Genomic DNA, 72,089 nt, shown 5'->3' with positions numbered 1-72,089 from the left:
GATGTGTCACACTGGAGGATAGTGCTGTGTCACTCTGGAGGATAGTGTTGTGTGACGCTGGAGGATAGTGATATGTTGCTGTAGAGGATGGTGACGTGTCACTCTGGCGGATAGTGGTATGTCACTCTGGAGGTTAGTGATGTGTCACCCTGGAGGTTAGTGATGTGTCACCCTGGAGGATAGTGGTGTGTCACTCTGGAGGTTAGTGATGTGTCACTCTGGAGGTTAGTGATGTGTCACACTGGAGGATAGTGAGATGTTGCTCTGGAGGATGGTGAAATGTTACTCTGCAGGATAGTGACGTGCCACACTGGAGGATAGTGACCTGTCACGCTGAAGGGTAGTGACCTGTTCCATTAGAGAATAGTGACATGTTACTCTGGATGATATTGATGTGCCACACTCGAGGATAGTGATTTTTCTTCTTGGAGGATAGTGACGTGTCACTCTGGAGGATAGTGATGTGTCACACTGGAGTGTAGTGATTTTTCTCACTGGAGTATAGCAATGTGTCAGTCTGGGAAATAGTGATGTGTCACACTGGAGGATAGTGATGTGTCACTCTGGAGGACAGTGAGGTGTCACGCTAGAGGATATCGAAATGTTACGGTGGAGAAGAATGACTCGCCACACTGGAGAATAGTGATGTGTCACGCCAGAGGGTAGTGACGTGTCACTCTGGAGGATAGTGACATGTCTCTCTGGAGGGTAATGACGTGTCACTCTGGAGGATAGTGATGTGTAACGTTAGAGGATAGTGATTTTTCCAGCTAGAGGACAGTGATATGTATCTTTGGAGGGTTGCGACATGTCAATCTGGAGGACAGTGATGTGTCACTCTAGAGGGTATCGATGTGTTACACTGGATAATAGTGACGTGTCACGCTGGAGAATACTGATGTGTCATGCTAGAGTGTAGCGACATGTCACTCTGGAGGGTAGCGACGTGTAGCTCTGGAGGAGAGTGATGTATTACTCTGGAGAATAGCGACATGTGACGCTGGAGGACAGTGATGTGTAATGCTGAATGATAGTGACGTGTTACACAGGAGGATAGTGACGTGTCACTCTAGAGGATAGTGATGTGTCACGCTAGAGGAGAGTGATTTTGCACACTAGGGGACAGTGATATGTCACTCTGGAGGGTATTGATGTGTCACTCTGGGTGATAGTGATGTGTCACTCTGGAGGATAGTGATGTGTTACACTGGAGGATAGTGATGTGTCACACTAGAGGATAGTGATGTGTCACGCTGGAGGATAGTGATGTCTTACAATTGAGGATAATGATGTGTCACAGTCTAGGAAAGTGACATGTTACTCTGGAGGATAGTGACATATCACAGTGGAGGATAGTGATATGTCACTCTGGAAGGTATCAATGTGACACTCTGGGTGATAGTGATGTGTCACTCTGGAGGATAGTGATGTGTTGCGCTGGAGGATATCAATGTGTTACACTGGAGGATACTGATGTGTCACGCTGGAGGATAGTGATGTGTCACTCTGGCGTGTAGCGATGTTCACACTGGAAGATAGTGGCATGTCACCCTGGAGAATAGTGATGTGTCACTCTGGAGGGTAACGACGTATCACTCTGGAGGATAGTGATGTGTTACTCTTGAGCATAATGACATGCCATGATGGTGGATAGTGATGTGTAACGCTGAACAATGGTGACATGTTACACTGGAGGATAGTGACGTGTCACTACTGAGGATAGTGATATGTCACTCTGGAAGATAGTGACATGTTACACTGGAGGATGGTCATGTGTCACACTAGAGGAGAGTGATTTTGCACGGTAGAGGACAGTGATATGTCACTCTGGAGGATATCGATGTGATCCTCTGGAGGATAGTGATGTGTCACTCTGGAGGATAGTGATGTGCCACTCTAGAGGATAGTGACGTGTCATGCTGGAGGATATCAATGTGTCACTCTGGAGGATAGTGATGTGTCAATCTGGAGGGTAGTGACGTGTCACGCTGGGTGGTAGTGATGTGTCACAATTGAGGATAGTGATGTGTCACACTGGAGGATAGTGACATGTTACTCTGGAGGATAGTGACGTGTCACACTGGAGGGTAGTGATGTGTCACTCTGGAGGATAGTGATGTGTCACTCTGGAGGATAGTAATATGTCACACTGAAGGTTAGTGATGTGTCACGCTGAAGGATAGTGATGTGTTGCTCTCGAGGATGGTGAAGTGTTACTCTGCAGGATAGTGACGTGTCACACTGGAGGATAGTGACCTGTCATGCTGAACGATAGTAACGTGTTGCACTGGAGGATAGGGACATGTTACTCTGGATGATAGTGATGTGTCACACTGGAGGATAGTGATGTGTGTCACTGGAGCCTAGTGATTTTTCTCGCTAGAGGACAGTGATATGTCTGTTTGGAGGGCAGTAACGTGTCACTCTGGAGGATAGTGATGTGTCACTCTGGAGGACAGTGAGGTGTCACGCTAGAGGGTATCGATGTGTTACACTGGAGGATAGTTACGTGTCACACTGGAGAATAGTGATGTGTCACGCTGGCGAGTAGCGACATGTTACTCTGGAGGATGGTGACATGTCACTCTGGAGATGTGTTACTCTGGAGAATAGCGACGTGTGACGCTGGCGAACTGTGATATATAACGCAGAATGATAGTGATATGTTACACAGGAGGATAGTGACTTGTCACAATTAAGGATCGTGACGTGTCACTCTGAAGGATAGGGACATGTCACACTGGCAGATAGTGATGTGTCACACTAGAGGATAGTGATATGATACTCTGGAGGATAGTGATGTGTTACTCTGGAGGGTAGTGATGTGTCACTCTGGAGGGTAGCGATGTGTCACTCTGGAGGGTAGCGATGTGTCACACTGGTGGATAGTGGCATGTCACACTGGAGAATAGTGATGTGTTACTCTGGTGGATAATGAAGTGTCACTCTGCAGTATTGTGATGTGTTACACTTGAGGATAGTGAATTTTCTCCCTGGTGGATAGCGACACGTCACTCTGGTGGATAGTGATGTGTCACACTGAAGTGTAGTGATTTTTCTCACTGGAGCATAGCAATGTGTCTTGCTGGGGTATAATAATGTGTCACACTGGAGGATAGTGATGTGTCACACTGGAGAATAGTGATTTTTCTCGCTAGAGGACAGTGATATGTCACTTTGGAGGGTAGCTACGTGTCACTCAAGATGATAGTGACTTGTCACTCTGAAAGATAGTGATATGTCACACTGGAGGATAGTAACATGTTACTCTGGAGGATAATGGTGTGTCACACTGGAGAATAGTGACATATCACTCTGGAGGATAGTGATGTGTCACACTGGAGGATAGTGACGTGTCACGCTGGAAGGTAGCAACGTTTCACTCTGGAAGATAGTGACGTGTCATGCTGGAGGCCAGTGACGTGTCACTCTGGAGGATGGTGATATGTCACGCTAGAGGATAGTGACGTGTTATTCTGGAGGGTAGTGACGTGTTACACTGGAGTATGGTAATGTGTCACTCTAGTCAGGTGTCACACTGGAGGATAATGATGTGTCACATTAGAGGGTTGCGACGTGTCACTCTGGAGGACAGTGATGTGTCACTCTAGAGAGTATCAATGTGTTACACTGGAGGATAGTGACGTGTCACGCTGGAGAACAGTGATGTGTCATGCTAGAGTGTAGCGACACGTCATTCTGGAGGATAGTGACGTGTCACTCTGGAGGGTAGCGACGTGTAGCTCTGGAGGATAGTGATGTGTTACTCTGGAGAATAGCGACGTGTGACGCTGGAGGACAGTGACGTGTAACGCTGAATGATAGTGACGTGTTACACAGGAGGATAGTAACGTGTCACAATTGAGGATCTTGACGTGTCACCCTGGAGAATAGTGATGTGTCACACTAGAGGAGAGTGATCTTGCATGCTAGAGGACAGTGATATGTCACTCTGGAGGGTATCGCTGTGTCACTCTGTGTGATAGTGATGTGTCACTCTGGAGGATAGTGATGTGTCACGCTGGAGGATATCAATGTGTTACACTGGAGGATAGTGATGAGTCACACTGGAGGATAGTGATGTGTCACTCTGGAGGGTAGAGACATGTCACGCTGGAGGGTAGCAATGTGTCAGTCTGGAGGATAGTGATGTGTCACGCTGGAGGATAGTGGTGTGTCACACTGGAGGATAGTGATGTGTCACACTGGAGGATAGTAATATGTCACACTGAAGGATAGTGATGTGTCACGCTGAAGGATAGTGACGTGTTGCACTGGAGGATAGTGACGTGTGTCACTGGAGCCTAGTGATTTTTCTCACTAGAGGACAGTGATATGTCTGTTTGGAGGGCAGCAACGTGTCACTCTGGAGGATAGTGATGTGTCACTCTGGAGGACAGTGAGGTGTCACGCTGGAGGGTATCGATGTGTTACACTGCAGGATAGTTACGTGTCACACTGGAGAATAGTGATGTGTCACGCTAGAGGGTAGCGACATGTCACTCTGGAGGATGGTGACATGTCACTCTGGAGGATAGCGACGTGTCAGTTTAGAGGAGAGTGATGTGTTACTCTGGAGAATAGCGACGTGTGACGCTGAAGGACCGTGATATATAACGCTGAATGATAGTGATGTGTTACACAGGAGGATAGTGACTTGTCACAATTAAGGATCGTGACGTGTCACTCTGAAGGATAGTGACATGTCACACTGGCGGATAGTGATGTGTCACACTAAAGGATAGTGACATGATACTCTGGAGGATAGTGATGTGTTACTCTGGAGGGTAGTGATGTGTCACTCTGGAGGGTAGCGATGTGTCACTCTGGAGGGTAGCGATGTGTCACACTGGTGGATAGTGGCATGTCACACTGGAGAATAGTGATGTGTTACTCTGGTGGATAATGATGTGTCACTCTGCAGTATTGTGATGTGTCACACTTGAGGATAGTGATTTTTCTCCCTGGAGGATAGCGACACGTCACTCTGGAGGATAGTGATGTGTCACACTGGAGAATAGTGATTTTTCTCGCTAGAGGACAGTGATATGTCACTCTGGAGGGTAGCTACGTGTCACTCAAGATGGTAGTGACGTGTCACTCTGGAAGATAGTGATGTGTCACACGAGAGGATATCGATGCGTTACAGTGGAGAATAGTGACGTGTCATGCTGGAGAATAGTGATGTGTCATGCTAGAGGGTAGCGACATGTCACTCTGGAGGATAGTGATGTGTCACAACAGAGGATAGCGACACGTCACTCTGGAGGATAGTGATGTGTCACACTGGAGGATAGTGATGTGTCAGACTAGAAGATTGTGATTTTTCTAGCTAGAGGACAGTGATATGTCACTCTGGAGCTATCAATGTATCACTCTAGACAATAATGATGTGTCCCGCTGGAAGGTAGCAACGTTTCACTCTGGAGGATAGTGACAAGTCATGCTAGAGGCTAGTGATGTGTCACTCTGGAGGGTAGTGAACTGTTACACTGGAGTATGGTAATGTGTGACTCTGGTGAGGTGTCACACTGTAGGATAGTGATGTGTCACATTAGAGGATAGTGATTTTTCTAACTAGAGGACAGTGATATGTAACTTTGGAGGGTTGCAATGTGTCACTCTGGAGGACAGTGATGTGTCTCGCTGGAGGATATCGATGTGTTACACTGGAGGATAATGCCATGTTATGCTGGAGAATACTAATGTGTCATGCTAGAGGATGGTGACGTGCCACTCTGGCGGATAGTGGTGTGTCACTCTGGAGGTTAGTGATGTGTCACCTTGGAGGATAGTGATGTGTCACTCTGGAGGATAGTGACATGTTGCTCTGGAGGATGGTGAAGTGTTACTCTGCAGGATTAGTGATGTGCCACACTGGAGGATAGTGACCTGTCACACTGAAGGGTAGTGACGTGTTGCACTGAAGGATAGTGACATGTTATTCTGGATGATAATGATGTGTCACACTCGAGGATAGTGAATTTTCTCCTTGGAGTATAGTGACGCGTCACTCTGGAGGATAGTAATGTGTCACAGTGCAGTGCAGTGATTTTTCTCACTGGAGTATAGCAATGTGTCAGACTGGGAAATAGTGATGTGTCACACTGGAGGTTGGTGATTTTTCTCGCTAGAGGACAGTGATATGTCAGTTTGGAGGGTAATGACGTGTCAATCTGGAGGATAGTGATATGTCACAACAGACGTTAGTAACATGTCACTCTGGAGGATAGTGATGTGTCACACTAGAAGATTGTGATTTTTCTAGCTAGAGGACAGTGATATGTCACTCTGGAGGATATCGATGTGTCATTCTGGAGGATAGTGATGTGTCACACTAGAGGATATCGAAGTGTTACAGTGGAGAATAGTGACGTGTCATGCTGGAGAATAGTGATGTGTCATGCTAGAGGGAAGCGACGTGTCACTCTGGAGGATAGTGATTTGTCACAACAGACAATATTGACATGTCACTCTGGAGTATAGAGACGTGTCGCACTGGAGGATAGTGATGTGTCACACTAGAAGATTGTGATTTTTCTAGCTAGAGGTCAGTGATATGTCACTCTGGAGGATATTGATGTGTCACTCTGGAGGATAGTGATGTGTAATGCTGGAAGGTATCAATGTCTCACTCTGGAGGATAGTGACGAGTCATGCAGGAGTCTAGTGACGTGTCACTCTGGAGAATAGTGATGTGTCATGTTAGAGGATAGTTACGTGTTATTCTGGAGGGTAGTGACATGTTACACTGGGGTATGGTAATGTGTGACTCTGGTGAGGTGCCACACTGGAAGATAGTGATGTGTCACTTTAGAGGATAATGATTTTTCTAGCTAGAGGACAGGGATATGTAACTTTGGAGGGCTCGACGTGTCACTCTGGAGGATGGTAATATGTCACTCTGCAGGACAGTGATGTGACTCGCTGGAGGATATCGATGTGCTACACTGGAGAATAGTGACATGTCATGCTGGGGAATAGTAATGCAACACGCTAGAGGAAAGCAACGTGTCACTCTGGAGGATAGTGATGTGTCACACTGGAGGATAGTGATGTGTGACATTGGAGGATAGTGATATGTTGCTGTAGAGGATGGTGATTTGTCACTCTGGCGGATAGTGGTGTGACACTCTGGAGGTTAGTGATGTGTCACCCTGGAGGTTAGTGATGTGTCACACTGGAGGATAGTGCCATGTTGCTCTGGAGGATGGTGAAGTGTTACTCTGCAGGCTAGTGACGTGCCATACTGGAGGATAGTGACCTGTCACGCTGAAGGGTAGTGACATGTTGCACTGGAGGATAGTGACATGTTACTCTGGATGATAGTGATGTGTCACACTCGCGGACAGTGATATTTCTCCTTGGAGGATAGTGACGCGTCACTCTGGAGGATAGTAGTGAGTCACACTGGAGTGTAGTGATTTTTTTCACTGGAGTATAGCTATGTGTCAGACTGGGAAATAGTGATGTGTCACACTGGAAGATAGTGATGTGTCACACTGGAGGCTAGTGATTTTTCTCGCTAGAGGTCAGTGATATGTTACTTTGGCGAGTAGCGATGTGTCACTCAGGAGGACAGTGATGTGTCACGCTAGAGGATATCGATGTGTTACAGTAGAGAATAGTGACGTGTCACGCTGGAGAATAGTGATGTGTCATGCTGGAGAATAGTGATGTGTCATGCTAGAGGGTAGTGACGTGTCACTCTGGAGGATAGTGATTCGTCACAACAGAGGATAGTGACATGACACTCTGGAGGATAGTGACGTGTCACACTGGAGGATAGTGATATGTCACACTAGAAGACTGTGATTTTTCTAGCTAGAGGACAGTGATATGTCACTCTGGAGATATCGATGTGTCACTCTGGAGGATAATGATGTGTCATGCTGGAAGGTAGCAACATTTCACTCTGGAGGATAGTGACGAGTCATGCTAGAGGCTAGTGACGTGTCACCCTGGAGGGTAGTGATGTGTCATGCTAGAGGATAGTGATGTGTTATTCTGGAGGGTAGTGAACTGTTACACTGGGGTATGGTAATGTGTGACTCTGGTGAGGTGTCACACTGGAGTATAGTGATGTGTCACATTAGAGAATAGTGATTTTTCTAGCTAGAGGACAGTGATACGTAACTTTGGAGGGTTGCGACGTGTCACTCTGGAGGACAGTGATGTGTCTCGTTGGAGGATATGGATGAGTTACACTAGAGGATAGTGCCATGTCATGCTGGAGAATAGTAATGTGTCATGCTAGAGGGTAGCGACGTGTCACTCTGGAGGATAGCGATGTGTCACACCTGAGGATAGTGAAGTGTCACTCTGGAAGATAGTGACATGTTGCTCTGGAGGATAGTGATATATCACACTGGAGGATAGTGTCGTGTCACACTGGAGAATAGTGATGTGTTACTCTGGAGGGTAGTGATGCGTCACAATGGAGCATAGTGATGTGTCATTCTGGATGGTAGTGATGTTTCCTGCTGTATTATAGTGACATGTCACCCTGGAGGGTAGTGATGTGTCACTCTGGAGTGTAGTTACATGTCACGCTGGAGGATAGTGATGTGTTACTCTGGAGGATAGTGATGTGTCACACTTGAGGATAGTGATTTTTCTCACTGGAGGATAGCAACACGTCACTCTTGTGGATAGTGATGTGTCACACTGGAGTGTAGTGATTTTTCTCGCTGGCGCAGAGCAACACATAACTATCCTCCAGAGTGACACGTTGCTACCCTCCAAACAGACATATCACTGTCCTCTAGTGAGAAAATTCACCAGCCTCCAGTGTGACACTTCACTATCCTCCAATGTGACACATCAATATCATCCAGAGTAACATGTCACTATCCTCCAGTGCAACATGTCACTATCCTTTAGCATGACAGGTCACTATCCTCCAGTGTGACAGGTCACTATCCTCCAGAGTAACCCTTCACTATCCTCGCTCTGGAGGATAGCGATGTGTCACGCTGGAATGTAGCAAAGTTTCACTCTGGAGGATAGTGACGAGTCATGCTGGAGGCTAGTGACGTGTCTCTCTGGAGGATAGTGATGTGTCACGCTAGAGGATAGTGACATGTTATTCTGTAGGGTAGTGATGTGTTACACTGGAGTATGCTAATGTGTGACTCTGGTGAGGTGTCACACTGGAGGATAGTGATGTGTCACATTACAGGATAGTGATTTTTCTAGCTAGAGGACAGTGTTATGTAACTTTGGAGGGTTGCGACGTGTCACTCTGGAGGCTAGTGATGTGTCACTCTGGAGGACAGTGGTGTCTTGCTGGAGGATATCGATGTGTCACACTGGAGGATAGTGATGTGTCACTCTGGAGGATAGTGATGTGTGAGGCTGGAGGATGGTGACATGTTGCTGTAGAGGATGGTGACGTATCACTCTGGCAGATAGTGGTGTGACACTCTGGAGGTTAGTGATGTGTCACCCTGGAGGTTAGTGATGTGTCACACTGGAGGATAATGCCATGTTGCTCTGGAGGATGGTGAAGTGTTACTCTGCGGGCTAGTGACGTGCCATACTGGAGGATAGAGACCTGTCACGCTGAAGGGTAGTGACATGTTGCACTGGAGGATAGTGACATGTTACTCTGGATGATAGTGATGTGTCACACTCGCGGACAGTGATATTTCTCCTTGGATGATAGTGACGCGTCACTCTGGAGGATAGTAGTGAGTCACACTGGAGTGTAGTGATTTTTTTCACTGGAGTATAGCTATGTGTCAGACTGGGAAATAGTGATGTGTCACACTGGAGGATAGTGATGTGTCACACTGGAGGCTAGTGATTTTTCTCGCTAGAGGTCAGTGATATGTCACTTTGGAGAGTAGCGACGTGTGGCTCAGGAGGACAGTGATGTGTCACGCTAGAGGATATCGATGTGTTACAGTGGAGAATAGTGACGTGTCACGCTGGAGAATAGTGATGTGTCATGCTAGAGGGTAGTGACGTGTCACTCTGGAGGATAGTGATGCGTCACAACAGAGGATAGTGACATGACATTCTGGAGGATAGTGACGTGTCACACTGGAGGATAGTGATGTGTCACACTAGAAGACTGTGATTTTTCTAGCTAGAGGACAGTGATATGTCACTCTGGAGATATCGATGTGTCACTCTGGAGGATAATGATGTGTCATGCTGGAAGATAGCAACATTTCACTCTGGAGGATAGTGTCGAGTCATGCTAGAGGCTAGTGACGTGTCACTCTGGAGGGTAGTGATGTGTCATGCTAGAGGATAGTGATGTGTTATTCTGGAAGGTAGTGAACTGTTACACTGGGGTATGGTAATGTGTGACTCTGGTGAGGTGTCACACTTGAGTATAGTGATGTGTCACATTAGAGGATAGTGATTTTTCTAGCTAGAGGACAGTGATACGTAACTTTGGAGGGTTGCGACGTGTCACTCTGGAGGACAGTGATGTGTCTCGTTGGAGGATATGGATGAGTTACACTAGAGGATAGTGCCATGTCATGCTGGAGAATAGTAATGTGTCATGCTAGAGGGTAGCGACGTGTCACTCTGGAGGATAGTGATGTATCACACTGGAGGATAGTGAAGTGTCACACTGGAGAATAGTGATGTGTTACTCTGGAGGGTAGTGATGCGTCACAATGGAGCATAGTGATGTGTCATTCTGGATGGTAGTGATGTTTCCTGCTGTATTATAGTGACATGTCACCCTGGAGGGTAGTGATGTGTCACTCTGGAGTGTAGTGACATGTCACGCTGGAGGATAGTGATGTGTGAGGCTGGAGGATGGTGACATGTTGCTGTAGAGGATGGTGACGTATCACTCTGGCAGATAGTGGTGTGACACTCTGGAGGTTAATGATGTGTCACCCTGGAGGTTAGTGATGTGTCACACTGGAGGATAGTGCCATGTTGCTCTGGAGGATGGTGAAGTGTTACTCTGCAGGCTAGTGACGTGCCATACTGGAGGATAGTGACCTGTCACGCTGAAGGGTAGTGACATGTTGCACTGGAGGATAGTGACATGTTACTCTGGATGATAGTGATGTGTCACACTCGCGGACAGTGATATTTCTCCTTGGAGGATAGTGACGCGTCACTCTGGAGGATAGTAGTGAGTCACACTGGAGTGTAGTGATTTTTTTCACTGGAGTATAGCTATGTGTCAGACTGGGAAATAGTGATGTGTCACACTGGAGGATAGTGATGTGTCACACTGGAGGCTAGTGATTTTTCTCGCTAGAGGTCAGTGATATGTCACTTTGGAGAGTAGCAATGTGTCACTCAGGAGGACAGTGATGTGTCACGCTAGTGGATATCGATGTGTTACAGTGGAGAATAGTGACGTGTCACGCTGGAGAATAGTGATGTGTCATGCTAGAGGGTAGTGATGTGTCACTCTGGAGGATAGTGATGCGTCACAACAGAGGATAGTGACATGACACTCTGGAGGATAGTGACGTGTCACACTGGAGGATAGTGATGTGTCACACTAGAAGACTGTGATTTTTCTAGCTAGAGGACAGTGATATGTCACTCTGGAGATATCGATGTGTCACTCTGGAGGATAATGATGTGTCATGCTGGAAGATAGCAACATTTCACTCTGGAGGATAGTGACGAGTCATGCTAGAGGCTAGTGACGTGTCACTCTGGAGGGTAGTGATGTGTCATGCTAGAGGATAGTGATGTGTTATTCTGGAAGGTAGTGAACTGTTACACTGGGGTATGGTAATGTGTGACTCTGGTGAGGTGTCACACTGGAGTATAGTGATGTGTCACGTTAGAGGATAGTGATTTTTCTAGCTAGAGGACAGTGATACGTAACTTTGGAGGGTTGCGACGTGTCACTCTGGAGGACAGTGATGTGTCTCGTTGGAGGATATGGATGAGTTACACTAGAGGATAGTGCCATGTCATGCTGGAGAATAGTAATGTGTCATGCTAGAGGGTAGCGACGTGTCACTCTGGAGGATAGTGATGTGTCACACTGGAGGATAGTGTCGTGTCACACTGGAGAATAGTGATGTGTTACTCTGGAGGGTAGTGATGCGTCACAATGGAGCATAGTGATGTGTCATTCTGGATGGTAGTGATGTTTCCTGCTGTATTATAGTGACATGTCACCCTGGAGGGTAGTGATGTGTCACTCTGGAGTGTAGTGACATGTCACGCTGGAGCATAGTGATGTGTTACTCTGGAGGATAGTGATGTGTCATACTTGAGGATAGTGATTTTTCTCACTGGAGGATAGCAACACGTCACTCTTGTGGATAGTGATGTGTCACACTGGAGTGTAGTGATTTTTCTCGCTGGCGCAGAGCAACACATAACTATCCTCCAGAGTGACACGTTGCTACCCTCCAAACAGACATATCACTGTCCTCTAGTGAGAAAATTCACCAGCCTCCAGTGTGACACTTCACTATCCTCCAATGTGACACATCAATATCATCCAGAGTAACATGTCACTATCCTCCAGTGCAACATGTCACTATCCTTTAGCATGACAGGTCACTATCCTCCAGTGTGACAGGTCACTATCCTCCAGAGTAACCCTTCACTATCCTCGCTCTGGAGGATAGTGATGTGTCACGCTGGAATGTAGCAACGTTTCACTCTGGAGGATAGTGACGAGTCATGCTGGAGGCTAGTGACGTGTCTCTCTGGAGGATAGTGATGTGTCACGCTAGAGGATAGTGACATGTTATTCTGTAGGGTAGTGATGTGTTACACTGGAGTATGCTAATGTGTGACTCTGGTGAGGTGTCACACTGGAGGATATTGATGTGTCACATTACAGGATAGTGATTTTTCTAGCTAGAGGACAGTGTTATGTAACTTTGGAGGGTTGCGACGTGTCACTCTGGAGGCTAGTGATGTGTCACTCTGGAGGACAGTGGTGTCTTGCTGGAGGATATCGATGTGTCACACTGGAGGATAGGGATGTGTCACTCTGGAGGATAGTGATGTGTGAGGCTGGAGGATGGTGACATGTTGCTGTAGAGGATGGTGACGTATCACTCTGGCAGATAGTGATGTGTCACTCTGGAGGATAGTGATGTGTCACCCTGGAGGATAGTGATGTGTCACGCTGGAGGATAGTGACATGTTGCTCCAGAGGATGGTGAAGTGTTACTCTGCAGGATAGTGATGTGTCACACTTGAGGACAGTGATTTTTCTCCTTGGAGGATAGTGACGCGTCACTCTGGAGGATAGTGATATGTCACACTGGAGGATAGTGATTTGTCTCGCTAGAGGACAGTGATATGTCAGTTTGGAGGGTAGCGACGTGTCACTCTGGAGGATAGTGATGTGTCACGCTGGAAGGTAGCAACATTTCACTCTGGAGGATTGTGACGAGTCATGCTGGAGGCTAGTGATATGTCACTCTGGAGGATAGTGATGTGTCACGCTGGAAGGTAGCAACATTTCACTCTGGAGGATTGTGACGAGTCATGCTGGAGGCTAGTGATATGTCACTTTGGAGGATAGTGATGTGTCACGCTAGAGAATAGTGACGTGTTATTCTGGAGGGTAGTGATGTGTTACACTGAAGTATCGTAATGTGTGACTCTGGTGAGGTGTCACACTGGAGGATAGTGATGTGTCACATTACAGGATAATGATTTTCCTAGCTAGAGGACAGTGATATGTCACTTTGGAGGGTTGCAACGTGTCACTCTGGAGGATAGTGATGTGTCACACTGGAGGATAGTGAAGTGTCACTCTGGAAGATAGTGACATGTTGCTCTGGAGGATAGTGATATATCACACTGGAGGATAGTGTCGTGTCACACTGGAGAATAGTGATGTGTTACTCTGGAGGGTAGTGATGCGTCACAATGGAGCATAGTGATGTGTCATTCTGGATGGTAGTGATGTTTCCTGCTGTATTATAGTGACATGTCACCCTGGAGGGTAGTGATGTGTCACTCTGGAGTGTAGTTACATGTCACGCTGGAGGATAGTGATGTGTTACTCTGGAGGATAGTGATGTGTCACACTTGAGGATAGTGATTTTTCTCACTGGAGGATAGCAACACGTCACTCTTGTGGATAGTGATGTGTCACACTGGAGTGTAGTGATTTTTCTCGCTGGCGCAGAGCAACACATAACTATCCTCCAGAGTGACACGTTGCTACCCTCCAAACAGACATATCACTGTCCTCTAGTGAGAAAATTCACCAGCCTCCAGTGTGACACTTCACTATCCTCCAATGTGACACATCAATATCATCCAGAGTAACATGTCACTATCCTCCAGTGCAACATGTCACTATCCTTTAGCATGACAGGTCACTATCCTCCAGTGTGACAGGTCACTATCCTCCAGAGTAACCCTTCACTATCCTCGCTCTGGAGGATAGTGATGTGTCACACTGGAATGTAGCAACGTGTCACTCTGGAGGATGGTGATGTGTCACTTTGGAGGACAGTTATGTGGCTCGCTGGAGGATATCGATGTGTTACACTGGAGGATAGTGACGTGTCATGCTGGAGGATAGTGATGTGTCACTCTCGTGGATAGTGATGTGTCACACTGGAGGATAGTGATGTGTCACTCTGGAGGATAGTGATGTGTCACCCTGGAGGATAGTGATGTGTTACTCTGGAGGTTAGTGATGTGTCACCCTGGAGGATAGCGATGTGTATTGCTGGAGGATAGTGCCATGTTGCTCTCGAGGATTTTGAAGTGTTACTCTGCAGGATAGTGATGTGCCACACTGGAGGATAGTGACCTGTCACACTGAAGGGTAGTGACATGTTGCACTGGACGATAGTGTCATGTTACTCTGGATGATAGTGATGTGTCACACTCGAGGATAGTGATTTTTCTCCTTGGAGGATAGAGACGCGTCTCTCTGGATGATAGCGATGTGTCGCACTGGAGTGTAGTGATTTTTTTTCACTGGAGTACAGCAATGTGTCAAACTGGGAAATAGTGATGTGTCACACTGGAGGCTGGTGATTTTTCTCGCTAGAGGACAGTGATATGTCAATTTGGAGGGTAGCGACGTGTCACTCTAGACGATAGTGTTGTGTCACGCTAGAGGATATCGATGTGTTTCCGTGGAGAATAGTGACGTGTCACGCTGGAGAAGAGTGATGTGTCACGCCAGAGGGTAGCGACGTGTCACTCTGGAGGATATTGATGTGTCACAACAGAGGATAGTGACATGTCACTCTGGAGGATAGTGATGTGTCACACTGCAAGATAGTGCTGTGTCCACTAGAAGATTGTGATTTTTCTAGCTTGAGGATATGTCACTCTGGAGATATCAATGTGTCACTCTGGAGGATAATGATGTGTCACGCTGGAAGGTAACAACGTTTCACTCTGGAGGATAGTGAGGAGTCATGCTAGAGGCTAGTGACGTGTCACTCTGGATGATAGTGATGTGTCACACTGGAGTGTAGTGATTTTTTTTCACTGGAGTATAGCAATGTGTCAGACTGGGAAAATGTGATGTGTCACACTGGAGGATAGTGATGTGTCACACTGGAGGCTGGTAATTTTTCTCACTAGAAGACAGTGATATGCCTGTTTGGAGGGTAGCAACGTGTCACTCTGGAGGATAGTGATGTGTTGCTATGCTATCACTACACTCCAGTGTGACACATCACTATCCGCTAGAGTGACGTGTCCCTATCCTCCAGGGAGAAAAAACACTATCCTCAAGTGTGACACATCACTATCCTCCAGAGTGACACATCACTACCCTCCAGAGCAACACGTCACTATTCTCCAGTGTGACATGACACTATCCTCCAGTGTGACGTATCACCATCCTCCAGAGCAACATGTCACTATCCTCCAGTGTTACACATCACTATCCTCAATTGGGACACATCACTATCCTCCAGAGTGACACATCACTATCCTCCAGAATGACACGTCGCTACGCTCCAGTGTAACACATCACTACCATCCAGAGGGACATATCTCTACTTTCCAGCTTGACACATCACTATCCTCCAGTGTGACACATCACTATCCTCCAGTGTAACACATTGATATCCTCCAGCATGACACATCACTATCCTCCAGAGTGACACATCGATACCCTCCAGAGTGACATATCACAAATCACATTGCTATACTCCAGTGAGAAAAATCACTAGACTTCAGTGTGACACATCACTATCCTCCAGAGTGATGCATTACTATCCTCCAAGGAGAAAAATCATTAACCTTGGGTGTGACACATCACTATCACCCAAAGTAACATGTTATTACTCTCCAGAGCAATATGTCACTACCTTTCAGCGTGATAGGTGACTATCCTCCAGTGTGACACATCACTATCCTCCAGAGTGACACATCGCTACACTCTAGCGTGACACATTACTATTCTCTAGTATGACACGCCACTATCCTCCAGTGTAACACATTGATATCCTCCAGCGAGACACATCACTGTCCTCCAGAGTGACACATCACTAGCCTCCAGAGTGACACGCCACAACCTTCACAAAGTTACGTATGACTGCCCTCTAGCTAGAAAAATCACTATCCTCTAAAGTGACACATCACTACCCTCCAGAATGACACGTCACTATCCTCTGGCGAGACACATCATTATCCTCCAGGGTGACACGTCACTAGCCTCCAGCATGACTCGTCACTATCCTCCTGAGTGAAATGTTGCTACCTTCCAGCGTGACACATCACTATCCTCCAGAGTGACACATCACTGTCATCCAGAGTAACACTTCACCATCATCGAGAGCAACACCTCACTATCCTTCAGTGTGACATATTACTATCCTCCAGAGTGACACATCACTATACTCCAGAGTGACACATCGCTATCCTCTAGAGCATCACGTCACTATTCTCCAGTGTGACACATCACTATCCTCCAGTTTGACACATCATTATCCTCCAGGGTTACACGTCACTATCCTCCAGAGTAGCACGTCACTATCCTCCAGAGTGACATATCACTATCCTCCACTGTGACATGTCACTATCCTGCAGAGAAACATGTCACTATCCTCCAGTGTGTCACATCACTATCCTCAATTGTGACACATCACTATCCTCCAGCGTGACACATCACTATCCTCCATAGTGACACGTCACTACCCTCCAGTGTGACACATCATTACCCTCCAGAGTGACACATTGATATCCTCCAGCATGATACATCACTATCCTCTAGAGTGACACATCACTATCCTCCAGTCTGACATATCACTATCCTCCAGAGTGTCACATCGATACCCTCCAGAGTGGCATATCACTGTCCTCTACCGTGCAAAATCACTCTCCTCTAGTGTGACACATGACCATCCTTCAGTGTGACATGTCACTGTCCACCAGAGTGACATATCACTATTCTCAATTGTGTCACGTCACTATCCTCCAGTGTAACACGTCACCATTGTTCAGCGTTACACATCACTATCTTCCATCGTGATACGTCACTATGCTGCAGAGTAACACATCACTATCTGGAGGGTAGCAATGTGTCAATCTGGAGGATAGTGAGGTGTCACTCTGGAGGATAGTGATGTGTCACCCTGGAGGATAATGAGATGTTGCTCTAGACGATAGTGGTGTTAGTCTGCGGATAGTGACCTGTCACACTGGAGGATAGTTGCCTGTCACGCTGAAGGATAGTGACGTGTTGCACTGGAGGATAGTGACATGGTACTCTGGATGATAGTGATGTGTCACACTCGAGGATAGCGATTTTTCTCCTTGGAGGATAGTGATGAGTCACTCTGGAGGATAGTGATGTGTCATGCTGGAGTGTAGTGATTGTTCTCACTGGAGTATAGCAATGTGTCAGTCTGGGAAATAGTGATGTGTCACACTGGTGGATAGTGATGTGTCACACTGGAGTGTAGTGATTTTTCTCACTGGAGCATGGCAATGTGTCTTACTGGGATATAGTGATGTGTCACACTGGAGGATAGTGATGTGTTACACTGGAGTATAGTGATTTTTCTCGCTAGAGGACAGTGATATGTCACTCTGGAGGGTAGTGATGTGTCATTCAGGATGATAGTGCTGTGTCACTCTGGAGGATAGTGATGTGTCACGCTGGAGGATAGTAATGTGTTACTCTGGAGGATAGTGATGTGTCACACAGGAGGATAGTGAGGTGGCACACTGGAGAATAGTGACATGTCACTCTGGAGGATAGTGATGTGTCGCACTGGCGGATAGTGATGGGTCATACTGGAAGGTAGCAACGCTTCACTCTGGGGGATAGTGACATGTCATGCTGGAGGCTATTGACCTATCACTCTGGAGGATAGTGATGTGTCACGCTAGAGGATAGTGGCGTTATATTCTGGAGGGTAGTGATGTGTTACACTGGAGTATGGTAATGTGTGGCTCTGGAGAATAGTGAGGTGTCACACTGGAGGATAGTGATGTATCACATTAGAGGATAGTGATTTTTCTAGCTAGAGGACAGTGATATGTAACTTTGGAGGGTTGCGACGTGTCACACTAGAGGATAGTGATGTGTCACTCTGGAGGACAGTGATGTGTCTCGCTGGAGGATATCGATGTGTCATGCTAGAGGGTAGCGACGTGTCACTCTGGAGGGTAACGGTGTGTCACTCTGGGGTATAGTAATGTGTTACTCTGGAGCATAGTCATGTGTCACGTTGGAGGATAGTGACATGTAACGCTGAACAATGGTGACATGTTACACTGGAGAATAGTGACGTGACACAATTGAGGATAGTGATATGTCACACTGGAGGATAGTGATGTGTCACACTAGAGGAGAGTGAGTTTGCACAGTAGAGGACAGTGATATGTCACTCTGAGGGTATCGATGTGACACTGTGGAGGATAGTGATGTGTCACTCTGATGGATAGTGATGTGTCATGCTGGAGGATATCAATGTGTTCACTGGGGGATAGTGATGTGTCACGCTGGAGTGTAGAGACGTGTCACTCTGGAGGTTAGTGACATGTCACGCTGGAGGGTAGCGCCATGTCACTATGGAGGATAGTGATGTGTCACGCTGGAGGATAGTGATGTATCATTCTAGAGGATAGTGATGTATCACGTTGAGTGTTGAGACCTGTCGCTCTGGAGGGTAGTGACGTGTCATGCTGGAGGGTAGAGATGTGTCACTATGGAGGATAGTGATGTAACACGCTGGAGGATAGTGATGTGTCACTCTGGAGGATAGTGACACGTCACACTAGAGGATAATGAAGTGTCACGCTGGAGCATACTGACGTGTTGCTCTAGAGGATAGCGATGTTTCACTCTGGAGGATAGTGATGTGTCACTGTGGAGGATAGCAATATGTCACACTGCAGGATCGTGATGTGTCACGCTGAAGTATAATGACGTGTTGCTCTCGTGGATGGTGAAGTGTTCCTCTGGGGGATAGTGATGTGTCACACTGGAGGATAGTGACCAGTCACGCTGAAGGATAGTTACGTGTTGAACTAGAGGATAGTGACATGTTACTCTGGATGATAGTTATGTGTCACACTGGAGGTTAGTGATGTGTGGCACTGGAGGCTAGTGATTTTTCTCGCTAGAGGACAGTGATATGTCTTTTTGGAGGGTAGCAACATGTCACTCTGGAGGATAGTGATATGTCATGCTAGAGGAGAGTGACATGTTACTCTGGAGAATAGTGATGTGTCACGCTAGAGTGTAGCGACATGTCATTCTGGAGGGTAGCGACGTGTCACTCTGGAGAAGAGTGACGTGTTACTCTGGAGAATAGCAAAGTGTGATGCTGCACGACAGTGATGTGTAACGCTGAACGATAGTGATGTGTTAGACAGGAGGATAGTGATGTGTCACAATTCAGGATCGTGACGTGTCACTCTGGAGGATAGTGACGTGTCACACTGGAGGATACTGATGTGTCACACTAGAGGATAGTGATTTTTCTAGCTAGAGGACAGTGATATGTTACTCTGGAGGGTATCGATGTGTCACTTTGGGTGATAGTGATGTGTCACTCTGGAGGAGAGTGATGTGTCACGCTGGAGGATATCAATGTGTTACACTGGAGGACAATGATGTATCACGCTGGAGGATAGTGATGTGTCACGCTGGAGGATAGTGACATGTTACTCTGGATGATAGTGATGTGTTACCCTGGAGAGTAGTGATGTGTTACTCAGGAGGGTAGTGATGTGTCACTCAGGAGGGTAGCGAGGTGTCACGCTGGAGGATAGTGATGCATCATTCTGGAGGATAGTGATGTGTTATACTGAAGGATAGTGATGTGTCACACTGGAGGATAGTGATGTGTCACGCTGGAGGATAGTGACATGTTGCTTTAGAGGATAGTGATGCGTTACTCTGTAGAATAGTGACGTGTCGCACTTGAGGATAGTGACCTGTCACAATGAAGGATAGTGACATGATATTCTGGAGGTTAGTGACGTGTCCCACTGGAGGATAGTGACCTGTCATTCTGGAGGATAGTGACGTATTACTCTAGAGGATAGAGATGTGTTACTCTGGAGGATAGTGATGTGTCACAATGGAGGATAGTGATGTGTCACGCTGGTTGATAGTGATGTGTCAATCTGGAGTACAATAATGTGTCACGCTGGAGGCTAGTGACATGTTGATCTAGAGGATAGCGATGTGTTACTCTGCAGGATAGTGATGTGTCACAATGGAGGATAGTGATGTGTCACACTGGAGATTAGTTATGTGTTACCCTGGCGGATAGTGACATGTTGCTCTAGCGGATAGTGATGTGTTACTCTGCAGAATAGTGATGTGTCACAATGGAGGATAGTGATGTGTCACACTGGAGACTAGTTATGTGTTACCCTGGCGGATAGTGACATGTCACGCTGGTGGCTAGTGACATGTTGCTCTAGAGGATAGTGATGTGTTACTCTGCAGGATAGTGACATGTCACATTGGAGGATAGTGATTTTTCTCACTAGAGGACAGTGATATGTCACTCTGGAGGGTAGCAATGTTTCACTCTGTATGATAGTGATGTGTCACTTTGGAGGATAGTGATGTGTCACAATGCACGATAGTGATGTGTCACACTGGAGGATAGTGATGTGTCACACTGGAGAATAGTGACGTGTCACTCTGGAGGATAGTGATGTGTCACTCTGGAGGACAGTGATGTGTCTCGCTGAAGGATATCGATGTGTCATGCTAGAGGGTAGCGACGTGTCACTCTGGAGGGTAACGATGTGTCACTCTGGGGTATAGTAATGTGTTACTCTGGAGCATAGTCATGTGTCACGTTGGAGGATAGTGACATGTAACGCTGAACAATGGTGACATGTTACACTGGAGAATAGTGACGTGACACAATTGAGGATAGTGATATGTCACACTGAAGGATAGTGATGTGTCACACTAGAGGAGAGTGAGTTTGCACAGTAGAGGACAGTGATATGTCACTCTGGAGGGTATCGATGTGACACTGTGGAGGATAGTGATGTGTCACTCTGATGGATAGTGATGTGTCATGCTGGAGGATAGTGACATATCACACTAGAGGATAATGACGTGTCACGCTGGAGCATACTGACGTGTTGCTCTAGAGCATAGCGACGTTTCACTCTGGAGGATAGCAATGTGTCACTGTGGAGGATAGCAATATGTCACACTGCAGGATCGTGATGTGTCACACTGAAGTATAGTGACGTGTTGCTCTCGAGGATGGTGAAGTGTTCCTCTGGGGGATAGTGATGTGTCACACTGGAGGATAGTGACCTGTCACGCTGAAGGATAGTTACGTGTTGAACTAGAGGATAGTGACACGTTACTCTGGATGATAGTTATGTGTCACACTGGAGGTTAGTGATGTGTGGCACTGGAGGCTAGTGATTTTTCTCGCTAGAGGACAGTGATATGTCTTTTTGGAGGGTAGCAACATGTCACTCTGGAGGATAGTGATATGTCATGCTAGAGGAGAGTGACATGTTACTCTGGAGAATAGTGATGTGTCACGCTAGAGTGTAGCGACATGTCACTCTGGAGGGTAGCGACGTGTCACTCTGGAGAAGAGTGACGTGTTACTCTGGAGAATAGCAAAGTGTGATGCTGCACGACAGTGATGTGTAACGCTGAACGATAGTGATGTGTTAGACAGGAGGATAGTGATGTGTCACAATTCAGGATCGTGATGTGTTACTCTGGAGGATAGTGATGTGTCACACTGGAGGATACTGATGTGTCACACTAGAGGATAGTGATTTTTCTAGCTAGAGGACAGTGATATGTTACTCTGGAGGGTATCAATGTGTCACTTTGGGTGATAGTGATGTGTCACTCTGGAGGAGAGTGATGTGTCACGCTGGAGGATATCAATGTGTTACACTGGAGGACAATGATGTATCACGCTGGAGGATAGTGATGTGTCACGCTGGAGGATAGTGACATGTTACTCTGGATGATAGTGATGTGTTACCCTGGGGGGTAGTGATGTGTTACTCAGGAGGGTAGTGATGTGTCACGCTGGACGATAGTGACGCATCATTCTGGAGGATAGTGATGTGTCATACTGAAGGATAGTGATGTGTCACACTGGAGGATAGTGATGTGTCACGCTGGAGGATAGTGACATGTTGCTCTAGAGGATAGTGATGTGTTACTCTGTAGAATAGTGACGTGTCACACTTGAGGATAGTGACCTGTCACACTGAAGGATAGTGACATGCTATTCTGGAGGTTAGTGACGTGTCCCACTGGAGGATAGTGACGTGTCATTCTGGAGGATAGTGACGTATTACTCTAGAGGATAGAGATGTGTTACTCTGGAGGATAGTGATGTGTCACAATGGAGGATAGTGATGTGTCACGCTGGTTGATAGTGATGTGTCAATCTGGAGTACAGTAATGTGTCATGCTGGAGGCTAGTGACATGTTGATCTAGAGGATAGCGATGTGTTACTCTGCAGGATAGTGATGTGTCACAATGGAGGATAGTGATGTGTCACACTGGAGAATAGTTATGTGTTACCCTGGCGGATAGTGACATGTTGCTGTAGCGGATAGTGATGTGTTACTCTGCAGAATAGTGATGTGTCACAATGGAGGATAGTGATGTGTCACACTGGAGACTAGTTATGTGTTACCCTGGCGGATAGTGACATGTCACGCTGGTGGCTAGTGACATGTTGCTCTAGAGGATAGTGATGTGTTACTCTGCAGGATAGTGACATGACACATTGGAGGATAGTGATTTTTCTCACTAGAGGACAGTGATATGTCACTCTGGAGGGTAGCAATGTTTCACTCTGTATGATAGTGATGTGTCACTTTGGAGGATAGTGATGTGTCACAATGCACGATAGTGATGTGTCACACTGGAGGATAGTGATGTGTCACACTGGAGAATAGTGACGTGTCACTCTGGAGGATAGTGATGTGTCACACCGGAGGATAGTCTTGTGTCATGCTGGAGGCTAGTGCCATTTCACTCTGGAGGATCGGGATGTGTCACACTGGTGGATATTTATGTGTCACACTGGAGGATAGTGTCGTGTTACTCTGAAGGGTAGTGATGTGTTACACTGGAGTATGGTATTATGTGACTCTGGAAGATAGTGAGGTGTCACACTGGAGGATAGTGAGGTGTCACACTGGAGGATAGTGATGTGTCACAATGGAGCATAGTGATGTGTCACTCTGGAGGATAGTGATGTGTCACCCTGGAGAATAGTGATGTGTCACGCTGGAGTGTAGCGACATGTCACTCTGGAGGGTAGCGACGTGTCACTCTGGAGAAGAGTGACATGTTACTCTGGAGAATAGCAAAGTGTGATGCTGCCCGACAGTGATGTGTAACGCTGAATGATAGTGATGTGTTAGACAGGAGGATAGTGATGTGTCACAATTCAGGATCGTGACGTGTCACTCTGGAGGATAGTGACGTGTCACACTGGAGGATACTGATGTGTCACACTAGAGGATAGTGATTTTTCTAGCTAGAGGACAGTGATATGTTACTCTGGAGGGTATCGATGTGTCACTTTGGGTGATAGTGATGTGTCACTCTGGAGGAGAGTGATGTGTCACGCTGGAGGATAGTGACATGTTACTCTGGATGATAGTGATGTGTTACCCTGGAGGGTAGTGATGTGTTACTCAGGAGGGTAGTGATGTGTCACGCTGGAGGATAGTGACGCATCATTCTGGAGGATAGTGATGTGTCATACTGAAGGATAGTGATGTGTCACACTGGAGGATAGTGATGTGTCACGCTGGAGGATAGTGACATGTTGCTCTAGAGGATAGTGATGCGTTACTCTGTAGAATAGTGACGTGTCACACTTGAGGATAGTGACCTGTCACACTGAAGGATAGTGACATGCTATTCTGGAGGTTAGTGACGTGTCCCACTGGAGGATAGTGACGTGTCATTCTGGATGATAGTGACGTATTACTCTAGAGGATAGAGATGTGTTACTCTGGAGGATAGTGATGTGTCACAATGGAGGATAGTGATGTGTCACGCTGGTTGATAGTGATGTGTCAATTTGGAGTACAGTAATGTGTCACGCTGGAGGCTAGTGACATGTTGATCTAGAGGATAGCGATGTGTTACTCTGCAGGATAGTGATGTGTCACAATGGAGGATAGTGATGTGTCACACTGGAGAATAGTTATGTGTTACCCTGGCGGATAGTGACATGTTGCTGTAGCGGATAGTGATGTGTTACTCTGCAGAATAGTGATGTGTCACAATGGAGGATAGTGATGTGCCACACTGGAGACTAGTTATGTGTTACCCTGGCGGATAGTGACATGTCACGCTGGTGGCGAGTGACATGTTGCTCTAGAGGATAGTGATGTGTTACTCTGCAGGATAGTGACATGACACATTGGAGGATAGTGATTTTTCTCACTAGAGGACAGTGATATGTCACTCTGGAGGGTAGCAACGTGTCACTCTGTATGATAGTGATGTGTCACTTTGGAGGATAGTGATGTGTCACAGTGCACGATAGTGATGTGTCACACTGGAGGATAGTGATGTGTCACACTGGAGAATAGTGACGTGTCACTCTGGAGGATAGTGATGTGTCACACCGGAGGATAGTCTTGTGTCATGCTGGAGGCTAGTGCCATTTCACTCTGGAGGATCAGGATGTGTCACACTGGTGGATATTTATGTGTCACACTGGAGGATAGTGTCGTGTTACTCTGAAGGGTAGTGATGTGTTACACTGGAGTATGTTATTATGTGACTCTGGAAGATAGTGATGTGTCACACTGGAGGATAGTGAGGTGTCACACTGGAGGATAGTGATGTGTCACAATGGAGGATAGTGATGTGTCACGCTGGAGTATAGTGAAATGTTGCTCTTGAGGATAGTGATGTGCTACTCTGCAGGATAGTGACATGTCACACTGCAGGATAGTGATGTGTCATGCTGGAGGCTAGTGCCGTTTCACTCTGGAGGATCGGGATGTGTCACACTGGAGGATATTTATGTGTCACACTGGAGGATGGTGACTTTTCTCACTAGAGGACAATGATATGACATTTTGGAGGGTGTCGACATGTCACTGTGTATGATGGTGATGTGTCAAATTGGAGGATAGTGATGTGTCACAATGGAGGATAGTGACGTGTCACACTGGAGGATAGTGACGTGTTACTCTGGAGGATAGTTATGTGACACACTGGAGGATAGTGAGGTGTCACACTGGAGGATAGTGATGTGTCACAATGGAGCATAGTGATGTGTCACTCTGGAGGATAGTGATGTGTCACCCTGGAGAATAGTGATGTGTCACGCTGGAGTGTAGCGACATGTCACTCTGGAGGGTAGCGACGTGTCACTCTGGAGAAGAGTGACGTGTTACTCTGGAGAATAGCAAAGTGTGATGCTGCCCGACAGTGATGTGTAACGCTGAATGATAGTGATGTGTTAGACAGGAGGATAGTGATGTGTCACAATTCAGGATCGTGACGTGTCACTCTGGAGGATAGTGACGTGTCACACTGGAGGATACTGATGTGTCACACTAGAGGATAGTGATTTTTCTAGCTAGAGGACAGTGATATGTTACTCTGGAGGGTATCGATGTGTCACTTTGGGTGATAGTGATGTGTCACTCTGGAGGAGAGTGATGTGTCACGCTGGAGGATAGTGACATGTTACTCTGGATGATAGTGATGTGTTACCCTGGAGGGTAGTGATGTGTTACTCAGGAGGGTAGTGATGTGTCACGCTGGAGGATAGTGACGCATCATTCTGGAGGATAGTGATGTGTCATACTGAAGGATAGTGATGTGTCACACTGGAGGATAGTGATGTGTCATGCTGGAGGATAGTGACATGTTGCTCTAGAGGATAGTGATGCGTTACTCTGTAGAATAGTGACGTGTCACACTTGAGGATAGTGACCTGTCACACTGAAGGATAGTGACATGCTATTCTGGAGGTTAGTGACGTGTCCCACTGGAGGATAGTGACGTGTCATTCTGGAGGATAGTGACGTATTACTCTAGAGGATAGAGATGTGTTACTCTGGAGGATAGCGATGTGTCACAATGGAGGATAGCGATGTGCCACACTGGAGAATAGTTATGTGTTACCCTGGCGGATAGTGACATGTCACGCTGGTGGCGAGTGACATGTTGCTCTAGAGGATAGTGATGTGTTACTCTGCAGGATAGTGACATGACACATTGGAGGATAGTGATTTTTCTCACTAGAGGACAGTGATACGTCACTCTGGAGGGTAGCAACGTGTCACTCTGTATGATAGTGATGTGTCACTTTGGAGGATAGTGATGTGTCACAATGCACGATAGTGATGTGTCACACTGGAGGATAGTGATGTGTCACACTGGAGAATAGTGACGTGTCACTCTGGAGGATAGTGATGTGTCACACCGGAGGATAGTCTTGTGTCATGCTGGAGGCTAGTGCCATTTCACTCTGGAGGATCGGGATGTGTCACACTGGTGGATATTTATGTGTCACACTGGAGGATAGTGTCGTGTTACTCTGAAGGGTAGTGATGTGTTACACTGGAGTATGTTATTATGTGACTCTGGAAGATAGTGATGTGTCACACTGGAGGATAGTGAGGTGTCACACTGGAGGATAGTGATGTGTCACAATGGAGGATAGTGATGTGTCACGCTGGAGTATAGTGAAATGTTGCTCTTGAGGATAGTGATGTGCTACTCTGCAGGATAGTGACATGTCACACTGCAGGATAGTGATGTGTCATGCTGGAGGCTAGTGCCGTTTCACTCTGGAGGATCGGGATGTGTCACACTGGAGGATATTTATGTGTCACACTGGAGGATGGTGACTTTTCTCACTAGAGGACAATGATATGACATTTTGGAGGGTGTCGACATGTCACTGTGTATGATGGTGATGTGTCAAATTGGAGGATAGTGATGTGTCACAATGGAGGATAGTGACGTGTCACACTGGAGGATAGTGACGTGTTACTCTGGAGGATAGTTATGTGACACACTGGAGGATAGTGATGTATCACACTGGAGAATAGTGACGTGTCACTCTGGAGGATAGTGAAGTGTCTCACTGGAGGCTAGTGACGTGTCACTCTGGAGAATAGTGTGTCACGCTGGAAGGTAGCAACGTTTAACTCTGGAGGCTAGTGATGTGTCACTCTGGAGGATAGTGATGCCTGCCGCTGGAGGATAGTGATGTGTCACTCTGGAAGATAGTGACGTGTCACCTTGGAGGATAGTGATGTGTCATGCTGGAGGACAGTGACATGTTGCTCTAGAGGATAATGATGCGTTACACTGTAGTATAGTGACGTGTCGCACTGGAGGATGGTGACCTGTCACACTGAAGGATTGTGACATGTTACTCTAGAGGATAGAGATGTGTTACTCTGGAGGATAGTGACGTGTCACACTGGAGGATAATGATGTGTCACAATGGAGGATAGTGATGTGTCACACTGGAGGGTAGTGATGTGTCACACTGGAGAATAGTGACGTGTCACTCTGGAGGATAGTGATGTGTCACACTGGAGGATAGTGATGTGTCATGCTGGAGGCTAGTGCCGTTTCACTCTGGAGGATCGGGATGTGTCACACTGGTGGATATTTATGTGTCACACTGGAGGATAGTGACGTGTTACTCTGAAGGGTAGTGATGTGTTACACTGGAGTATGATATTATGTGACTCTGGAAGATAGTGAGGTGTCACACTGGAGGATAGTGATGTGTCACAATGGAGGATAGTGATGTGTCACCCTGGAGAATAGTGATGTGTCACACTGGAGTATAGTGAAATGTTGCTCTTGAGGATAATGATGTGTTACTCTGCAGGATAGTGACGTGTCACACTGGAGGATAGTGACCTGTCATGCTGAAGGATAGTGACGTGTTGCACTGGAGGATCGTGATTTTTCTTCTTGGAGGATAGTGACGCGTCACTCTGGAGGATTGTGATTTTTCTCACTAGAGGACAGTGATATGACACTTTGGAGGGTAGTGACATGTCACTGTGTATGATGGTGATGTGTCACAATGGAGGATAGTGATGTGTCACAATGGAGGATAGTGATGTGTCATGCTGGAGGCTAGTGCCGATTCACTCTGGAGGATAGTGATGTGTCACACTGGAGGATATTTATGTGTCACACTGGAGGATAGTGATGTGTTACACTGAAGAGTAGTGATGTGTTACACTGGAGTATGGTATTATGGGACTCTGGAAGATAGTGAGGTGTCACACTGGAGGATAGTGAGGTGTCACACTGGAGGATAGTGATGTGTCACAATGGAGGATAGTGATGTGTCACGCTGGAGGATAGTGATGTGTCAATCTGGAGTACAGTGATGTGTCACTCTGGAGGTTAGTGATGTGTCACCCTGGAGAATAGTGATGCGTCACGCTGGAGTATAGTGAAATGTTGCTCTTGAGGATAGTGATGTGTTACTCTGCATGATAGTGACGTGCCACACTGGAGAATAGTGACCTGTCATGCTGAAGGATAGTGACGTGTTGCACTGGAGGATAGTGATTTTTCTTCTTGGAGGATAGTGACGCGTCACTCTGGAGGATTGTGATTTTTCTCACTAGAGGACAGTGATATGACACTTTGGAGGGTAGTGACATGTCACTGTGTATGATGGTGATGTGTCACAATGGAGGATAGTGATGTGTCACAATGGAGGATAGTGATGTGTCATGCTGGAGTCTAGTGCCGATTCACTCTGGAGGATAGTGATGTGTCACACTGGAGGATAGTGATGTGTCACACTGGAGGATATTTATGTGTCACACTGGAGGATAGTGACGTGTTACTCTGAAGAGTAGTGATGTGTTACACTGGAGTATGGTATTATGGGACTCTGGAAGATAGTGAGGTGTCACACTGGAGGATAGTGAGGTGTCACACTGGAGGATAGTGATGTGTCACAATGGAGGATAGTGATGTGTCACGCTGGAGGATAGTGATGTGTCAATCTGGAGTACAGTGATGTGTCACTCTGGAGGATAGTGATGTGTCACCCTGGAGAATAGTGATGTGTCATGCTGGAGTATAGTGAAATGTTGCTCTTGAGGATAGTGATGTGTTACTCTGCATGATAGTGACGTGCCACACTGGAGAATAGTGACCTGTCATGCTGAAGGATAGTGACGTGTTGCACTGGAGGATAGTGATTTTTCTCCTTGGAGGATAGTGATGCGTCACGCTGGAGGATAGTGATTTTTCTCACTAGAGGACAGTGATATGACACTTTGGAGGGTAGCGACATGTCACTGTGTATGATGGTGATGTGTCACAATGGAGGATAGTGATGTGTCACAATGGAGGATAGTGACGTGTCACACTGGAGGATAGTGATGTGTTACTCTGGAGGATAGTGATGTGACACACTGGATGATAGTGATGTATCACACTGGAGAATAGTGACGTGTCACTCTGGAGGATAGTGAAGTGTCACACTGGAGGCTAGTGACGTGTCACTCTGGAGAATAGTGTGTCACGCTGGAAGGTAGCAACGTTTAACTCTGGAGGCTAGTGATATGTCACTCTGGAAGCTAGTGACGTGTCACCTTGGAGGATAGTGATGTGTCACGCTGGAGGACAGTGACATGTTGCTCTAGAGGATAGTGATGCGTTACTCTGTAGTATAGTGACGTGTCGCACTGGAGGATGGTGACCTGCCACACTGAAGGATAGTAACATGTTACTCTAGAGGATAGAGATGTGTTACTCTGGAGGATAGTGACGTGTCACACTGGAGGATAATGATCTCACAATGGAGGATAGTGATGTGTCACACTGGAGGGTAGTGATGTGTCACACTGGAGAATAGTGACATGTCACTCTGGAGGATAGTGATGTGTCACACTGGAGGATAGTGATGTGTCATGCTGGAGGCTAGTGCCATTTCACTCTGGAGGATCGGGATGTGTCACACTGGAGGATATTTATGTGTCACACTGGAGGATGGTGATTTTTCTCACTAGAGGACATTGATATGACACTTTGGAGGGTAGCGACATGTCACTGTGTATGATGGTGATGTGTCACAATGGAGGATAGTGATGTGTCACAATGGAGAATAGTGACGTGTCACACTGGAGGATAGTGACATGTTATTCTGGAGGATAGTGATGTGACACACTGGAGGATAGTGATGTATCAAACTGGAGAAGAGTGACCTGTCACTGTGGAGGATAGTGAAGTGTCTCACTGGAGGCTAGTGACGTGTCACTCTGGAGAATAGTGTGTCACGCTGGAAGGTAGCAACGTTTAACTCTGGAGGCTAGTGATGTGTCACTCTGGAGGATAGTGATGCCTGCCGCTGGAGGATAGTGATGTGTCACTCTGGAAGATAGTGACGTGTCACCTTTGGAGGATAGTGATGTGTCACGCTGGAGGACAGTGACATGTTGCTCTAGAGGATAATGATGCGTTACACTGTAGCATAGTGACGTGTCGCACTGGAGGATGGTGACCTGTCACACTGAAGGATTGTGACACGTTACTCTAGAGGATAGAGATGTGTTACTCTGGAGGATAGTGACGTGTCACACTGGAGGATAATGATGTGTCACAATGGAGGATAGTGATGTGTCACACTGGAGGGTAGTGATGTGTCACACTGGAGAATAGTGACGTGTCACTCTGGAGGATAGTGATGTGTCACACTGGAGGATAGTGATGTGTCATGCTGGAGGCTAGTGCCGTTTCACTCTGGAGGATCGGGATGTGTCACACTGGTGGATATTTATGTGTCACACTGGAGGATAGTGACGTGTTACTCTGAAGGGTAGTGATGTGTTACACTGGAGTATGATATTATGTGACTCTGGAAGATAGTGAGGTGTCACACTGGAGGATAGTGATGTGTCACAATGGAGGATAGTGATGTGTCACGCTGGATAATAGTGATGTGTCAATCTGGAGTACAGTGATGTGTCACTCTGGATGATAGTGATGTGTCACCCTGGAGAATAGTGATGTGTCACACTGGAGTATAGTGAAATGTTGCTCTTGAGGATAATGATGTGTTACTCTGCAGGATAGTGACGTGTCACACTGGAGGATAGTGACCTGTCATGCTGAAGGATAGTGACGTGTTGCACTGGAGGATCGTGATTTTTCTTCTTGGAGGATAGTGACGCGTCACTCTGTAGGATTGTGATTTTTCTCACTAGAGGACAGTGATATGACACTTTGGAGGGTAGTGACATGTCACTGTGTATGATGGTGATGTGTCACAATGGAGGATAGTGATGTGTCACAATGGAGGATAGTGATGTGTCATGCTGGAGGCTAGTGCCGATTCACTCTGGAGGATAGTGATGTGTCACACTGTAGGATATTTATGTGTCACACTGGAGGATAGTGACGTGTTACTCTGAAGAGTAGTGATGTGTTACACTGGAGTATGGTATTATGGGACTCTGGAAGATAGTGAGGTGTCACACTGGAGGATAGTGAGGTGTCACTGGAGGATAGTGATGTGTCACAATGGAGGATAGTGATGTGTCACGCTGGAGGATAGTGATGTGTCAATCTGGAGTACAGTGATGTGTCACTCTGGAGGATAGTGACGTGTCACACTGGAGGATAATGATGTGTCACAATGGAGGATAGTGATGTGTCACACTGGAGGGTAGTGATGTGTCACACTGGAGAATAGTGATGTGTCACTCTGGAGGATAGTGATGTGTCACACTGGAGGATAGTGATGTGTCATGCTGGAGGCTAGTGCCGTTTCACTCTTGAGGATCGGGATGTGTCACACTGGAGGTTATTTATGTGTCACACTGGAGGATGGTGATTTTGCTCACTAGAGTTCATTCATATGACACTTTGGAGGGTAGCGACATGTCACTGTGTATGATGGTGATGTGTCACAATGGAGGATAGTGATTGTCACAATGGAGGATAGTGACCTGTCACACTGGAGGATAGTGATGTGTTACTCTGGAGGATAGTGATGTGACACACTGGATGATAGTGATGTATCACACTGGAGAATAGTGATGTGTCACGCTGGAGTATAGTGAAATGTTGCTCTTGAGGATAGTGATGTGTTACTCTGCATGATAGTGACGTGCCACACTGGAGAATAGTGACCTGTCATGCTGAAGGATAGTGACGTGTTGCACTGGAGGATAGTGATTTTTCTCCTTGGAGGATAGTGACGCGTCACTCTGGAGGATAGTGATTTTTCTCACTAGAGGACAGTGATATGACACTTTGGAGGGTAGTGACATGTCACTGTGTATGATGGTGATGTGTCACAATGGATGATAGTGATGCGTCACAATGGAGGATAGTGACGTGTCACACTGGAGGATAGTGATGTGTCATGCTAGAGGCTAGTGCCGTTTCACTCTTGAGGATCGGGATGTGTCACACTGGAGGATATTTATGTGTCATACTGGAGTATGGTGACGTGTTACTCTGAAGGGTAGTGATGTGTTACACTGGAGTATGGTATTATGTGACTCTGGAAGATAGTGAGGTGTCACATTGGAGGATAGTGACGTGTCACACTGGAGTACAGTGATGTGTCACAATGGAGGATAGTGATGTGTCGCGCTGGATGATAGTGATGTGTCAATCTGGAGTACAGTGATGTGTCACTCTGGAGGATAGTGATGTGTCACCCTGGAGAATAGTGATGTGTCATGCTGGAGTATAGTGAAATGTTGCTCTTGAGGATAATGATGTGTTACTCTGCAGGATAGTGACGTGTCACACTGGAGGATAGTGACATGTCACTCTGGAGGATAGTGATGTGTCACACTGGAGGATAGTGATGTGTCATGCTGGAGGCCAGTGCCATTTCACTCTGGAGGATCGGGATGTGTCACACTGGAGGATATTTATGTGTCACACTGGAGGATGGTTTTTTTTCTCACTAGAGGACATTATTATGACATTTTGGAGGGTAGCGACATGTCACTGTGTATGATGGTGATGTGTCACAATGGAGGATAGTGATGTGTCACAATGGAGGATAGTGACGTGTCACACTGGAGGATAGTGACATGTTATTCTGGAGGATAGTGATGTGACACACTGGAGGACAGTGATGTATCACACTGGAGAAGAGTGACGTGTCACTCTGGAGGATAGTGAAGTGTCTCACTGGAGGCTAGTGACGTGTCACTCTGGAGAATAGTGTGTCACGCTGGAAGGTAGCAACGTTTAACTCTGGAGGCTAGTGATGTGTCACTCTGGAGGATAGTGATGCCTGCCGCTGGAGGATAGTGATGTGTCACTCTGGAAGATAGTGACGTGTCACCTTGGAGGATAGTGATGTGTCACGCTGGAGGACAGTGACATGTTGCTCTAGAGGATAATGATGCGTTACACTGTAGCATAGTGACGTGTCGCACTGGAGGATGGTGACCTGTCACACTGAAGGATTGTGACATGTTACTCTAGAGGATAGAGATGTGTTACTCTGGAGGATAGTGACGTGTCACACTGGAGGATAATGATGTGTCACAATGGAGGATAGTGATGTGTCACACTGGAGGGTAGTGATGTGTCACACTGGAGAATAGTGACGTGTCACTCTGGAGGATAGTGATGTGTCACACTGGAGGATAGTGATGTGTCATGCTGGAGGCTAGTGCCGTTTCACTCTGGAGGATCGGGATGTGTCACACTGGTGGATATTTATGTGTCACACTGGAGGATAGTGACGTGTTACTCTGAAGGGTAGTGATGTGTTACACTGGAGTATGATATTATGTGACTCTGGAAGATAGTGAGGTGTCACACTGGAGGATAGTGATGTGTCACAATGGAGGATAGTGATGTGTCACGCTGGAGGATAGTGATGTGTCAATCTGGAGTACAGTGATGTGTCTCTCTGGAGGATAGTGATGTGTCACCCTGGAGAATAGTGATGTGTCACGCAGGAGTATAGTGAAATGTTGCTCTTGAGGATAGTGATGTGTTACTCTGCATGATAGTGACGTGCCACACTGGAGAATAGTGACCTGTCATGCTGAAGGATAGTGACGTGTTGCACTGGAGGATAGTGATTTTTCTCCTTGGAGGATAGTGACGCGTCACTCTGGAGGATAGTGATTTTTCTCACTAGAGGATAGTGATATGACACTTTGGAGGGTAGTGACATGTCACTGTGTATGATGGTGATGTGTCACAATGGATGATAGTGATGCGTCACAATGGAGGATAGTGACGTGTCACACTGGAGGATAGTGATGTGTCATGCTGGAGGCTAGTGCCGTTTCACTCTTGAGGATCGGGATGTGTCACACTGGAGGATATTTATGTGTCACACTGGAGTATGGTGACGTGTTACTCTGAAGGGTAGTGATGTGTTACACTGGAGTATGGTATTATGTGACTCTGGAAGATAGTGAGGTGTCACATTGGAGGATAGTGACGTGTCACACTGGAGTACAGTGATGTGTCACAATGGAGGATAGTGATGTGTCGCGCCGGATGATAGTGATGTGTCTATCTGGTGTACAGAGATGTGTCACTCTGGAGGATAGTGATGTGTCACCCTGGAGAATAGTGATGTGTCATTTTGGAGTATAGTGAAATGTTGCTCTTGAGGATAATGATGTGTTACTCTGCAGGATAGTGACGTGTCACACTGGAGGATAGTGATGTATCATGCTGGAGGCTAGTGCCGTTTCACTCTGGAGGATCGGGATGTGTCACACTGGAGAATATTTATGTGTCACACTGGAGGATGGTGATTTTTCTCACTAGAGGACAGTGATATGACACTTTGGAGGGTAGCGACATGTCACTGTGTATGATGGTGATGTGTCACAATGGAGGATAGTGATGTGTCACACTGGAGGATAGTGACGTGTCACTCTGGAGAATAGTGTGTCACGCTGGAAGGTAGCAAAGTTTAACTCTGGAGGCTAGTGATGTGTCACTCTGGAAGCTAGTGACGTGTCACCTTGGAGTATAGTGATGTGTCACGCTGGAGGACAGTGACATGTTCCTCTAGAGGATAGTGATGCGTTATTCTGTAGTATAGTGACGTGTCGCACTGGAGGATGGTGACCTGTCACACTGAAGGATAGTGACATGTTACTCTAGAGGATAGAGATGTGTTACTCTGGAAGATAGTGACGTGTCACACTGGAGGATAATGATGTGTCACAATGGATGATAGTGATGTGTCACTCTGGAGGATAGTGATGTGTCACACTGGAGGATAGTGATGGGTCATGCTGGAGGCAAGTGCCGTTTCACTCTGGAGGATCGGGATGTGTCACACTGCAGGATAGTGACGTGTTACTCTGAAGGGTAGTGATGTGTTACACTGGAGTATGGTATTATGTGACTCTGGAAGATAGTGAGGTGTCACACTGGAGCATAGTGAGGTGTCACACTGGAGCATAGTGAGGTGTCACACTGGAGGATAATGATGTGTCACAATGGAGGATAGTGATGTGTCACGCTGGAGGTTAGTGATGTGTCAATCTGGAGTACAGTGCTGTGTCACTCTGGAGGATAGTGATGTGTCACCCTGGAGAACAGTGATGTGTCACGCTGGAGTATAGTGAAATGTTGCTCTTGAGGATAGTGATGTGTTACTCTGCAGGATAGTGACGTGTCACACTGGAGAATAGTGACCTGTCATGCTGAAGGATAGTGACGTGTTGCACTGGAGGATAATGATTTTTCTCACTAGAGGACAGTGATATGACACTTTGGAGGGTAGCGACATGTCACTGTGTATGATGGTGATGTGTCACAATGGAGGATAGTGATGTGTCACAATGGAGGATAGTGACGTGTCACACTGGAGGATAGTGATGTGTCATGCTGGAGGCTAGTGCCGTTTCACTCTTGAGGATCGGGATGTGTCACACTGGAGGTTATTTATGTGTCACACTGGAGGATGGTGATTTTTCTCACTAGAGTTCATTCATATGACACTTTGGAGGGTAGCGACATGTCACTGTGTATGATGGTGATGTGTCACAATGGAGGATAGTGATTGTCACAATGGAGGATAGTGACCTGTCACACTGGAGGATAGTGATGTGTTACTCTGGAGGATAGTGATGTGACACACTGGATGATAGTGATGTATCACACTGGAGAATAGTGATGTGTCACGCTGGAGTATAGTGAAATGTTGCTCTTGAGGATAGTGATGTGTTACTCTGCATGATAGTGACGTGCCACACTGGAGAATAGTGACCTGTCATGCTGAAGGATAGTGACGTGTTGCACTGGAGGATAGTGATTTTTCTCCTTGGAGGATAGTGACGCGTCACTCTGGAGGATAGTGATTTTTCTCACTAGAGGACAGTGATATGACACTTTGGAGGGTAGCGACATGTCACTGTGTATGATGGTGATGTGTCACAATGGATGATAGTGATGCGTCACAATGGAGGATAGTGACGTGTCACACTGGAGGATAGTGATGTGTCATGCTAGAGGCTAGTGCCGTTTCACTCTTGAGGATCGGGACGTGTCACACTGGAGGATATTTATGTGTCATACTGGAGTATGGTGACGTGTTACTCTGAAGGGTAGTGATGTGTTACACTGGAGTATGGTATTATGTGACTCTGGAAGATAGTGAGGTGTCACATTGGAGGATAGTGACGTGTCACACTGGAGTACAGTGATGTGTCACAATGGAGGATAGTGATGTGTCGCGCTGGATGATAGTGATGTGTCAATCTGGAGTACAGTGATGTGTCACTCTGGAGGATAGTGATGTGTCACCCTGGAGAATAGTGATGTGTCATGCTGGAGTATAGTGAAATGTTGCTCTTGAGGATAATGATGTGTTACTCTGCAGGATAGTGACGTGTCACACTGGAGGATAGTGACATGTCACTCTGGAGGATAGTGATGTGTCACACTGGAGGATAGTGATGTGTCATGCTGGAGGCCAGTGCCATTTCACTCTGGAGGATCGGGATGTGTCACACTGGAGGATATTTATGTGTCACACTGGAGGATGGTTTTTTTTCTCACTAGAGGACATTATTATGACATTTTGGAGGGTAGCGACATGTCACTGTGTATGATGGTGATGTGTCACAATGGAGGATAGTGATGTGTCACAATGGAGGATAGTGACGTGTCACACTGGAGGATAGTGACATGTTATTCTGGAGGATAGTGATGTGACACACTGGAGGACAGTGATGTATCACACTGGAGAAGAGTGACGTGTCACTCTGGAGGATAGTGAAGTGTCTCACTGGAGGCTAGTGACGTGTCACTCTGGAGAATAGTGTGTCACGCTGGAAGGTAGCAACGTTTAACTCTGGAGGCTAGTGATGTGTCACTCTGGAGGATAGTGATGCCTGCCGCTGGAGGATAGTGATGTGTCACTCTGGAAGATAGTGACGTGTCACCTTGGAGGATAGTGATGTGTCACGCTGGAGGACAGTGACATGTTGCTCTAGAGGATAATGATGCGTTACACTGTAGCATAGTGACGTGTCGCACTGGAGGATGGTGACCTGTCACACTGAAGGATTGTGACATGTTACTCTAGAGGATAGAGATGTGTTACTCTGGAGGATAGTGACGTGTCACGCTGGAGGATAATGATGTGTCACAATGGAGGATAGTGATGTGTCACACTGGAGGGTAGTGATGTGTCACACTGGAGAATAGTGACGTGTCACTCTGGAGGATAGTGATGTGTCACACTGGAGGATAGTGATGTGTCATGCTGGAGGCTAGTGCCGTTTCACTCTGGAGGATCGGGATGTGTCACACTGGTGGATATTTATGTGTCACACTGGAGGATAGTGACGTGTTACTCTGAAGGGTAGTGATGTGTTACACTGGAGTATGATATTATGTGACTCTGGAAGATAGTGAGGTGTCACACTGGAGGATAGTGATGTGTCACAATGGAGGATAGTGATGTGTCACGCTGGAGGATAGTGATGTGTCAATCTGGAGTACAGTGATGTGTCACTCTGGAGGATAGTGATGTGTCACCCTGGAGAATAGTGATGTGTCACGCAGGAGTATAGTGAAATGTTGCTCTTGAGGATAGTGATGTGTTACTCTGCATGATAGTGACGTGCCACACTGGAGAATAGTGACCTGTCATGCTGAAGGATAGTGACGTGTTGCACTGGAGGATAGTGATTTTTCTCCTTGGAGGATAGTGACGCGTCACTCTGGAGGATAGTGATTTTTCTCACTAGAGGATAGTGATATGACACTTTGGAGTGTAGTGACATGTCACTGTGTATGATGGTGATGTGTCACAATGGATGATAGTGATGCGTCACAATGGAGGATAGTGACGTGTCACACTGGAGGATAGTGATGTGTCATGCTGGAGGCTAGTGCCGTTTCACTCTGGAGGATCGGGATGTGTCACACTGGAGAATATTTATGTGTCACACTGGAGGATGGTGATTTTTCTCACTAGAGGACAGTGATATGACACTTTGGAGGGTAGCGACATGTCACTGTGTATGATGGTGATGTGTCACAATGGAGGATAGTGATGTGTCACACTGGAGGATAGTGACGTGTCACTCTGGAGAATAGTGTGTCACGCTGGAAGGTAGCAAAGTTTAACTCTGGAGGCTAGTGACGTGTCACTCTGGAAGCTAGTGACGTGTCACCTTGGAGTATAGTGATGTGTCACGCTGGAGGACAGTGACATGTTGCTCTAGAGGATAGTGATGCGTTATTCTGTAGTATAGTGACGTGTCGCACTGGAGGATGGTGACCTGTCACACTGAAGGATAGTGACATGTTACTCTAGAGGATAGAGATGTGTTACTCTGGAAGATAGTGACGTGTCACACTGGAGGATAATGATGTGTCACAATGGAGGATAGTGATGTGTCACTCTGGAGGATAGTGATGTGTCACACTGGAGGATAGTGATGGGTCATGCTGGAGGCAAGTGCCGTTTCACTCTGGAGGATCGGGATGTGTCACACTGCAGGATAGTGACGTGTTACTCTGAAGGGTAGTGATGTGTTACACTGGAGTATGGTATTATGTGACTCTGGAAGATAGTGAGGTGTCACACTGGAGCATAGTGAGGTGTCACACTGGAGCATAGTGAGGTGTCACACTGGAGGATAATGATGTGTCACAATGGAGGATAGTGATGTGTCACGCTGGAGGTTAGTGATGTGTCAATCTGGAGTACAGTGCTGTGTCACTCTGGAGGATAGTGATGTGTCACCCTGGAGAACAGTGATGTGTCACGCTGGAGTATAGTGAAATGTTGCTCTTGAGGATAGTGATGTGTTACTCTGCAGGATAGTGACGTGTCACACTGGAGAATAGTGACCTGTCATGCTGAAGGATAGTGACGTGTTGCACTGGAGGATAATGATTTTTCTCACTAGAGGACAGTGATATGACACTTTGGAGGGTAGCGACATGTCACTGTGTATGATGGTGATGTGTCACAATGGAGGATAGTGATGTGTCAAAATGGAGGATAGTGACGTGTCACACTGGAGGATAGTGATGTGTCATGCTGGAGGCTAGTGCCGTTTCACTCTTGAGGATCGGGATGTGTCACACTGGAGGTTATTTATGTGTCACACTGGAGGATGGTGATTTTTCTCACTAGAGTTCATTCATATGACACTTTGGAGGGTAGCGACATGTCACTGTGTATGATGGTGATGTGTCACAATGGAGGATAGTGATTGTCACAATGGAGGATAGTGACCTGTCACACTGGAGGATAGTGATGTGTTACTCTGGAGGATAGTGATGTGACACACTGGATGATAGTGATGTATCACACTGGAGGATAGTGACGTGTCACTCTGGAGAATAGTGTGTTATGCTGGAAGGTAGCAATGTTTAGCTCTGGAGGCTAGTGATGTGTCACTCTGGAGGATCGGTATGTGTCACTCGGGAGGATAGTGATGTCTGCCGCTGGAGGATAGTGATGTGTCATTCTGGAAGATAGTGACGTGTCACCTTGGAGGATAGTGATGTGTCACGCTGGAGGACAGTGACATGTTGCTCTAGAGGATAGTGATGCGTTACTTTTTAGTATAGTGACGTGACGCACTGGAGGATGGTGACCTGTCACACTGCAGGATAGTGACATGTTACTCTAGAGGATAGAGTTGTGTTACTCTGGAGGATAGTGACGTGTCACACTGGAGGATAATGATGTGTCACAATGGAGGATAGTGATGTGTCACACTGGAGGCTAGTGACATGTTGATCTAGAGGATAGTGATGTGTTATTCTGCAGGATAGTGATGTGTCACACTGGAGGATAGTGACATGTTGCTCTAGCGGATAGTGATGTGTTACTCTGCAGGATAGTGATGTGTCTCCCTGGCGGATAGTGACGTGTCACGCTGGAGGCTAGTGACATGTTGCTCTAGCGGATAGTGATGTGTTACTCTGCAGGATAATGATGTGTCACCCTGGAAGATAGTTATGTTTTACCCTGGCGGATAGTGACATTTCACGCTGGTGGCTGGTGACATGTTGCTCTAGAGTATAGTGATGTGTTATTCTGCAGAAGAGTGACATGTTACACTGGAGGATAGTGATTTTTTTCACTAGAGGACAGTGATATGTCACTCTGGAGGATAACAACGTGTCACTCTGTATGATAGTGATGTGTCACTTTGGAGGATAGTGATGTGTCACAATGCACGATAGTGATGTGTCACACTGGAGGATAGTGATGTGTCACACTGGAGAATAGTGACGTGTCACTCTGGAGGATAGTGATGTGTCACACTGGAGGATAGTGATGTGTCATGCTGGAGGCTAGTGCCGTTTAACTCTGGAGGATCAGGATGTGTCACACTGGTGGATATTTATGTGTCACACTGGAGTATAGTGACGTGTTACTCTAGAGGATAGTGATGCGTTACTCTGTAGAATAGTGATGTGTCGCACTTGAGGATAGTGACCTGTCACACTGAAGGATAGTGACGTGCTACTCTGGAGGTTAGTGACGTGTCCCACTGGAGGATAGTGACGTGTCATTCTGGAGGATAGTGACATATTACTCTAGAGGATAGAGATGTGTTACTCTGGAGGATAGTGATGTGTCACAATGGAGGAAAGTGATGTGTCACGCTGGTTGATAGTGATGTGTCAATTTGGAGTACAGTGATGTGTCACGCTGGAGGCTAGTGACATGTTGATCTAGAGGATAGTGATGTGTTACTCTGCAGAATAGTGATGTGTCACAATGGAGGATAGTGATGTGTCACACTGGAGAATAGTTATGTGTTACCCTGGCGGATAGTGACATGTTGCTCTAGCGGATAGTGATGTGTTACTCTGCAGAATAGTGATGTGTCACAATGGAGGATAGTGATGTGCCACACTGGAGAATAGTTATGTGTTACCCTGTCGGATAGTGACATGTTGCTCTAGAGGATAGTGATGTGTTCCTCTGCAGGATAGTGACATGTCACATTGGTGGATAGTGATTTTTCTCACTAGAGGACAGTGATATGTCACTCTGGAGGATAGCATCGTGTCACTCTGTATGATAGTGATGTGTCACTTTGGAGGATAGTGATGTGTCACAATGCACGATAGTGATGTGTCACACTGGAGGATAGTGTGGTGTCACACTGGAGAATAGTGACGTGTCACTCTGGAGGATAGTGATGTGTCACACTGGAGGATAGTCTAGTGTCATGCTGGAGGCTAGTGCCGTTTCATTCTGGCGGATCAGGATGTGTCACACTGGTGGATATTTATGTGTCACACTGGAGGATAGTGTCGTGTTACTCTGAAGGGTAGTGATGTGTTACACTGGAGTATGGTATTATGTGACTCTGGAAGATAGTGAGGTGTCACACTGGAGGATAGTGATGTGTCACAATGGAGGATAGTGATGTGTCACTCTGGAGGATAGTGATGGTCTCCCTGGAGAATAGTGATGTGTTACACTGGAGTATAGTGAAATGTTGCTCTTGAGGATAGTGATGTGTTTTAATCTGCAGGATAGTGACGTGTCACACTGGAGGATAGTGACCTGTCATGCTGAAGGATAGTGACGTGTTGCACTGGAGGATAGTGATTTTTCTCCTTGGAGGATAGTGATGCGTCACTCTGGAGGATAGAGGACAGTGATATGACACTTTGGAGGGTAGCGACACGTCACTGTGTATGATGGTGATGTGTCACAATGGAGGATAGTGATGTGTCACAATGGAGGATAGTGATGTGTCACACTGGAGGATAGTGATGTGTCATGCTGGAGGCTAGTGCCGTTTCACTCTGGAGGATCGGGATGTGTCACACTGGAGGATATTTATGTGTCACACTGGAGGATGGTGATGTGTTACTCTGAAGGGTAGTGATGTGTTACACTAGAATATGGTATTATGTGACTCTGGAAGATAGTGAGGTGGCACACTGGAGGATAGTGACGTGTCACACTGGAGTACAGTGATGTGTCACAATGGAGGATAGTGATGTGTCGCGCTGGATGATAGTGATGTGTCAATCTGGAGTACAGTGATGTGTCACTCTGGAGGATAGTGATGTGTCACCCTGGAGAATAGTGATGTGTCACGCTGGAGTATAGTGAAATGTTGCTCTTGAGGCTAGTGATGTGTTACTCTGCAGGATAGTGACGTGTCACACTGGAGGATAGTGATGTGTCATGCTGGAGGCTAGTGCCGTTTCACTCTGGAGAATCGGGATGTGTCACACTGGAGGATATTTTTGTTTCACACTGGAGGGTGGTGATTTTTCTCACTAGAGGACAGTGATATGACACTTTGGAGGGTAGCGACATGTCACTGTGTATGATGGTGATGTGTCACAATGGAGGATAGTGATGTGTCACACTGGAGTATAGTGACGTGTCACTCTGGAGAATAGTGTGTCACGCTGGAAGGTAGCAAAGTTTAACTCTGGAGGCTAGTGATGTGTCACTCTGGAAGCTAGTGACGTGTCACCTTGGAGTATAGTGATGTGTCACGCTGGAGGACAGTGACATGTTGCTCTAGAGGATAGTGATGCGTTATTCTGTAGTATAGTGACGTGTCGCACTGGAGGATGGTGACCTGTCACACTGAAGGATAGTGACATGTTACTCTAGAGGATAGAGATGTGTTACTCTGGAAGATAGTGACGTGTCACACTGGAGGATAATGATGTGTCACAATGGAGGATAGTGATGTGTCACTCTGGAGGATAGTGATGTGTCACACTGGAGGATAGTGATGGGTCATGCTGGAGGCAAGTGCCGTTTCACTCTGGAGGATCGGGATGTGTCACACTGCAGGATAGTGACGTGTTACTCTGAAGGGTAGTGATGTGTTACACTGGAGTATGGTATTATGTGACTCTGGAAGATAGTGAGGTGTCACACTGGAGCATAGTGAGGTGTCACACTGGAGCATAGTGAGGTGTCACACTGGAGGATAATGATGTGTCACAATGGAGGATAGTGATGTGTCACGCTGGAGGTTAGTGATGTGTCAATCTGGAGTACAGTGCTGTGTCACTCTGGAGGATAGTGATGTGTCACCCTGGAGAACAGTGATGTGTCACGCTGGAGTATAGTGAAATGTTGCTCTTGAGGATAGTGATGTGTTACTCTGCAGGATAGTGACGTGTCACACTGGAGGATAGTGATGTGTCATGCTGGAGGCTAGTACCGTTTCACTCTAGAGAATCGGGATGTGTCACACTGGAGGATATTTTTGTTTCACACTGGAGGGTGGTGATTTTTCTCACTAGAGGACAGTGATATGACACTTTGGAGGGTAGCGACATGTCACTGTGTATGATGGTGATGTGTCACAATGGAGGATAGTGATGTGTCACAATGGAGGATAGTGACGTGTCACACTGGAGGATAATGACATGTTATTCTGGAGGATAGTGATGTGACACACTGGAGGATAGTGATGTATCACACTGGAGAATAGTGACGTGTCACTCTGGAGGATAGTGAAGTGGCACACTGGAGGATAGTGACATGTTACTCTGGAGAATAGTGTGTCACGCTGGAAGGTAGCAACGTTTAACTCTGGAGGCTAGTGATGTGTCACTCTGGAGGATAGTGATGCCTGCCGCTGGAGGATAGTGATGTGTCACTCTGGAAGATAGTGACGTGTCACCTTGGAGGATAGTGATGTGTCACGCTGGAGGACAGTGACATGTTGCTCTAGAGGATAATGATGCGTTACACTGTAGCATAGTGACGTGTCGCACTGGAGGATGGTGACCTGTCACACTGAAGGATTGTGACATGTTACTCTAGAGGATAGAGATGTGTTACTCTGGAGGATAGTGACGTGTCACGCTGGAGGATAATGATGTGTCACAATGGAGGATAGTGATGTGTCACACTGGAGGGTAGTGATGTGTCACACTGGAGAATAGTGACGTGTCACTCTGGAGGATAGTGATGTGTCACACTGGAGGATAGTGATGTGTCATGCTGGAGGCTAGTGCCGTTTCACTCTGGAGGATCGGGATGTGTCACACTGGTGGATATTTATGTGTCACACTGGAGGATAGTGACGTGTTACTCTGAAGGGTAGTGATGTGTTACACTGGAGTATGATATTATGTGACTCTGGAAGATAGTGAGGTGTCACACTGGAGGATAGTGATGTGTCACAATGGAGGATAGTGATGTGTCACGCTGGAGGATAGTGATGTGTCAATCTGGAGTACAGTGATGTGTCACTCTGGAGGATAGTGATGTGTCACCCTGGAGAATAGTGATGTGTCACGCAGGAGTATAGTGAAATGTTGCTCTTGAGGATAGTGATGTGTTACTCTGCATGATAGTGACGTGCCACACTGGAGAATAGTGACCTGTCATGCTGAAGGATAGTGACGTGTTGCACTGGAGGATAGTGATTTTTCTCCTTGGAGGATAGTGACGCGTCACTCTGGAGGATAGTGATTTTTCTCACTAGAGGATAGTGATATGACACTTTGGAGTGTAGTGACATGTCACTGTGTATGATGGTGATGTGTCACAATGGATGATAGTGATGCGTCACAATGGAGGATAGTGACGTGTCACACTGGAGGATAGTGATGTGTCATGCTGGAGGCTAGTGCCGTTTCACTCTTGAGGATCGGGATGTGTCACACTGGAGGATATTTATGTGTCACACTGGAGTATGGTGACGTGTTACTCTGAAGGGTAGTGATGTGTTACACTGGAGTATGGTATTATGTGACTCTGGAAGATAGTGAGGTGTCACATTGGAGGATAGTGACGTGTCACACTGGAGTACAGTGATGTGTCACAATGGAGGATAGTGATGTGTCGCGCTGGATGATAGTGATGTGTCTATCTGGTGTACAGAGATGTGTCACTCTGGAGGATAGTGATGTGTCACCCTGGAGAATAGTGATGTGTCATATTGGAGTATAGTGAAATGTTGCTCTTGAGGATAATGATGTGTTACTCTGCAGGATAGTGACGTGTCACACTGGAGGATAGTGATGTATCATGCTGGAGGCTAGTGCCGTTTCACTCTGGAGGATCGGGATGTGTCACACTGGAGAATATTTATGTGTCACACTGGAGGATGGTGATTTTTCTCACTAGAGGACAGTGATATGACACTTTGGAGGGTAGCGACATGTCACTGTGTATGATGGTGATGTGTCACAATGGAGGATAGTGATGTGTCACACTGGAGGATAGTGACGTGTCACTCTGGAGAATAGTGTGTCACGCTGGAAGGTAGCAAAGTTTAACTCTGGAGGCTAGTGATGTGTCACTCTGGAAGCTAGTGACGTGTCACCTTGGAGTATAGTGATGTGTCACGCTGGAGGACAGTGACATGTTCCTCTAGAGGATAGTGATGCGTTATTCTGTAGTATAGTGACGTGTCGCACTGGAGGATGGTGACCTGTCACACTGAAGGATAGTGACATGTTACTCTAGAGGATAGAGATGTGTTACTCTGGAAGATAGTGACGTGTCACACTGGAGGATAATGATGTGTCACAATGGATGATAGTGATGTGTCACTCTGGAGGATAGTGATGTGTCACACTGGAGGATAGTGATGGGTCATGCTGGAGGCAAGTGCCGTTTCACTCTGGAGGATCGGGATGTGTCACACTGCAGGATAGTGACGTGTTACTCTGAAGGGTAGTGATGTGTTACACTGGAGTATGGTATTATGTGACTCTGGAAGATAGTGAGGTGTCACACTGGAGCATAGTGAGGTGTCACACTGGAGCATAGTGAGGTGTCACACTGGAGGATAATGATGTGTCACAATGGAGGATAGTGATGTGTCACGCTGGAGGTTAGTGATGTGTCAATCTGGAGTACAGTGCTGTGTCACTCTGGAGGATAGTGATGTGTCACCCTGGAGAACAGTGATGTGTCACGCTGGAGTATAGTGAAATGTTGCTCTTGAGGATAGTGATGTGTTACTCTGCAGGATAGTGACGTGTCACACTGGAGAATAGTGACCTGTCATGCTGAAGGATAGTGACGTGTTGCACTGGAGGATAATGATTTTTCTCACTAGAGGACAGTGATATGACACTTTGGAGGGTAGCGACATGTCACTGTGTATGATGGTGATGTGTCACAATGGAGGATAGTGATGTGTCACAATGGAGGATAGTGACGTGTCACACTGGAGGATAGTGATGTGTCATGCTGGAGGCTAGTGCCGTTTCACTCTTGAGGATCGGGATGTGTCACACTGGAGGTTATTTATGTGTCACACTGGAGGATGGTGATTTTTCTCACTAGAGTTCATTCATATGACACTTTGGAGGGTAGCGACATGTCACTGTGTATGATGGTGATGTGTCACAATGGAGGATAGTGATTGTCACAATGGAGGATAGTGACCTGTCACACTGGAGGATAGTGATGTGTTACTCTGGAGGATAGTGATGTGACACACTGGATGATAGTGATGTATCACACTGGAGAATAGTGATGTGTCACGCTGGAGTATAGTGAAATGTTGCTCTTGAGGATAGTGATGTGTTACTCTGCATGATAGTGACGTGCCACACTGGAGAATAGTGACCTGTCATGCTGAAGGATAGTGACGTGTTGCACTGGAGGATAGTGATTTTTCTCCTTGGAGGATAGTGACGCGTCACTCTGGAGGATAGTGATTTTTCTCACTAGAGGACAGTGATATGACACTTTGGAGGGTAGCGACATGTCACTGTGTATGATGGTGATGTGTCACAATGGATGATAGTGATGCGTCACAATGGAGGATAGTGACGTGTCACACTGGAGGATAGTGATGTGTCATGCTAGAGGCTAGTGCCGTTTCACTCTTGAGGATCGGGATGTGTCACACTGGAGGATATTTATGTGTCATACTGGAGTATGGTGACGTGTTACTCTGAAGGGTAGTGATGTGTTACACTGGAGTATGGTATTATGTGACTCTGGAAGATAGTGAGGTGTCACATTGGAGGATAGTGACGTGTCACACTGGAGTACAGTGATGTGTCACAATGGAGGATAGTGATGTGTCGCGCTGGATGATAGTGATGTGTCAATCTGGAGTACAGTGATGTGTCACTCTGGAGGATAGTGATGTGTCACCCTGGAGAATAGTGATGTGTCATGCTGGAGTATAGTGAAATGTTGCTCTTGAGGATAATGATGTGTTACTCTGCAGGATAGTGACGTGTCACACTGGAGGATAGTGACATGTCACTCTGGAGGATAGTGATGTGTCACACTGGAGGATAGTGATGTGTCATGCTGGAGGCCAGTGCCATTTCACTCTGGAGGATCGGGATGTGTCACACTGGAGGATATTTATGTGTCACACTGGAGGATGGTTTTTTTTTCTCACTAGAGGACATTATTATGACATTTTGGAGGGTAGCGACATGTCACTGTGTATGATGGTGATGTGTCACAATGGAGGATAGTGATGTGTCACAATGGAGGATAGTGACGTGTCACACTGGAGGATAGTGACATGTTATTCTGGAGGATAGTGATGTGACACACTGGAGGACAGTGATGTATCACACTGGAGAAGAGTGACGTGTCACTCTGGAGGATAGTGAAGTGTCTCACTGGAGGCTAGTGACGTGTCACTCTGGAGAATAGTGTGTCACGCTGGAAGGTAGCAACGTTTAACTCTGGAGGCTAGTGATGTGTCACTCTGGAGGATAGTGATGCCTGCCGCTGGAGGATAGTGATGTGTCACTCTGGAAGATAGTGACGTGTCACCTTGGAGGATAGTGATGTGTCACGCTGGAGGACAGTGACATGTTGCTCTAGAGGATAATGATGCGTTACACTGTAGCATAGTGACGTGTCGCACTGGAGGATGGTGACCTGTCACACTGAAGGATTGTGACATGTTACTCTAGAGGATAGAGATGTGTTACTCTGGAGGATAGTGACGTGTCACGCTGGAGGATAATGATGTGTCACAATGGAGGATAGTGATGTGTCACACTGGAGGGTAGTGATGTGTCACACTGGAGAATAGTGACGTGTCACTCTGGAGGATAGTGATGTGTCACACTGGAGGATAGTGATGTGTCATGCTGGAGGCTAGTGCCGTTTCACTCTGGAGGATCGGGATGTGTCACACTGGTGGATATTTATGTGTCACACTGGAGGATAGTGACGTGTTACTCTGAAGGGTAGTGATGTGTTACACTGGAGTATGATATTATGTGACTCTGGAAGATAGTGAGGTGTCACACTGGAGGATAGTGATGTGTCACAATGGAGGATAGTGATGTGTCACGCTGGAGGATAGTGATGTGTCAATCTGGAGTACAGTGATGTGTCACTCTGGAGGATAGTGATGTGTCACCCTGGAGAATAGTGATGTGTCACGCAGGAGTATAGTGAAATGTTGCTCTTGAGGATAGTGATGTGTTACTCTGCATGATAGTGACGTGCCACACTGGAGAATAGTGACCTGTCATGCTGAAGGATAGTGACGTGTTGCACTGGAGGATAGTGATTTTTCTCCTTGGAGGATAGTGACGCGTCACTCTGGAGGATAGTGATTTTTCTCACTAGAGGATAGTGATATGACACTTTGGAGTGTAGTGACATGTCACTGTGTATGATGGTGATGTGTCACAATGGATGATAGTGATGCGTCACAATGGAGGATAGTGACGTGTCACACTGGAGGATAGTGATGTGTCATGCTGGAGGCTAGTGCCGTTTCACTCTTGAGGATCGGGATGTGTCACACTGGAGGATATTTATGTGTCACACTGGAGTATGGTGACGTGTTACTCTGAAGGGTAGTGATGTGTTACACTGGAGTATGGTATTATGTGACTCTGGAAGATAGTGAGGTGTCACATTGGAGGATAGTGACGTGTCACACTGGAGTACAGTGATGTGTCACAATGGAGGATAGTGATGTGTCGCGCTGGATGATAGTGATGTGTCTATCTGGTGTACAGAGATGTGTCACTCTGGAGGATAGTGATGTGTCACCCTGGAGAATAGTGATGTGTCATATTGGAGTATAGTGAAATGTTGCTCTTGAGGATAATGATGTGTTACTCTGCAGGATAGTGACGTGTCACACTGGAGGATAGTGATGTATCATGCTGGAGGCTAGTGCCGTTTCACTCTGGAGGATCGGGATGTGTCACACTGGAGAATATTTATGTGTCACACTGGAGGATGGTGATTTTTCTCACTAGAGGACAGTGATATGACACTTTGGAGGGTAGCGACATGTCACTGTGTATGATGGTGATGTGTCACAATGGAGGATAGTGATGTGTCACACTGGAGGATAGTGACGTGTCACTCTGGAGAATAGTGTGTCACGCTGGAAGGTAGCAAAGTTTAACTCTGGAGGCTAGTGACGTGTCACTCTGGAAGCTAGTGACGTGTCACCTTGGAGTATAGTGATGTGTCACGCTGGAGGACAGTGACATGTTGCTCTAGAGGATAGTGATGCGTTATTCTGTAGTATAGTGACGTGTCGCACTGGAGGATGGTGACCTGTCACACTGAAGGATAGTGACATGTTACTCTAGAGGATAGAGATGTGTTACTCTGGAAGATAGTGACGTGTCACACTGGAGGATAATGATGTGTCACAATGGAGGATAGTGATGTGTCACTCTGGAGGATAGTGATGTGTCACACTGGAGGATAGTGATGGGTCATGCTGGAGGCAAGTGCCGTTTCACTCTGGAGGATCGGGATGTGTCACACTGCAGGATAGTGACGTGTTACTCTGAAGGGTAGTGATGTGTTACACTGGAGTATGGTATTATGTGACTCTGGAAGATAGTGAGGTGTCACACTGGAGCATAGTGAGGTGTCACACTGGAGCATAGTGAGGTGTCACACTGGAGGATAATGATGTGTCACAATGGAGGATAGTGATGTGTCACGCTGGAGGTTAGTGATGTGTCAATCTGGAGTACAGTGCTGTGTCACTCTGGAGGATAGTGATGTGTCACCCTGGAGAACAGTGATGTGTCACGCTGGAGTATAGTGAAATGTTGCTCTTGAGGATAGTGATGTGTTACTCTGCAGGATAGTGACGTGTCACACTGGAGAATAGTGACCTGTCATGCTGAAGGATAGTGACGTGTTGCACTGGAGGATAATGATTTTTCTCACTAGAGGACAGTGATATGACACTTTGGAGGGTAGCGACATGTCACTGTGTATGATGGTGATGTGTCACAATGGAGGATAGTGATGTGTCAAAATGGAGGATAGTGACGTGTCACACTGGAGGATAGTGATGTGTCATGCTGGAGGCTAGTGCCGTTTCACTCTTGAGGATCGGGATGTGTCACACTGGAGGTTATTTATGTGTCACACTGGAGGATGGTGATTTTTCTCACTAGAGTTCATTCATATGACACTTTGGAGGGTAGCGACATGTCACTGTGTATGATGGTGATGTGTCACAATGGAGGATAGTGATTGTCACAATGGAGGATAGTGACCTGTCACACTGGAGGATAGTGATGTGTTACTCTGGAGGATAGTGATGTGACACACTGGATGATAGTGATGTATCACACTGGAGGATAGTGACGTGTCACTCTGGAGAATAGTGTGTTATGCTGGAAGGTAGCAATGTTTAGCTCTGGAGGCTAGTGATGTGTCACTCTGGAGGATCGGTATGTGTCACTCGGGAGGATAGTGATGTCTGCCGCTGGAGGATAGTGATGTGTCATTCTGGAAGATAGTGACGTGTCACCTTGGAGGATAGTGATGTGTCACGCTGGAGGACAGTGACATGTTGCTCTAGAGGATAGTGATGCGTTACTTTTTAGTATAGTGACGTGACGCACTGGAGGATGGTGACCTGTCACACTGCAGGATAGTGACATGTTACTCTAGAGGATAGAGTTGTGTTACTCTGGAGGATAGTGACGTGTCACACTGGAGGATAATGATGTGTCACAATGGAGGATAGTGATGTGTCACACTGGAGGCTAGTGACATGTTGATCTAGAGGATAGTGATGTGTTATTCTGCAGGATAGTGATGTGTCACACTGGAGGATAGTGACATGTTGCTCTAGCGGATAGTGATGTGTTACTCTGCAGGATAGTGATGTGTCTCCCTGGCGGATAGTGACGTGTCACGCTGGAGGCTAGTGACATGTTGCTCTAGCGGATAGTGATGTGTTACTCTGCAGGATAATGATGTGTCACCCTGGAAGATAGTTATGTTTTACCCTGGCGGATAGTGACATTTCACGCTGGTGGCTGGTGACATGTTGCTCTAGAGTATAGTGATGTGTTATTCTGCAGAAGAGTGACATGTTACACTGGAGGATAGTGATTTTTTTCACTAGAGGACAGTGATATGTCACTCTGGAGGATAACAACGTGTCACTCTGTATGATAGTGATGTGTCACTTTGGAGGATAGTGATGTGTCACAATGCACGATAGTGATGTGTCACACTGGAGGATAGTGATGTGTCACACTGGAGAATAGTGACGTGTCACTCTGGAGGATAGTGATGTGTCACACTGGAGGATAGTGATGTGTCATGCTGGAGGCTAGTGCCGTTTAACTCTGGAGGATCAGGATGTGTCACACTGGTGGATATTTATGTGTCACACTGGAGTATAGTGACGTGTTACTCTAGAGGATAGTGATGCGTTACTCTGTAGAATAGTGATGTGTCGCACTTGAGGATAGTGACCTGTCACACTGAAGGATAGTGACGTGCTACTCTGGAGGTTAGTGACGTGTCCCACTGGAGGATAGTGACGTGTCATTCTGGAGGATAGTGACATATTACTCTAGAGGATAGAGATGTGTTACTCTGGAGGATAGTGATGTGTCACAATGGAGGAAAGTGATGTGTCACGCTGGTTGATAGTGATGTGTCAATTTGGAGTACAGTGATGTGTCACGCTGGAGGCTAGTGACATGTTGATCTAGAGGATAGTGATGTGTTACTCTGCAGAATAGTGATGTGTCACAATGGAGGATAGTGATGTGTCACACTGGAGAATAGTTATGTGTTACCCTGGCGGATAGTGACATGTTGCTCTAGCGGATAGTGATGTGTTACTCTGCAGAATAGTGATGTGTCACAATGGAGGATAGTGATGTGCCACACTGGAGAATAGTTATGTGTTACCCTGTCGGATAGTGACATGTTGCTCTAGAGGATAGTGATGTGTTCCTCTGCAGGATAGTGACATGTCACATTGGTGGATAGTGATTTTTCTCACTAGAGGACAGTGATATGTCACTCTGGAGGATAGCATCGTGTCACTCTGTATGATAGTGATGTGTCACTTTGGAGGATAGTGATGTGTCACAATGCACGATAGTGATGTGTCACACTGGAGGATAGTGTGGTGTCACACTGGAGAATAGTGACGTGTCACTCTGGAGGATAGTGATGTGTCACACTGGAGGATAGTCTAGTGTCATGCTGGAGGCTAGTGCCGTTTCATTCTGGCGGATCAGGATGTGTCACACTGGTGGATATTTATGTGTCACACTGGAGGATAGTGTCGTGTTACTCTGAAGGGTAGTGATGTGTTACACTGGAGTATGGTATTATGTGACTCTGGAAGATAGTGAGGTGTCACACTGGAGGATAGTGATGTGTCACAATGGAGGATAGTGATGTGTCACTCTGGAGGATAGTGATGGTCTCCCTGGAGAATAGTGATGTGTTACACTGGAGTATAGTGAAATGTTGCTCTTGAGGATAGTGATGTGTTTTAATCTGCAGGATAGTGACGTGTCACACTGGAGGATAGTGACCTGTCATGCTGAAGGATAGTGACGTGTTGCACTGGAGGATAGTGATTTTTCTCCTTGGAGGATAGTGATGCGTCACTCTGGAGGATAGAGGACAGTGATATGACACTTTGGAGGGTAGCGACACGTCACTGTGTATGATGGTGATGTGTCACAATGGAGGATAGTGATGTGTCACAATGGAGGATAGTGATGTGTCACACTGGAGGATAGTGATGTGTCATGCTGGAGGCTAGTGCCGTTTCACTCTGGAGGATCGGGATGTGTCACACTGGAGGATATTTATGTGTCACACTGGAGGATGGTGATGTGTTACTCTGAAGGGTAGTGATGTGTTACACTAGAATATGGTATTATGTGACTCTGGAAGATAGTGAGGTGGCACACTGGAGGATAGTGACGTGTCACACTGGAGTACAGTGATGTGTCACAATGGAGGATAGTGATGTGTCGCGCTGGATGATAGTGATGTGTCAATCTGGAGTACAGTGATGTGTCACTCTGGAGGATAGTGATGTGTCACCCTGGAGAATAGTGATGTGTCACGCTGGAGTATAGTGAAATGTTGCTCTTGAGGCTAGTGATGTGTTACTCTGCAGGATAGTGACGTGTCACACTGGAGGATAGTGATGTGTCATGCTGGAGGCTAGTGCCGTTTCACTCTGGAGAATCGGGATGTGTCACACTGGAGGATATTTTTGTTTCACACTGGAGGGTGGTGATTTTTCTCACTAGAGGACAGTGATATGACACTTTGGAGGGTAGCGACATGTCACTGTGTATGATGGTGATGTGTCACAATGGAGGATAGTGATGTGTCACACTGGAGTATAGTGACGTGTCACTCTGGAGAATAGTGTGTCACGCTGGAAGGTAGCAAAGTTTAACTCTGGAGGCTAGTGATGTGTCACTCTGGAAGCTAGTGACGTGTCACCTTGGAGTATAGTGATGTGTCACGCTGGAGGACAGTGACATGTTGCTCTAGAGGATAGTGATGCGTTATTCTGTAGTATAGTGACGTGTCGCACTGGAGGATGGTGACCTGTCACACTGAAGGATAGTGACATGTTACTCTAGAGGATAGAGATGTGTTACTCTGGAAGATAGTGACGTGTCACACTGGAGGATAATGATGTGTCACAATGGAGGATAGTGATGTGTCACTCTGGAGGATAGTGATGTGTCACACTGGAGGATAGTGATGGGTCATGCTGGAGGCAAGTGCCGTTTCACTCTGGAGGATCGGGATGTGTCACACTGCAGGATAGTGACGTGTTACTCTGAAGGGTAGTGATGTGTTACACTGGAGTATGGTATTATGTGACTCTGGAAGATAGTGAGGTGTCACACTGGAGCATAGTGAGGTGTCACACTGGAGCATAGTGAGGTGTCACACTGGAGGATAATGATGTGTCACAATGGAGGATAGTGATGTGTCACGCTGGAGGTTAGTGATGTGTCAATCTGGAGTACAGTGCTGTGTCACTCTGGAGGATAGTGATGTGTCACCCTGGAGAACAGTGATGTGTCACGCTGGAGTATAGTGAAATGTTGCTCTTGAGGATAGTGATGTGTTACTCTGCAGGATAGTGACGTGTCACACTGGAGGATAGTGATGTGTCATGCTGGAGGCTAGTACCGTTTCACTCTAGAGAATCGGGATGTGTCACACTGGAGGATATTTTTGTTTCACACTGGAGGGTGGTGATTTTTCTCACTAGAGGACAGTGATATGACACTTTGGAGGGTAGCGACATGTCACTGTGTATGATGGTGATGTGTCACAATGGAGGATAGTGATGTGTCACAATGGAGGATAGTGACGTGTCACACTGGAGGATAATGACATGTTATTCTGGAGGATAGTGATGTGACACACTGGAGGATAGTGATGTATCACACTGGAGAATAGTGACGTGTCACTCTGGAGGATAGTGAAGTGGCACACTGGAGGATAGTGACATGTTACTCTGGAGAATAGTGTGTCACGCTGGAAGGTAGCAACGTTTAACTCTGGAGGCTAGTGATGTGTCACTCTGGAGGATAGTGATGCCTGCCGCTGGAGGATAGTGATGTGTCACTCTGGAAGATAGTGACGTGTCACCTTGGAGGATAGTGATGTGTCACGCTGGAGGACAGTGACATGTTGCTCTATAGGATAGTGATGCGTTACTCTGTAGTATAGTGACGTGTCGCACTGGAGGATGGTGACCTGTCACACTGAAGGATAGTGACATGTTACTCTAGAGGATAGTGATGTGTCACACTGGAGGGTAGTGATGTGTCACACTGGAGAATAGTGACGTGTCACTCTGGAGGATAGTGATGTGTCACACTGGAGGATAGTCTTGTGTCATGCTGGAGGCTAGTGCCGTTTCATTCTGGCAGATCAGGATGTGTCACACTGGTGGATATTTATGTGTCACACTGGAGGATAGTGTCGTGTTACTCTGAAGGGTAGTGATGTGTTACACTGGAGTATGTTATTATGTGACTCTGGAAGATTGTGAGGTGTCACACTGGAGGATAGTGATGTGTCACTCTGGAGGATAGTGATGGTCACCCTGGAGTATAGTGATGTGTCACAATGGAGGATAGTGATGTGTCACTCTGGAGGATAGTGATGGTCACCCTGGAGAATAGTGATGTGTCACGCTGGAGTATTGTGAAATGTTGCTCTTGAGGATAGTGATGTGTTACTCTGCAGGATAGTGACGTGTCAATCTGGAGGATAGTGACCTGTCATGCTGAAGGATAGTGACGCGTCACTCTGGAGGATAGTGATTTTTCCCACTAGAGGACAGTGATATGACACTTTGGAGGGTAGCGATGTGTCACAATGGAGGATAGTGATGTGTCACACTGGAGGATAGTGATGTGTCATGCTGGAGGCTAGTGCCGTTTCACTCTGGAGGATCGGGATGTGTCACACTGGTGGATATTTATGTGTCACACTGGAGGATAGTGACGTGTTACTCTGAAGGGTAGTGATGTGTTACACTGGAGTATGATATTATGTGACTCTGGAAGATAGTGAGGTGTCACACTGGAGGATAGTGATGTGTCACAATGGAGGATAGTGATGTGTCACGCTGGATAATAGTGATGTGTCAATCTGGAGTACAATGATGTGTCACTCTGGATGATAGTGATGTGTCACCCTGGAGAATAGTAATGTGTCACACTGGAGTATAGTGAAATGTTGCTCTTGAGGATAATGATGTGTTACTCTGCAGGATAGTGACGTGTCACACTGGAGGATAGTGACCTGTCATGCTGAAGGATAGTGACGTGTTGCACTGGAGGATCGTGATTTTTCTTCTTGGAGGATAGTGACGCGTCACTCTGGAGGATTGTGATTTTTCTCACTAGAGGACAGTGATATGACACTTTGGAGGGTAGTGACATGTCACTGTGTATGATGGTGATGTGTCACAATGGAGGATAGTGATGTGTCACAATGGAGGATAGTGATGTGTCATGCTGGAGGCTAGTGCCGATTCACTCTGGAGGATAGTGATGTTTATGTAGGATATTTATGTGTCACACTGGAGGATAGTGACGTGTTACTCTGAAGAGTAGTGATGTGTTACACTGGAGTATGGTATTATGGGACTCTGGAAGATAGTGAGGTGTCACACTGGAGGATAATGAGGTGTCACTGAAGGATAGTGATGTGTCACGCTGGAGGATAGTGATGTGTCAATCTGGAGTACAGTGATGTGTCACTCTGGAGGATAGTGACGTGTCACACTGGAGGATAATGATGTGTCACAATGGAGGATAGTGATGTGTCACACTGGAGGGTAGTGATGTGTCACACTGGAGAATAGTGACGTGTCACTCTGGAGGATAGTGATGTGTCACACTGGAGGATAGTGATGTGTCATGCTGGAGGCTAGTGCCGTTTCACTCTGGAGGATCGGGATGTGTCACACTGGTGGATATTTATGTGTCACACTGGAGGATAGTGACGTGTTACTCTGAAGGGTAGTGATGTGTTACACTGGAGTATGATATTATGTGACTGGAAGATAGTGAGGTGTCACACTGGAGGATAGTGATGTGTCACAATGGAGGATAGTGATGTGTCACGCTGGATAATAGTGATGTGTCAATCTGGAGTACAGTGATGTGTCACTCTGGATGATAGTGATGTGTCACCCTGGAGAATAGTGATGTGTCACACTGGAGTATAGTGAAATGTTGCTCTTGAGGATAATGATGTGTTACTCTGCAGGATAGTGACGTGTCACACTGGAGGATAGTGACCTGTCATGCTGAAGGATAGTGACGTGTTGCACTGGAGGATCGTGATTTTTCTTCTTGGAGGATAGTGACGCGTCTCTCTGGAGGATTGTGATTTTTCTCACTAGAGGACAGTGATATGACACTTTGGAGGGTAGTGACATGTCACTGTGTATGATGGTGATGTGTCACAATGGAGGATAGTGATGTGTCACAATGGAGGATAGTGATGTGTCATGCTGGAGGCTAGTGCCGATTCACTCTGGAGGATAGTGATGTGTCACACTGGAGGATATTTATGTGTCACACTGGAGGATAGTGACGTGTTACTCTGAAGAGTAGTGATGTGTTACACTGGAGTATGGTATTATGGGACTCTGGAAGATAGTGAGGTGTCACACTGGAGGATAGTGAGGTGTCACTGGAGGATAGTGATGTGTCACAATGGAGGATAGTAATGTGTCACGCTGGAGGATAGTGATGTGTCAATCTGGAGTACAGTGATGTGTCACTCTGGAGGATAGTGATGTGTCACCCTGGAGAATAGTGATGTGTCACGCTGGAGTATAGTGAAATGTTGCTCTTGAGGATAGTGATGTGTTACTCTGCATGATAGTGACGTGCCACACTGGAGAATAGTGACCTGTCATGCTGAAGGATAGTGACGTGTTGCACTGGAGGATAGTGATTTTTCTCCTTGGAGGATAGTGACGCGTCACTCTGGAGGATAGTGATTTTTCTCACTAGAGGACAGTGATATGACACTTTGGAGGGTAGCGACATGTCACTGTGTATGATGGTGATGTGTCACAATGGATGATAGTGATGCGTCACAATGGAGGATAGTGACGTGTCACACTGGAGGATAGTGATGTGTCATGCTGGAGGCTAGTGCCGTTTCACTCTTGAGGATCGGGATGTGTCACACTGGAGGATATTTATGTGTCATACTGGAGTATGGTGACGTGTTACTCTGAAGGGTAGTGATGTGTTACACTGGAGTATGGTATTATGTGACTCTGGAAGATAGTGAGGTGTCACATTGGAGGATAGTGACGTGTCACACTGGAGTACAGTGATGTGTCACAATGGAGGATAGTGATGTGTCACGCTGGATGATAGTGATGTGTCAATCTGGAGTACAGTGATGTGTCACTCTGGAGGATAGTGATGTGTCACCCTGGAGAATAGTGATGTGTCATGCTGGAGTATAGTGAAATGTTGCTCTTGAGGATCATGATGTGTTACTCTGCAGGATAGTGACGTGTCACACTGGAGGATAGTGACATGTCACTCTGGAGGATAGTGATGTGTCACACTGGAGGATAGTGATGTGTCATGCTGGAGGCCAGTGCCATTTCACTCTGGAGGATCGGGATGTGTCACACTGGAGGATATTTATGTGTCACACTGGAGGATGGTTTTTTTTCTCACTAGAGGACATTATTATGACATTTTGGAGGGTAGCGACATGTCACTGTGTATGATGGTGATGTGTCACAATGGAGGATAGTGATGTGTCACAATGGAGGATAGTGACGTGTCACACTGGAGGATAGTGACATGTTATTCTGGAGGATAGTGATGTGACACACTGGAGGACAGTGATGTATCACACTGGAGAAGAGTGACGTGTCACTCTGGAGGATAGTGAAGTGTCTCACTGGAGCCTAGTGACGTGTCACTCTGGAGAATAGTGTGTCACGCTGGAAGGTAGCAACGTTTAACTCTGGAGGCTAGTGATGTGTCACTCTGGAGGATAGTGATGCCTGCCGCTGGAGGATAGTGATGTGTCACTCTGGAAGATAGTGACGTGTCACCTTGGAGGATAGTGATGTGTCACGCTGGAGGACAGTGACATGTTGCTCTAGAGGATAATGATGCGTTACACTGTAGCATAGTGACGTGTCGCACTGGAGGATGGTGACCTGTCACACTGAAGGATTGTGACATGTTACTCTAGAGGATAGAGATGTGTTACTCTGGAGGATAGTGACGTGTCACACTGGAGGATAATGATGTGTCACAATGGAGGATAGTGATGTGTCACACTGGAGGGTAGTGATGTGTCACACTGGAGAATAGTGACGTGTCACTCTGGAGGATAGTGATGTGTCACACTGGAGGATAGTGATGTGTCATGCTGGAGGCTAGTGCCGTTTCACTCTGGAGGATCGGGATGTGTCACACTGGTGGATATTTATGTGTCACACTGGAGGATAGTGACGTGTTACTCTGAAGGGTAGTGATGTGTTACACTGGAGTATGATATTATGTGACTCTGGAAGATAGTGAGGTGTCACACTGGAGGATAGTGATGTGTCACAATGGAGGATAGTGATGTGTCACGCTGGAGGATAGTGATGTGTCAATCTGGAGTACAGTGATGTGTCACTCTGGAGGATAGTGATGTGTCACCCTGGAGAATAGTGATGTGTCACGCAGGAGTATAGTGAAATGTTGCTCTTGAGGATAGTGATGTGTTACTCTGCATGATAGTGACGTGCCACACTGGAGAATAGTGACCTGTCATGCTGAAGGATAGTGACGTGTTGCACTGGAGGATAGTGATTTTTCTCCTTGGAGGATAGTGACGCGTCACTCTGGAGGATAGTGATTTTTCTCACTAGAGGATAGTGATATGACACTTTGGAGTGTAGTGACATGTCACTGTGTATGATGGTGATGTGTCACAATGGATGATAGTGATGCGTCACAATGGAGGATAGTGACGTGTCACACTGGAGGATAGTGATGTGTCATGCTGGAGGCTAGTGCCGTTTCACTCTTGAGGATCGGGATGTGTCACACTGAAGGATATTTATGTGTCACACTGGAGTATGGTGACGTGTTACTCTGAAGGGTAGTGATGTGTTACACTGGAGTATGGTATTATGTGACTCTGGAAGATAGTGAGGTGTCACATTGGAGGATAGTGACGTGTCACACTGGAGTACAGTGATGTGTCACAATGGAGGATAGTGATGTGTCGCGCCGGATGATAGTGATGTGTCTATCTGGTGTACAGAGATGTGTCACTCTGGAGGATAGTGATGTGTCACCCTGGAGAATAGTGATGTGTCATTTTGGAGTATAGTGAAATGTTGCTCTTGAGGATAATGATGTGTTACTCTGCAGGATAGTGACGTGTCACACTGGAGGATAGTGATGTATCATGCTGGAGGCTAGTGCCGTTTCACTCTGGAGGATCGGGATGTGTCACACTGGAGAATATTTATGTGTCACACTGGAGGATGGTGATTTTTCTCACTAGAGGACAGTGATATGACACTTTGGAGGGTAGCGACATGTCACTGTGTATGATGGTGATGTGTCACAATGGAGGATAGTGATGTGTCACACTGGAGGATAGTGACGTGTCACTCTGGAGAATAGTGTGTCACGCTGGAAGGTAGCAAAGTTTAACTCTGGAGGCTAGTGATGTGTCACTCTGGAAGCTAGTGACGTGTCACCTTGGAGTATAGTGATGTGTCACGCTGGAGGACAGTGACATGTTGCTCTAGAGGATAGTGATGCGTTATTCTGTAGTATAGTGACGTGTCGCACTGGAGGATGGTGACCTGTCACACTGAAGGATAGTGACATGTTACTCTAGAGGATAGAGATGTGTTACTCTGGAAGATAGTGACGTGTCACACTGGAGGATAATGATGTGTCACAATGGAGGATAGTGATGTGTCACTCTGGAGGATAGTGATGTGTCACACTGGAGGATAGTGATGGGTCATGCTGGAGGCAAGTGCCGTTTCACTCTGGAGGATCGGGATGTGTCACACTGCAGGATAGTGACGTGTTACTCTGAAGGGTAGTGATGTGTTACACTGGAGTATGGTATTATGTGACTCTGGAAGATAGTGAGGTGTCACACTGGAGCATAGTGAGGTGTCACACTGGAGCATAGTGAGGTGTCACACTGGAGGATAGTGAGGTGTCACTGGAGGATAGTGATGTGTCACAATGGAGGATAGTAATGTGTCACGCTGGAGGATAGTGATGTGTCAATCTGGAGTACAGTGATGTGTCACTCTGGAGGATAGTGATGTGTCACCCTGGAGAATAGTGATGTGTCACGCTGGAGTATAGTGAAATGTTGCTCTTGAGGATAGTGATGTGTTACTCTGCATGATAGTGACGTGCCACACTGGAGAATAGTGACCTGTCATGCTGAAGGATAGTGACGTGTTGCACTGGAGGATAGTGATTTTTCTCCTTGGAGGATAGTGACGCGTCACTCTGGAGGATAGTGATTTTTCTCACTAGAGGACAGTGATATGACACTTTGGAGGGTAGCGACATGTCACTGTGTATGATGGTGATGTGTCACAATGGATGATAGTGATGCGTCACAATGGAGGATAGTGACGTGTCACACTGGAGGATAGTGATGTGTCATGCTGGAGGCTAGTGCCGTTTCACTCTTGAGGATCGGGATGTGTCACACTGGAGGATATTTATGTGTCATACTGGAGTATGGTGACGTGTTACTCTGAAGGGTAGTGATGTGTTACACTGGAGTATGGTATTATGTGACTCTGGAAGATAGTGAGGTGTCACATTGGAGGATAGTGACGTGTCACACTGGAGTACAGTGATGTGTCACAATGGAGGATAGTGATGTGTCGCGCTGGATGATAGTGATGTGTCAATCTGGAGTACAGTGATGTGTCACTCTGGAGGATAGTGATGTGTCACCCTGGAGAATAGTGATGTGTCTTGCTGGAGTATAGTGAAATGTTGCTCTTGAGGATCATGATGTGTTACTCTGCAGGATAGTGACGTGTCACACTGGAGGATAGTGACATGTCACTCTGGAGGATAGTGATGTGTCACACTGGAGGATAGTGATGTGTCATGCTGGAGGCCAGTGCCATTTCACTCTGGAGGATCGGGATGTGTCACACTGGAGGATATTTATGTGTCACACTGGAGGATGGTTTTTTTTCTCACTAGAGGACATTATTATGACATTTTGGAGGGTAGCGACATGTCACTGTGTATGATGGTGATGTGTCACAATGGAGGATAGTGATGTGTCACAATGGAGGATAGTGACGTGTCACACTGGAGGATAGTGACATGTTATTCTGGAGGATAGTGATGTGACACACTGGAGGACAGTGATGTATCACACTGGAGAAGAGTGACGTGTCACTCTGGAGGATAGTGAAGTGTCTCACTGGAGCCTAGTGACGTGTCACTCTGGAGAATAGTGTGTCACGCTGGAAGGTAGCAACGTTTAACTCTGGAGGCTAGTGATGTGTCACTCTGGAGGATAGTGATGCCTGCCGCTGGAGGATAGTGATGTGTCACTCTGGAAGATAGTGACGTGTCACCTTGGAGGATAGTGATGTGTCACGCTGGAGGACAGTGACATGTTGCTCTAGAGGATAATGATGCGTTACACTGTAGCATAGTGACGTGTCGCACTGGAGGATGGTGACCTGTCACACTGAAGGATTGTGACATGTTACTCTAGAGGATAGAGATGTGTTACTCTGGAGGATAGTGACGTGTCACACTGGAGGATAATGATGTGTCACAATGGAGGATAGTGATGTGTCACACTGGAGGGTAGTGATGTGTCACACTGGAGAATAGTGACGTGTCACTCTGGAGGATAGTGATGTGTCACACTGGAGGATAGTGATGTGTCATGCTGGAGGCTAGTGCCGTTTCACTCTGGAGGATCGGGATGTGTCACACTGGTGGATATTTATGTGTCACACTGGAGGATAGTGACGTGTTACTCTGAAGGGTAGTGATGTGTTACACTGGAGTATGATATTATGTGACTCTGGAAGATAGTGAGGTGTCACACTGGAGGATAGTGATGTGTCACAATGGAGGATAGTGATGTGTCACGCTGGAGGATAGTGATGTGTCAATCTGGAGTACAGTGATGTGTCACTCTGGAGGATAGTGATGTGTCACCCTGGAGAATAGTGATATGTCACGCAGGAGTATAGTGAAATGTTGCTCTTGAGGATAGTGATGTGTTACTCTGCATGATAGTGACGTGCCACACTGGAGAATAGTGACCTGTCATGCTGAAGGATAGTGACGTGTTGCACTGGAGGATAGTGATTTTTCTCCTTGGAGGATAGTGACGCGTCACTCTGGAGGATAGTGATTTTTCTCACTAGAGGATAGTGATATGACACTTTGGAGTGTAGTGACATGTCACTGTGTATGATGGTGATGTGTCACAATGGATGATAGTGATGCGTCACAATGGAGGATAGTGACGTGTCACACTGGAGGATAGTGATGTGTCATGCTGGAGGCTAGTGCCGTTTCACTCTTGAGGATCGGGATGTGTCACACTGAAGGATATTTATGTGTCACACTGGAGTATGGTGACGTGTTACTCTGAAGGGTAGTGATGTGTTACACTGGAGTATGGTATTATGTGACTCTGGAAGATAGTGAGGTGTCACATTGGAGGATAGTGACGTGTCACACTGGAGTACAGTGATGTGTCACAATGGAGGATAGTGATGTGTCGCGCCGGATGATAGTGATGTGTCTATCTGGTGTACAGAGATGTGTCACTCTGGAGGATAGTGATGTGTCACCCTGGAGAATAGTGATGTGTCATTTTGGAGTATAGTGAAATGTTGCTCTTGAGGATAATGATGTGTTACTCTGCAGGATAGTGACGTGTCACACTGGAGGATAGTGATGTATCATGCTGGAGGCTAGTGCCGTTTCACTCTGGAGGATCGGGATGTGTCACACTGGAGAATATTTATGTGTCACACTGGAGGATGGTGATTTTTCTCACTAGAGGACAGTGATATGACACTTTGGAGGGTAGCGACATGTCACTGTGTATGATGGTGATGTGTCACAATGGAGGATAGTGATGTGTCACACTGGAGGATAGTGACGTGTCACTCTGGAGAATAGTGTGTCACGCTGGAAGGTAGCAAAGTTTAACTCTGGAGGCTAGTGATGTGTCACTCTGGAAGCTAGTGACGTGTCACCTTGGAGTATAGTGATGTGTCACGCTGGAGGACAGTGACATGTTGCTCTAGAGGATAGTGATGCGTTATTCTGTAGTATAGTGACGTGTCGCACTGGAGGATGGTGACCTGTCACACTGAAGGATAGTGACATGTTACTCTAGAGGATAGAGATGTGTTACTCTGGAAGATAGTGACGTGTCACACTGGAGGATAATGATGTGTCACAATGGAGGATAGTGATGTGTCACTCTGGAGGATAGTGATGTGTCACACTGGAGGATAGTGATGGGTCATGCTGGAGGCAAGTGCCGTTTCACTCTGGAGGATCGGGATGTGTCACACTGCAGGATAGTGACGTGTTACTCTGAAGCGTAGTGATGTGTTACACTGGAGTATGGTATTATGTGACTCTGGAAGATAGTGAGGTGTCACACTGGAGCATAGTGAGGTGTCACACTGGAGCATAGTGAGGTGTCACACTGGAGGATAGTGAGGTGTCACTGGAGGATAGTGATGTGTCACAATGGAGGATAGTAATGTGTCACGCTGGAGGATAGTGATGTGTCAATCTGGAGTACAGTGATGTGTCACTCTGGAGGATAGTGATGTGTCACCCTGGAGAATAGTGATGTGTCACGCTGGAGTATAGTGAAATGTTGCTCTTGAGGATAGTGATGTGTTACTCTGCATGATAGTGACGTGCCACACTGGAGAATAGTGACCTGTCATGCTGAAGGATAGTGACGTGTTGCACTGGAGGATAGTGATTTTTCTCCTTGGAGGATAGTGACGCGTCACTCTGGAGGATAGTGATTTTTCTCACTAGAGGACAGTGATATGACACTTTGGAGGGTAGCGACATGTCACTGTGTATGATGGTGATGTGTCACAATGGATGATAGTGATGCGTCACAATGGAGGATAGTGACGTGTCACACTGGAGGATAGTGATGTGTCATGCTGGAGGCTAGTGCCGTTTCACTCTTGAGGATCGGGATGTGTCACACTGGAGGATATTTATGTGTCATACTGGAGTATGGTGACGTGTTACTCTGAAGGGTAGTGATGTGTTACACTGGAGTATGGTATTATGTGACTCTGGAAGATAGTGAGGTGTCACATTGGAGGATAGTGACGTGTCACACTGGAGTACAGTGATGTGTCACAATGGAGGATAGTGATGTGTCGCGCTGGATGATAGTGATGTGTCAATCTGGAGTACAGTGATGTGTCACTCTGGAGGATAGTGATGTGTCACCCTGGAGAATAGTGATGTGTCTTGCTGGAGTATAGTGAAATGTTGCTCTTGAGGATCATGATGTGTTACTCTGCAGGATAGTGACGTGTCACACTGGAGGATAGTGACATGTCACTCTGGAGGATAGTGATGTGTCACACTGGAGGATAGTGATGTGTCATGCTGGAGGCCAGTGCCATTTCACTCTGGAGGATCGGGATGTGTCACACTGGAGGATATTTATGTGTCACACTGGAGGATGGTTTTTTTTCTCACTAGAGGACATTATTATGACATTTTGGAGGGTAGCGACATGTCACTGTGTATGATGGTGATGTGTCACAATGGAGGATAGTGATGTGTCACAATGGAGGATAGTGACGTGTCACACTGGAGGATAGTGACATGTTATTCTGGAGGATAGTGATGTGACACACTGGAGGACAGTGATGTATCACACTGGAGAAGAGTGACGTGTCACTCTGGAGGATAGTGAAGTGTCTCACTGGAGCCTAGTGACGTGTCACTCTGGAGAATAGTGTGTCACGCTGGAAGGTAGCAACGTTTAACTCTGGAGGCTAGTGATGTGTCACTCTGGAGGATAGTGATGCCTGCCGCTGGAGGATAGTGATGTGTCACTCTGGAAGATAGTGACGTGTCACCTTGGAGGATAGTGATGTGTCACGCAGGAGGACAGTGACATGTTGCTCTAGAGGATAATGATGCGTTACACTGTAGCATAGTGACGTGTCGCACTGGAGGATGGTGACCTGTCACACTGAAGGATTGTGACATGTTACTCTAGAGGATAGAGATGTGTTACTCTGGAGGATAGTGACGTGTCACACTGGAGGATAATGATGTGTCACAATGGAGGATAGTGATGTGTCACACTGGAGGGTAGTGATGTGTCACACTGGAGAATAGTGACGTGTCACTCTGGAGGATAGTGATGTGTCACACTGGAGGATAGTGATGTGTCATGCTGGAGGCTAGTGCCGTTTCACTCTGGAGGATCGGGATGTGTCACACTGGTGGATATTTATGTGTCACACTGGAGGATAGTGACGTGTTACTCTGAAGGGTAGTGATGTGTTACACTGGAGTATGATATTATGTGACTCTGGAAGATAGTGAGGTGTCACACTGGAGGATAGTGATGTGTCACAATGGAGGATAGTGATGTGTCACGCTGGAGGATAGTGATGTGTCAATCTGGAGTACAGTGATGTGTCACTCTGGAGGATAGTGATGTGTCACCCTGGAGAATAGTGATGTGTCACGCAGGAGTATAGTGAAATGTTGCTCTTGAGGATAGTGATGTGTTACTCTGCATGATAGTGACGTGCCACACTGGAGAATAGTGACCTGTCATGCTGAAGGATAGTGACGTGTTGCACTGGAGGATAGTGATTTTTCTCCTTGGAGGATAGTGACGCGTCACTCTGGAGGATAGTGATTTTTCTCACTAGAGGATAGTGATATGACACTTTGGAGTGTAGTGACATGTCACTGTGTATGATGGTGATGTGTCACAATGGATGATAGTGATGCGTCACAATGGAGGATAGTGACGTGTCACACTGGAGGATAGTGATGTGTCATGCTGGAGGCTAGTGCCGTTTCACTCTTGAGGATCGGGATGTGTCACACTGAAGGATATTTATGTGTCACACTGGAGTATGGTGACGTGTTACTCTGAAGGGTAGTGATGTGTTACACTGGAGTATGGTATTATGTGACTCTGGAAGATAGTGAGGTGTCACATTGGAGGATAGTGACGTGTCACACTGGAGTACAGTGATGTGTCACAATGGAGGATAGTGATGTGTCGCGCCGGATGATAGTGATGTGTCTATCTGGTGTACAGAGATGTGTCACTCTGGAGGATAGTGATGTGTCACCCTGGAGAATAGTGATGTGTCATTTTGGAGTATAGTGAAATGTTGCTCTTGAGGATAATGATGTGTTACTCTGCAGGATAGTGACGTGTCACACTGGAGGACAGTGATGTATCATGCTGGAGGCTAGTGCCGTTTCACTCTGGAGGATCGGGATGTGTCACACTGGAGAATATTTATGTGTCACACTGGAGGATGGTGATTTTTCTCACTAGAGGACAGTGATATGACACTTTGGAGGGTAGCGACATGTCACTGTGTATGATGGTGATGTGTCACAATGGAGGATAGTGATGTGTCACACTGGAGGATAGTGACGTGTCACTCTGGAGAATAGTGTGTCACGCTGGAAGGTAGCAAAGTTTAACTCTGGAGGCTAGTGATGTGTCACTCTGGAAGCTAGTGACGTGTCACCTTGGAGTATAGTGATGTGTCACGCTGGAGGACAGTGACATGTTGCTCTAGAGGATAGTGATGCGTTATTCTGTAGTATAGTGACGTGTCGCACTGGAGGATGGTGACCTGTCACACTGAAGGATAGTGACATGTTACTCTAGAGGATAGAGATGTGTTACTCTGGAAGATAGTGACGTGTCACACTGGAGGATAATGATGTGTCACAATGGAGGATAGTGATGTGTCACTCTGGAGGATAGTGATGTGTCACACTGGAGGATAGTGATGGGTCATGCTGGAGGCAAGTGCCGTTTCACTCTGGAGGATCGGGATGTGTCACACTGCAGGATAGTGACGTGTTACTCTGAAGGGTAGTGATGTGTTACACTGGAGTATGGTATTATGTGACTCTGGAAGATAGTGAGGTGTCACACTGGAGCATAGTGAGGTGTCACACTGGAGCATAGTGAGGTGTCACACTGGAGGATAATGATGTGTCACAATGGAGGATAGTGATGTGTCACGCTGGAGGTTAGTGATGTGTCAATCTGGAGTACAGTGCTGTGTCACTCTGGAGGATAGTGATGTGTCACCCTGGAGAACAGTGATGTGTCACGCTGGAGTATAGTGAAATGTTGCTCTGTTACTCTGCAGGATAGTGACGTGTCACACTGGAGAATAGTGACCTGTCATGCTGAAGGATAGTGACGTGTTGCACTGGAGGATAATGATTTTTCTCACTAGAGGACAGAGATATGACACTTTGGAGGGTAGCGACATGTCACTGTGTATGATGGTGATGTGTCACAATGGAGGATAGTGATGTGTCACAATGGAGGATAGTGACGTGTCACACTGGAGGATAGTGATGTGTCATGCTGGAGGCTAGTGCCGTTTCACTCTTGAGGATCGGGATGTGTCACACTGGAGGTTATTTATGTGTCACACTGGAGGATGGTGATTTTTCTCACTAGAGTTCATTCATATGACACTTTGGAGGGTAGCGACATGTCACTGTGTATGATGGTGATGTGTCACAATGGAGGATAGTGATTGTCACAATGGAGGATAGTGACCTGTCACACTGGAGGATAGTGATGTGTTACTCTGGAGGATAGTGATGTGACACACTGGATGATAGTGATGTATCACACTGGAGGATAGTGACGTGTCACTCTGGAGAATAGTGTGTTATGCTGGAAGGTAGCAATGTTTAGCTCTGGAGGCTAGTGATGTGTCACTCTGGAGGATCGGTATGTGTCACTCGGGAGGATAGTGATGTCTGCCGCTGGAGGATAGTGATGTGTCATTCTGGAAGATAGTGACGTGTCACCTTGGAGGATAGTGATGTGTCACGCTGGAGGACAGTGACATGTTGCTCTAGAGGATAGTGATGCGTTACTTTATAGTATAGTGACGTGACGCACTGGAGGATGGTGACCTGTCACACTGCAGGATAATGACATGTTACTCTAGAGGATAGAGTTGTGTTACTCTGGAGGATAGTGACGTGTCACACTGGAGGATAATGATGTGTCACAATGGAGGATAGTGATGTGTCACACTGGAGGCTAGTGACATGTTGATCTAGAGGATAGTGATGTGTTATTCTGCAGGATAGTGATGTGTCACACTGGAGGATAGTGACATGTTGCTCTAGCGGATAGTGATGTGTTACTCTGCAGGATAGTGATGTGTCTCCCTGGCGGATAGTGACGTGTCACGCTGGAGGCTAGTGACATGTTGCTCTAGCGGATAGTGATGTGTTACTCTGCAGGATAATGATGTGTCACCCTGGAAGATAGTTATGTTTTACCCTGGCGGATAGTGACATTTCACGCTGGTGGCTGGTGACATGTTGCTCTAGAGTATAGTGATGTGTTATTCTGCAGAAGAGTGACATGTTACACTGGAGGATAGTGATTTTTTTCACTAGAGGACAGTGATATGTCACTCTGGAGGATAACAACGTGTCACTCTGTATGATAGTGATGTGTCACTTTGGAGGATAGTGATGTGTCACAATGCACGATAGTGATGTGTCACACTGGAGGATAGTGATGTGTCACACTGGAGAATAGTGACGTGTCACTCTGGAGGATAGTGATGTGTCACACTGGAGGATAGTGATGTGTCATGCTGGAGGCTAGTGCCGTTTAACTCTGGAGGATCAGGATGTGTCACACTGGTGGATATTTATGTGTCACACTGGAGTATAGTGACGTGTTACTCTAGAGGATAGTGATGCGTTACTCTGTAGAATAGTGATGTGTCGCACTTGAGGATAGTGACCTGTCACACTGAAGGATAGTGACATGCTACTCTGGAGGTTAGTGACGTGTCCCACTGGAGGATAGTGACGTGTCATTCTGGAGGATAGTGACATATTACTCTAGAGGATAGAGATGTGTTACTCTGGAGGATAGTGATGTGTCACAATGGAGGATAGTGATGTGTCACGCTGGTTGATAGTGATGTGTCAATTTGGAGTACAGTGATGTGTCACGCTGGAGGCTAGTGACATGTTGATCTAGAGGATAGTGATGTGTTACTCTGCAGAATAGTGATGTGTCACAATGGAGGATAGTGATGTGTCACACTGGAGAATAGTTATGTGTTACCCTGGCGGATAGTGACATGTTGCTCTAGCGGATAGTGATGTGTTACTCTGCAGAATAGTGATGTGTCACAATGGAGGATAGTGATGTGCCACACTGGAGAATAGTTATGTGTTACCCTGTCGGATAGTGACATGTTGCTCTAGAGGATAGTGATGTGTTCCTCTGCAGGATAGTGACATGTCACATTGGAGGATAGTGATTTTTCTCACTAGAGGACAGTGATATGTCACTCTGGAGGATAGCATCGTGTCACTCTGTATGATAGTGATGTGTCACTTTGGAGGATAGTGATGTGTCACAATGCACGATAGTGATGTGTCACACTGGAGGATAGTGTGGTGTCACACTGGAGAATAGTGACGTGTCACTCTGGAGGATAGTGATGTGTCACACTGGAGGATAGTCTAGTGTCATGCTGGAGGCTAGTGCCGTTTCATTCTGGCGGATCAGGATGTGTCACACTGGTGGATATTTATGTGTCACACTGGAGGATAGTGTCGTGTTACTCTGAAGGGTAGTGACGTGTTACACTGGAGTATGGTATTATGTGACTCTGGAAGATAGTGAGGTGTCACACTGGAGGATAGTGATGTGTCACTCTGGAGGATAGTGATGTGTCACAATGGAGGATAGTGATGTGTCACTCTGGAGGATAGTGATGGTCACCCTGGAGAATAGTGATGTGTCACGCTGGAGTATAGTGAAATGTTGCTCTTGAGGATAGTGATGTGTTTTAATCTGCAGGATAGTGACGTGTCACACTGGAGGATAGTGACCTGTCATGCTGAAGGATAGTGACGTGTTGCACTGGAGGATAGTGATTTTTCTCCTTGGAGGATAGTGATGCGTCACTCTGGAGGATAGAGGACAGTGATATGACACTTTGGAGGGTAGCGACACGTCACTGTGTATGATGGTGATGTGTCACAATGGAGGATAGTGATGTGTCACAATGGAGGATAGTGATGTGTCATGCTGGAGGCTAGTGCCGTTTCACTCTGGAGGATCGGGATGTGTCACACTGGAGGATATTTATGTGTCACACTGGAGGATGGTGATGTGTTACTCTG

This window comes from Carcharodon carcharias, chromosome 7, assembly GCF_017639515.1.
Source record: "Carcharodon carcharias isolate sCarCar2 chromosome 7, sCarCar2.pri, whole genome shotgun sequence".
NCBI classification, from domain to species: Eukaryota; Metazoa; Chordata; class Chondrichthyes; order Lamniformes; family Lamnidae; genus Carcharodon; species Carcharodon carcharias.
Note: the sequence above shows the minus strand (reverse complement) of the source record.